The 72,089-nt window shown below is 40.6% G+C and overlaps 3 protein-coding genes across 4 annotated transcripts in view; all 3 read left to right on the plus strand.

Moving 5' to 3' along the window:
• The window catches only part of slc10a2 (solute carrier family 10 member 2), a 6,695-nt gene extending 1,775 nt beyond the window's left edge, over window positions 1-4,920 (plus strand). Inside the window, exons 5-6 of the mRNA XM_033613311.2 lie at window positions 1,571-1,728; window positions 2,784-4,920. Of these exons, the coding sequence (XP_033469202.1) occupies window positions 1,571-1,728; window positions 2,784-2,977 (352 nt within the window). The 3' untranslated portion in view covers window positions 2,978-4,920. The remainder of the gene's footprint in view (window positions 1-1,570; window positions 1,729-2,783) is intronic.
• Window positions 4,921-8,222: 3,302 nt separating this feature from the next.
• On the plus strand, window positions 8,223-32,292 carry klhdc3l (kelch domain containing 3-like). Of its 2 annotated transcripts, none has more exons than XM_033617097.2 (8): window positions 8,223-8,285; window positions 19,805-19,996; window positions 20,276-20,358; window positions 20,502-20,580; window positions 22,587-22,633; window positions 23,563-23,683; window positions 24,054-24,243; window positions 27,842-32,292. In XM_033617097.2, the coding sequence occupies exons 2-8, from the start codon at window positions 19,828-19,830 to the stop codon at window positions 28,479-28,481; spliced, it is 1,329 nt and encodes a 442-aa protein (XP_033472988.2). In that variant the 5' UTR covers window positions 8,223-8,285; window positions 19,805-19,827; the 3' UTR covers window positions 28,482-32,292. The 2 variants fall into 2 exon arrangements, with proteins under 2 accessions (XP_033472988.2, XP_078030403.1); XM_078174277.1 differs by having other exon boundaries at window positions 19,808-19,996.
• Window positions 32,293-34,643: 2,351 nt separating this feature from the next.
• On the plus strand, window positions 34,644-45,696 carry inhbb (inhibin subunit beta B). The gene is made up of 2 exons (XM_033618370.2): window positions 34,644-35,690; window positions 43,228-45,696. The coding sequence occupies exons 1-2, from the start codon at window positions 35,300-35,302 to the stop codon at window positions 44,052-44,054; spliced, it is 1,218 nt and encodes a 405-aa protein (XP_033474261.2). The 5' UTR covers window positions 34,644-35,299; the 3' UTR covers window positions 44,055-45,696.
• The last annotated feature ends 26,393 nt before the right edge of the window (window positions 45,697-72,089 follow it).

The raw sequence follows: 72,089 nt of genomic DNA on the forward strand, positions 1-72,089 counted from the left end.
ACTTGCTTGAGAAATTGTTTACTAGGGCCAGAGCATTTTCAAAAAGTGCCAAGGACCTTTTGTTTTTGCAGAGACTTTGTTTTTTTCTGCTGAGCAATGACATTTTCAAGGGAGATAGGAAGCTCAAAAACTCACAAAAATTGGCATGCATCAATACAAACAAAAATTGCAAACTTTTGTAGTAGTTGGGCTCTGTTGCGTCTCCAAACGCAGGTCTTGGATAAAGTTTCTTTGGTCCCAAAATTGAGCGGATTATTGCTCTCATCCTTAAGGGCATATAAAAATGTTTTGATCTTTTATTGCTCAATAGTAAATAAGCCATCTTGAATCTTGTGTGTTCATTTTCATTTCATGAACACATATTTGAGGACTCTGGGATGCACAAAAACTCAAACTAGTGATTATTTGGATTAAGTGGTATGTTGGTGTGCTTGGGTGTGGCACATCAGCTCTATGGTGCCCCCTAATTACTTTTAGCATTAGAAATCATTTTTGATGCCTTTGCTTGAATACTCTCAAAACTTGCTGCACACATTGAACCAGAATCAACACTGCAAGAAAATACAGCTATATGAGTTTGTTTAGCATAGCGTCCCCTAATGCAAGGAAGACCTTATTTGGGACAATTTTGCTGCAATATTAACGGAATTTGGCAGGCACATTGCTTTCATCATTTTGAATATGTCCAAAATGATGAAAGCATTGTGCCTGCCAAATTCCGTCAATGGGTTTCATTAGATCTGCCCACCTGTAAGTTGGAAATTTCGAATTTTGTCCATTTTTCCTGTATTTTATGCAATTACTGCTAGCGGGTTTTATTAGATCCATTTTAAATTTTTTTAATTTTTTGGGTGGTAAAACCCTCCGACTAATGTGACACTTAACTGATGATAGCTTGAATCATGATGTCATAGGTCATGAGAGAGCACACCATTTTAGGCACTTTACAGGTATGGAACTTTATGAAACTCTTCCTAGCAGATTCGACAGATCCATCTCGCAGCGTGGTGAATTTCGTTGTTTCTACATGACACAGAAAGCTATTGTAACTGCCCAAAATTTCACATGCTGGACAAAAGTCCATGCTTGCAGGCATCTACTTGCCTCATGGTCATAGCGCCACCAAATGATGACAAATCAGAAAGACTGATTTACATGAAATTTACGTGGTGTGGTCTACACATCATCTACAGCAACATGATGTGTAATTAGTTATCTTGCGCTAAATAGTAGATACACAGTTGTTATACAAATTGCAGAAAATAGCTTCTAGCACCACACACTCAAAGCCAGGAATTCCATCTAACTTCTGCACGCAGCATCCAATATTCATGAAAATGCACAACAATATCAAGTAGCATCCTGCCGGAACCCCTGACGTGTGCAAATGTGCAAGAGCCCTTTCATTGTTGCTTGCAGCTTTAAATCTTTTTCTTTTTTGATGCTGACAAAGGTATATTGCAGTTTAATTCAGTTTTATACATCATTAAACCACTACTGCACCACCAAACTCATATACTAATAAATGTACCTACTTATATGGTTGGTAATCATTTCCTGTTTTGCTCAGGTGTCGAACCATCGCATTGGAGACAGGTTTCCAGAATTCCCAGCTGTGCAGCACCATTGTCCAGCTGTCCTTCAGCCCTGCTGAGCTGGAGATCATGTTTGCATTCCCCCTCATCTACAGCATTTTCCAGCTGTTGATGGCAATGATGTCTGTGGGAGGTGAGTTTAGCAGGTAGATGCATACACAGTTAAGCATAGTAGTTAAGTAGCATTTTGGTGAAAGCTGTCTCACCCCTCCATAAAGCTACAGTTGAACAAAGTCTCTGGGTGTCAGTGGAGCGTTTAGGGCAGGGTTATACTAGAAAAGAAGTGGTTCATATGTGTTGTTCAGCCACATTAGATGTGCTACTTTAATCCCCTTGCCTTTTCACTTAGCCCTGCTACTTCATCCCTCAACTTTGACAAGTTCCGTAACTCAAGGATTTTTCAGATTCTGTTTCCTGTACATAAAGTAATGATCCAAGGGTCACAATGAATATGGTGATGTCGCCATTGTGTTACAGAACATACTTAAAGTGGACATATGTGGTCAGATTGAAATCTGTCCCCCCTTTATTTCCGTGAAAAAAGAGAGGGGGCATGTTTTTCTTTGGTTGGAAGTTGTTCCAACTTGTTTCATCTCTGAAAATGTTTGGTCTTTGATACATAAAAGTGCAATCTACCTCGATATAACTGCAAGGAAAAAGGGTACAAGCAGCCGAGAAGGAGGGATGCTACTTGGCTGCATTCAGGTCAAGGACAATGATCAAAGTTAATGACGATACAGCATGTGGTAAGAAGTAAGGTAGAGGTAATTGTGCCTTGGGGAATGTCGTTGTTAGTCCCTTGCCATAGCTGCTAGTGACCCAGCCCGGGCTATTTCCTGTACTTCCTGCTTTTTGTCACAGCACACACAAGTAAGCAAAGCTGGATCATTTCACAACCAAACAAATTCACACAGGCCTCTTTCTGAAGCAAATTTTGGTCCGTATACATCTTGATGGCTGTATAACCTCAACAAGCGTGGACCAGTGCCTTCCACTGTTGTATTATTCACCATCTTTTTAAAGATTTTCTAGTTTTCCCAAACAAATAACTTGTAGAACAAGAGCAGGACAAGTCCTAGATGATAGTTTAGAGAAAAGGCTTATTCACTGAAGCCTAGTGTTTTTCGAAAGATGCATGTCAAGATGACTGATCAGTGTTTGTGAATCCATGTTCTTCTTCCTCCATAGCCTATCAGGGATATAAAAGGTGTTTTCACCGTGGTTCATCTGATGAAGACAGTGAGGCTCCATCCCTGGAAACTGGTGATGGTGAATCAGAAAAAAAGATGGGACATGCTGTGGAAAATAGTGCCTTTGAGTTTGATCACAATGGCAGCAGCGAAGAGAAGGGTATAGATGTCAAAAGGAACACCCAGTTGTGAGGTTACAGGCCTGTAAATCACAGACTCTGGACTATCAGTGTGAACATCCAGGGCCACAGCATAACTGAAGCTCAACTCAACACTGTGAACACACATTGCACTCTGCAGGCCGGAGGTGTGCACTGCAGCTCCTGTTGTCATCAGCTTTGGAAAATCTTTTACAAGTACAGGGATGCTAAATGTCTTCCCTAGTAAAACCAACAGATAACTTCATGGGGGGGGGGGCAGTGACTAACACAGTGCAAGATATTACATTGAATTTTACTGTATAATATATTAGTCCCTCCTTTCCCGTAATTTATTCATATATTATCATTTGAAACAACTTTTTACAGCATTTACTTATGTTTTCTTTACATGTCTTTTCAATAATTCAGACTGAATATTTAACATTGATTATGAGGATTAACCATATGCAGATAAATGGTAAAATGTATTGCTGAATATAAATATATCATGTTTCTACTGTGTGACATTCATAATTTATCTGATGAGACAAAGTTGTGTCAAATGATGAGAATTATGTGCACTTTTGAGAGCCAGTATTTTACAGTTTTCAAACGCATAGATAGACAGCCGGATCTCATAAAATACACATGGATATTAAGTTTTAGTGCATCACTTGGTGGTTGCCATGAAATGTGTTAAAATTATGTGCTGGCATCATGAAAACAATGGTGATACAAAGTCAATGAGGATTTTTTATCAAGGTAAACACACAAATTAAGTATAAAGAGTGAGAAAGTCAGTGTAGGGTTGATAGGGCAAACAAACACAGAGTTTTAACCAGGAGACTGCTGTTTGTGTCCTGCATGATGCCAACGGGGGGTCGTAAATGTGCACAACAGTGTACCACTTAGTTTATGAGTAGTAACTATTTGAAATTTTCACACTTAAATTTCAATACCAGGGAAAGCCAACGATCAAATTTCGTACGGAGGTGAGCCAGGACAAACCAGACACACCCTGCAATGTTTAAGAACGCACCACTTACTTTCCAAAATACTGCAATTTTTTTTTTTTAAGACATTTTTTGGGCATTTTTAAGCCCTTAATTGATAGGACAGATGAGCGTGAAGGGGGAAGAGAGAGAGGGAGTGACACGCAGCAAAGGGCCACAGGCCGGAGCCGAACCCGGGCCGCCGCGGCAACAGCCCTGCACATGGGGCGCCCGCCCCACCACCAAGCCACTGACGCCCCAAAATACTGCAATTTTTGTCACTTTTAAAAGTGGTTCTCATCCCCTTAATCCCTAACCCTTAAACCAAGTGTTTTTCTTCTAACCAATCTAACCAACTGTTGTTTCACAGTTCAGCTGGTCATAATAGACTTTGCATTAGCATTGTTTCGTGCCCTCCACCATGTAATGCGTTGTTAAGAGGTTGTGCCCTTTTCATGTATTTCTGTGAAACTTGTGTTGCCACAGAGTAAAAGGTATTTAGTCCTTAGTCTCCATTCATATGTAGCAGATGAAATCAGTGGTTACTACCGACAAGCTTCAGCAAATAGGCCCTGATGCAAACTTCCATTCGGGTTCTCTGCTCTTTCAGTTTCTTTCAGTGCTTCTATGCCTTATTCATGATAGTCAATAAAGAGAAGTCAGGGTTGGATAGCGCACAGCTGATTTTTGACATTTTAAGAAACATGAGCTTGTGGTTTTACATATCTGTCCAAACTGATGAAACAGGGATATACAGTAATCCCAGTATATTTATGAGACATATTCACACATGAGTTATTTCTCAGTCTTCTGTACTGTGCAAATGTGCATAAACAAAATATTTTGCTCTCATATTTACCACTGTGTTTAAGAGATGTGCCTTCTGAAATTATGTTTCACCAAAAAGCTTACTTACATTTTTATTGTCTATTTGTAACAATTGTTGTTTTGATGTGATAATGAGTACTAGTATTAAACTCAATAAACATTAATATTTCTTAAATTTATGTTGTTTGTGTTCATTTAATGTAGAATAGATAATAAGGAAAATATAAGGATTTTTAGCATGAGAAAATTTTAATTACTCAAATGATGATGACCCTGATGACCATAACATTTTAACATTTACAGGCTTACAGGCCACACAGTCCCAATTTGAAACATGCTGCTTTCCGGTCATAAAATAATAACATTTAGTTCCTAAAGTTGTGCAAAGTCTAAGCTGTGACAGCAAAAGTATGTCCACAGTCACAAAACTATATAAAATTGCTGACATTGTGATAATAAACGTGTTCAGCTGAAAAAAAAAAAAAAAATTGGCGGTGTCAGTGACCTAACAGCTGAGCTAAAGATAGAGTGTGCTCCACCAACACCCTTCCCTCCAAATACTTGCCCCTCCTCCTTATCAGTACACTATAGCTGCCTTCACGTACTGATGGAAGTACTGGGAATTCTTACACGTCCATGTGACCACGACAACAAAAGACAAAAAATAAATATTTCTCCCCATTTTCATACTACAATGACTATGGTGCAAACTGTTTGTACTGAGAAAAAAAATAATAAACGCAACACTTTTGTTTTTGCTCCCATTTTTTATCCACCTGACCGTTGTGACATATCAAGCTGCTGATTTCAACCAGATTTCAACAGCATCATTACATAAAATGGCACCGTGCCAGTCAGCACACCAATGTTAATCTGTGGCTTTGTGTTGTGTGATCAAACTGCACATTGAAGAATGGCCTTTTACTGTGACAATCTCAAGACACACCTATATATATATGTATAGTAATGATGGTGTTTAATCAGCATCTTGATATGCAACACCTGTCAGGTGGATGGATTATCTTGGAAAAGGTTTACACAAATACAGATTTTAACAAATCTGTGACCAAAATTTGAGAGATATATGTTTTATTTAGTGCATAAAAATGTCTTAGATCTTTAAAGAGGCAACAGAGAGGATTCGTTTTTGTTTTTTGTTTTTTTTTAGCTTGGCGCCACCTAGCGTCAGTGGTGTTGCGTCGCACTGTCGCAACGACCAAATTGACCGTGGGGATCAGAGATAATCAATAAAATGTAGGCTGTAAAGCCACCAGTATACCTCTATGTATATGTAGAATAAGAAGGTGTGTGGACACTATTCTAAATAAATGAGTAAAGAGACCGAGCAACAACTATCAGATTTATCTGAAGAAAAAACAAATAGTAATGCAAATAATTATACCAGAATGCACAATACCAGTACAAACAACTCACAGTAAATTATACCAATATGTACAGTATCAGTACAAACAACAGTAGATACAGTGGAATTATACCAATATGCACATGTAAACAGTCTCCATTGTAGAATAAACAGTACCGTATGGAATGCGGCCGGTTGGAGCTCAAATTGAATGGGAAACAAAGTTCAGTGTTCACAGCTGGGCGTAACTTAGCTGGGCGATGTACGTCGATAGCTGTGTCCGTGAGAGGAGAACAGAAGGAAGGGAGGGGGGTATCACTGTCGGAGGGCTGCCGTAGAATGGCAATAAGGATGTCAGCTGACCAACACTCGCTACCCGGTCCCTGGTTGCGGCGATTTGCGATGCTGGCCAGCTAGGAGTTAACTAGCAGCCAGTACAGTACAGTCCTCTCTCGTCTAGCTAACATTTAGCCGTGTTACTTACTGATCCATTAGAAAGAAAGCTAGCTGGACATTGGTTTTGAAGCCTCTTGGGTCACGGAGCTCCCTCCATCTCTTGAACGCGTGACTGAGGTTTACTCTTGTTTTGCCTCTTCTTTTATCACTCTCCTTTTTGCTCTTCTTTGCCTCCTCAGAGGAGCTTGTATTCTTTTGCTAGGCCGTTTTTCACTTGTCTCCAAACTTTGTCCGTCTGCCATTGTGTTCGTGTCTCAACTATCTCATGCCCAGCTCCTCATGAGGACCAGCTCTAGTCCCTGATTGGCTGACTGACCAGTTTCGCAATACATGACACGTTTCCTGCCATAAAGCAAATTTTTTTCCGCGAAATTTCGCCCCCGGTGGCAGAAGCTTATTACAAAGATTGCAAAGCCACTAAGTAACCTATGTAAACGCTGATAGTCTGATTTTACTGTGGCCACTACCCTGTGCAACCCACATTATTTTCATAATGATATATTTAGGAAAAGATGCTATCTGTTGCCTCTTTAACTAATACATTTGAAAAATGGGAGGAAAAATAAAAGTGTAGCATTTTAAATTTTTGTTCAGTGTATATATTATAATGTCTTAAGAAAATAGCAAATTGAGTTTTCAAACTTGTTTCTAATATTGAGGGGCACATGCCCCCTGCATCCCTTGAAATCTACGCCTATGTTGACATCAGCATCTGCCACATTGAATCTGCATTGAAACTGCCAGCCAACACTTCTTTAGTTACTTGAATAAAATGAAATAACTACTGTTTTAGTCTCTAAAAATTGAATTAATCATTTTTATTTTATTTTTTTATTAGCTTACTGAATAACAGTTTAAACAGCTGACAATTCAGAATAGTGGGATATAGCTCCCATGCTTAATTGTGAGTTACAAAGTAGCAAGTCTTTACAAAAGTACCGTGTAGCCTATTTAATTATAATGCAATCAGGTTATAAGCTAAGCTATTACATTGTAGGTAAATATCACCTTAGGCAAAACTATAACTGTTTTAATTTTATTAACAGGTAGCTTAGCTTTGCAAATTACAGAGGAAACACATCGGCTAATTCTGACACATTGAAAAAATTAATGCGTTTGCAATGTCCCTAACAAACAAACAACTTGGTAAGATAAAGCTGCATTGTCATTTTTTAACGACAAAAGTGCCTTTGGTAATGCTAGCTATATCTCACAGTCTCACAGTAATGAGCTTTTAAACCTTTATGGGTGATGTGTTAGCAAACATTTACATGACGTTAATAACTGGCTCATTTGTCATTACTAAGGTGCCCGGAATTTATTTATTTTTAATAAATATATCATTTCTGTACAAAATTAGTAATGTGTAGCCCTTATCAACAAATATCACCATCTAAATTAGTTACAACTACTTAACTTCTGGTTTACTAATCAGAGCACTTTAGCATGTGAGAAATTGGACTCTGAAATCTTATCTGTAATATAAACTTAATTCTATTAAGTCTCTCTAAGTACTTCTATTCTGAAAACATTTTTAATATTGATATGTTTCTGTATGTCCCTCTTCTGCAATGACCTGTCCAACCAAGCTCTTTAACAAGCAACACGTATTTCTCAGATTTTCCACTTTATTTAGAAAACACAATTTCCGAGGAGACCATGAATGCATCAAAGCCCGTTCACAGAGAGACAATCGGACGAAGAGGAGCAGTTGGGATTTCGTAAGTAACAGATTTTTGTTTACAGCAAGTTTTTCCATACATAAAATGTCTGTCACACTATTTTAGAAGGATAAAAACAATTCGGCGCTGAAATATAGGCTGTTGTATGCTTATTGCATCGGATAACGTTACAGTCTGCAAAGAAGCTCTAAAAAAAGTTCCCCTCCTCATTTCCTCTTCTTCAGTGTTACCGTTATTAACGTTACTCTGTTTGCGCTTTGATTTGTCAGGATGAGACACTGATAGAAGGAACTATAAAATTATAATCGACATTACATTAATCAAGCCACTTTAGACTCCTAAATAAACATAGGTGTTCCCCCGGAAACAGAGACGTAAATTAACGGGTCGCATTCCTCCGTAAGTGGTTGTTACGCTATCGACTAACGCTGTAACGTTAACGTGCCCTAGCTAACGATAACTATGCGTTAGATGCCTTGTGCCGACTTTACCAACTTAAGAAAGATATTATGATATGTGTCTGAGTAATTCAGCTTGTAAATCAAAAATTAAACCCATGTTAAGGGCAGTTAAGTTGCTTAATTTAGAAGGGAGAAACATACAAACAACTTAACAGTCACTGTAACATTGTAAAATAACTAAAAAGAACTATTTTACGGAACGTTATGTAAATGCGTAGCAGTTAACATAGTAAGTTAACTCGTGTTCGACGAAGCACAGCTGTAATATTAATGAGAGGAAAGCTCTTCAGTGTCAAAGGGTCACTTTATCTTTAAAGGTGCTCTCTCATCACAGCCAACACGAAAACGCGTTGGACACTGCAAACATAAAAGCAATATAGCATTTGGAGTGAGCAGAACATGCATGTTTTTGTGCCATGATATTTCTTTGATATACTTTACCCACAGCAGCTAGCTACTTTCTCCTGGTGTGGTGAATTGAGATGAACTGGCACTAAAATTTCAGTGAGTACCACAGACAAGTGTAAAGTCCTAAAGGGCTGTGGTGGAGGCAGGGTACATCAGTCTTTTTTTTTTTTTTAATTTAATGCCACTAATAAAAAAAAAACAAACAAACAAAAAAAGCTTGCTTTTTGCCAGGCAACCACGCCATCAACTCCCCACCCAAGTCTTCCATCAGTCTACCATTTATCTGTTTATATCACAGTAATTGTAGTTGCTAGTTACTAAGTGCACAAGCAGTCTAACGTTAGCTCTGGTTGAGGGTGAGAGGATGTCAGCAAATAGTTTGTTGGGCACAGGGAAACAGAGATCTGTTTGGGTACATGAGACCCTAAAAAAAGAGGTGGATCATGGGGAGTAACACCAGTTGATCCAGGAGCTTCGCCTCCACGATGGCAGTTTCCAGGCGTATTTTAGGATGACTTGGGCAGTTAGATAACCTGCTGTCCACCGGCGGGCTGTATAGCTCTGGGTATCCAGCAGCCGCTACCACCAGTTTCTCCTCCATTGTTTACCATTTGTAAACTTCTTGTCATGACCACCATGGAAGGCCACCTCTCAAATCATCCAATAGATAAATGTGAAAAAAGTGGAGATGGCATGGGACGCTTTGTTTTTACAACATGAGGAGTTCAGAGCGCTCCAGCAAAAATGCCTGGCGCCTGGAGCACTGAACGTGAGGTGCGTAGCAACAATAAAACAGCGAGCAAGAAGCTGGATTCTCATTAAAATCAATTAAAAAAAACTGCCTCCAGCTGCTAAAACACTTTCTGTGTGATAAGGGCCTCAGCCATGGAAAACCTGGAAAAGTCACAGAATTCCACAGTCACATATTCCAGGCCTGGAAAAGTCATTGAATTAGTAAAACCCGTGAAAGTTCTGGAAAAGTCAAGGAATTTGTTGTGTGTCATCAAATGAATTGTTATTTTTTGTGGATAACCTTAAACTTCATGTAGGCCTGATGTTATGGTCAATTTATTTTCTGTAGCTGTTGAAGCAACATAGTTCTGCCCTGCGTAGCTATGCGCCGATGCATGTTTTTTTTTTTTCCACCATCATGTACGTTTGTTCATTTTCTCTCCACATTTTGTCTCTCCCTTTGTGTATACCAGCTACCTGGAAATTTATTTGAATAGAGTTTGGATGTTATATGTTTGGATAATGCTGGACAAGTGGGGCAAGAAAAATAATGCTGTGACAGTATGTTTTAGCATGTAAGGTCATGAATCCTAAAGTTTCCATACCTATGCTAAAAACTTTTAAACTGCATTTTTGAAATTGAGCAATTGGGCACACGGGCAGCCAAGGATTTTCAGTTGTCACTTGGAACACCAATACTCTGGGTTCTCACGGCCATGGAAAACCTGAAAAGTCAAAGAATTTCAGTCACATTTTCCAGGCCTGAAAAAGTGGGGCAATTAGTAAAAATCATTGAAAGTTTGGGAAAAAAGAAATGGAATTTTGTTGTGAGTAATTAAATTGTTACAGTGACCTTCTGTGGAAAACCTTCCATTTAATGTAACATAATGGCATTTATTTTCTTAAACTGTTGAAAGTAATGTAGCTCTAATGTTGATGTGTGACAAGGTTTTGTTCCATCCCGTATGTTTCTTTATTTTCTCCCCATGTTCCGTCTCTCCCTTCATATAAGCCAGGTTGCTAATATTATGTTAGAATAGAGTTTGAATCTGACATCCTGAAAAACACTAGGCAAGTAGAGCAAGAAAAAATATGTATTATGGGTCCTTGAAAAATCATAGAAAAGTTTTAAAGTTTTGTCCATGAAAAATGTGTGGTAACCCCATTAACTGCTCTGAAAGTAGAGCGTGGTAGTTCAAAGTTACGGAACATTCTTGTTTTTTCTTTTATTTCCAACAAAATGACCAATGACTTAACCGAACTGTTGGTTGTCAATCTCCCAGTCTGGGAGCTCTACTACTCCGTGTTCATAACCCTGTGTAACAATTTCATTAACATTTGTAGTATAATACTGTACGGTTCTGTTTGTGTTATATGTTTGGAATGGTCATGGAAATGTTATTATGGGTCCTTGAAAAGTCATGGAAAGTTTTTGAAATTTTGTCCATGAAAATGTGTGGGAACCCTGTGAATATCGTAATGCTGTAGCTAAACCGAAATGAAAATTCAGAAAGGGTAACATAACCTTATTTACAAAGTAATCTAGCCTCATTTCCCCAAGCATCTACCACTCAGTTATTGTGAGCAAAGTTATATCCAAGCAGCCCTGATATCTCAATGAACCAACTTGTGTCGACATGTGTCACGTATTCAGTGCTGATAAATTCCTTCATGAATACAAGTTGAAAATACAAACTCAGTTGAAGATATGGAAACTCCTCAGTAACGTGTCAGGGCAAAAAAAAAAAAAAAAAAGCTTCCTCTACATTTGTAATGTTGCACAATCTTGTTTATTTCGTTTAGTTGATTGACAGGTTTTACATAGAAATACAGCCAGTTACTGGACCATACTACAGATACACTTAAAAACCAAAAGTAATAATTATCCCAAGACTTTAATAAATTGTTCAATTTTTGTTGACACTTTAATCAGCTTATGTGGAAGAGCAAAACTACTTTAAATGGCTTAATGCATTCCAATGAAACAACACAAACTACATCCTCAAAAATTAATGTAATTCATTGAATTAGTACCACTGACTCCTTGTTGTAAACAGCAAAGTTGTAGTGTCTCAAAGTTTGTTTGTTTTTTGGTATGCAAGGTTTTCTTTTTCCAAATATATTTATTTATTTTACTGAATTGGTAAAATTAAACCTTAATTCACCCAGATACACTTAAGATAAGATATCAAATTAGACATGCAAATTTAATATTAATGTCATGTCACGTCATGATAGGGGGCGATCGCACAGAAATGAGACGCTAGAGACGCGGATGCTTCAAAGACACTTGAAATGCTGGAAGCGCTTATTCAATGCGCGCTAGACACAAAAACCCAGCAAGGAGCGCCTGTGGAGCAGGGGTGCGTGCACAACACACACACACACACACACACACACACACACACACCTCCTGTCATCTCCCTATGTCTCCCCTTGAATATAGTGTTTCCCTCAAAGACAGTAGAGACAGTAGCTTACATGAAACTATCATGAGCTATCAAATCAAATACAACTTTGTTTATATAGCACTTTTCGTACATAAAAATGCAGCACAAAAACTGTGAACTACAAAATATGGTCACCAGCCCTCTCACATATCCCACTGTCTGAAAGTTAACTAGCTGCTACGACGATCGTCATTGTCAATTACATTGTACTCACCAGACAAATTCATTGCGCTGCTCGCACAGCTCCATGCGTGTCTCCTCCTGTGTTTGTTCGAGTACTGAGGTGTGCGTGTGTTGTATAATTCTTCAAAATCAAATATTGTCAGGATAAATTTCTCGTCTTCGGATTGCATTGTGTTGTCTGTCGCTCATAACTGCTGTAAACTGCCATAAATGACCAAACTGCCGTAACTGCCACAACAAAACAGGAAGGAGGATTTGATTGGCTGCCTGGGCCAATGACGACAATGACGAATGGTGCTACTGGCATCTGATGCTCAAAAAGTTGAAAATATTTTAACTTTTCAGCATCTAAAAAGAAGTGTCTACAAAAACGCCTGAAAAACGCTCGTATAAAAAGACGCTTGAACGCTTGGTCAGACGCGCTGTATCTTAGGAAAACAATTGTTTTACTGGTGTCGAGCTTCTAGCGTTTCATCTCTTTGTGATCGCCCCCTTAGTCTCTCCTCCATGACTGATGTCAATGTATATTTGATATTCTCATAGTGTATTTAATCCTTTTTTACATTATCAGTATTCATTTTATTGGGGTAATAATAAAATCGACGTACGAATAAGTGGTGTTTTCTTTTCTTTTTTTTGCTTTTTGTTTGTTCTACTGGCCACATCGTTCTTCATACAAGGTGCATTCAGGTGTCTTAACAAGGCAGGGCTAGGTGTGTTAATGCCATGTCATGACCTCAGAGCTGTTTGCTCATGTGACAGTTTGATAAGATGTAGTGGAGAGGCCACAATGTTGTCAAGGTGAAGAGAAAGGAGAACTTTGCAGCAGCTTATGGCTCATGAGTCACTGTGTAAAAGTTTAATGTGCTGTTATTGTGTTGTGGAAAGTTACTGTGTTGATAACCAAACACACAGAGCAAAAATATTAAACCTTGTCTAACATGTACTGTATCTTTATAGCCTATATGTTGTCAAAGGTTGTTGAAGTGAGTCATCTGTTTTTCAGTGAATGTTTCCATTTGGGGTTTTTTCTGGCAGCTGAGTCAATCCTTGTATAAATATCACTGTGTTTCAGTTGATTGACAGAAAATTAAGCCGAATCAACCATTGTCTGGATAATCAATGAATCATTAACAGCCTGATTTATGGTTTTGCGCTTGACACATATGAGGAGCAGTGCGACGTTTTCAGTATATGCTTTGGTGAAAGGTTTTAGTCATCTCCATGGTAACCACAGAGCCCCTGTGTTTTTTTAAGGCTTGAGTCTAAATAAAATCAAAGAATGTAGAGAAGTAAAATCAGTGAATCAATACAAACTCTGTTAATTTCTTATGTGGCACTGGAATGAAAACTATTTTGGTTCAGTAAATGTCTGCTGTCAGTCAAGTCTGGTGAAGGCAGTTTGGCCACTTATATAGTGTAGATATATTGGATATAGTTGATATAGTGTACTTCAGCCAGATGACCTGACATGACTCTGACCAAATTTGGGTAGGTGAGGAGAAGCTTAAATCACAGGAAACACTGTTTAAGGGATGCACGATATACACAAGCTGATAAGTTATCGGCAGATAATGGGACATTTTATACATTATTCAGATAATTAAAAGTATAGCAGAATAAATAGGAACAAAATGAATAATATGAAGCCAGACTGCTATTATTAACTTATCAAGGGCAACATCTATACATCCTGACACAGTGGGTGTCAGTGCATGTACCTTTAAACTTGGTTTGTGAGCCACCAATAAATAAAGAGAAGAGGAAGAACAACTGTAGCATGCTATCTAGAGGGCAAAACATGTTGCGGTGTGGGCATCTTTCACAGTTCCAGAGGAAGACTACAGGATTGTGCTGAGGGTCTGATCTCCGACCGCTGAACAGGTTAGACATTGCACTGAAGCACCTTCTCCAGAGCGTTAGCACAAGCTAATTAGCAGCAGCGGCTTACATCCAAAACCAAGCTTTTGATAGACTCGGCTCTGTTGTTAAAGGTATTAATATCAGCTAGCCATGTGATGCTACAGTTAGTGATTATTGTTATTATCAAGACACAGCCACTTGTTTGTCTGAGTTGAGGGTTGATGTGAGAGGTGAATCAGTTGTGCATCGCTATTCTACTTGGCACTTAGGCTAGTCTACAATGGGATGGTGAGACAGTGCCCGGGTGCCTTTATAAGAATGCAGCATGATGAAATATTTCATACACCAGATGTAACACAGACCTGCCGATGCACAATCAACCTGTTCATATGAGTCAGCTGTCACTGTTTGTCTCTGTTAGCAGAGACTCCACTCTGCAGTGTAGTTTGTACACTTAGCTGATACACCAGAGAATTGCACAGTAACACTAAATCAACTAACATTAAATCAGCCATATTTTCTCACTACATTTTAGGCCTTCATACCCTCAGGTGTACATAAACTGCAGGTTATACACTTCAGTAAAATACAAAAATGTGAAATTATTGGTTATCGTATTGGTTATCAGCCATGAGAAGCAGGTAATTAAAGGTTATTGCTAACGGTTGAGAAAAATCCATACTGATGCATCCCTGCTTTTAATGTAAGTATAGAAAAGCTTGTAGGTTTGTCAACTGATACTGCTTGTGTGTCAGACACTATAAATAGTCATGATTTATCAATTCTTTCTCTTTCTGGTAAACCCTCAAATGTCAAATCCTGTGTTTTGTCTCTTTATTCCACAACAACAGACCGCTGCTTCTGTGGACAGTCACTGAATGCAGGACAAAGTTGGTGTGGATTTAGAACTACTATCTGGCAGCGATAGTTACACTAACAATCACATTGCGCGGCAAAATATGACATTGTCCATGACATAACAAAATTCTCCGTGTGCATGACTTGAATGAAAAGTGACGTGTGACACCCTTTTCTGTCTGACACACTTAAAAAGTTTTGTGTGCCCATGTATAAATTAGAGTTAATAATTTATAAGGAAAAACTGCAAACATTTGATGGTTGCAACTTCTCTGATAAGAGGATTGATGCTTGTTGTTCTCATGACAAAGTAGTAAACTGAATATCTTTGAATTTTAGACTGTTGGTTGGAGAGAACAAGATATTTGATGAAATCACCAGCATTTTTCACTATCTGGTTCTATAGTCACATTTTATAGATCAAAAAATACAGCTTGCAGATTAAAAAATTATGAAAGTCAATAATGAAAATCAAGCATATGGCCCTACGCGCCCCATCAGTGCAATGGAGCAAATAACACATCTTGAATTTTTAGGGGTTTTCCAAGAAGTAAACTATTCTCCACAAGATTGAATGAAATTAAAACCAAAAATGTGTGAATTTTTTGTGTAATCTAGTTTGTCATTAATTCCAACTACAAAAAAGTGACAGTGTAAGTCGTGCTGCACAACTAGTGATAAAATGTAACTTTTACATGTAACAGTTGTGTCCAAAGCGCTGAAGTTACATCATTGTTTTAATAATTCTAGAATGTCCACTGTGCGTGAGATTAGTGTCAATGTTGATCATAGTGATGGCAAAATGTGTTGTAATATAAGTTGTCAAATGACCAAGTTATCAAATAAAACCAAAAAAAGACTATGGCTGTAGTTAGAGGGAGCCAACTGCACAATAACATTGTCCCCAGAGCCATGCTTCACAGTGTGTTTCCCTCCAGACACCAGAGCCTATAGCAGCAGTCAGGTGCTCTGTGAGTCACAGTCCCAGCCCAGGAGCCAAGCTCACTACAACCATAACAACTAACAGTGTACTGCTAACACACAATGGCTTGTCATACCATATGCCAGACTTGTCGTTGTAGGAGGCTACATTAGCTGGAGAGAGGATATCTGGTGTCATCAGCTGAGGAAGAATAATAGATCATCCATTTTCTTCCAGTACTTACTCTCAGAGCCACAATGTCATAAGGTACATGACTGTCATTTTCTTATCACCATAAAGGTTTATAAGGTAGTGAAGCAGGGTTTGCCTGTACTGCTTGTGTGTTTCTGGTTGTACTGTTTGTATTTATTGTCACACATCCACACTGGAATATGACTGACAGAACTGCTGGACACTGCTCCTCCCAATTTTTACCATGTAGACTCTGACTTTTGTTTTTTGACATTGACTAATGTACAGTGTGATTGATCAGTCAGTCAAGTCAAGTTTATTTATATACCACATTTCATGCAACAAGCGCAGACTCAATGTACTTAAAAACAGAAACAAAGGTACATTGTACATGACAATGTACATTATGATAAGAGTGACTAACATTTATAAAAACACACAATATGTAATCAAAGGTGTTGGTTAAACAAGATAAGAGGATATCTTTCTTATCACGGTTAAAAACAGGAGATAATAACAATAATAATACTAATTCAGTAAACCTAACTAAAGGCTTGTGAGAACAGATATGATTTAAGTTTGCTTTTAAAAGAAGACACTGAAGTAGCAAACCGTAGTTCAATTGGCAACGAATTCCAGAGAGTGGGACCATAATGACTGAAGACACCAAAACCTGAATTGGAGTTGATTCTGGGTATTGTGAGGAGACCTTTGTTTGATGATCTAAGGGATCTCTCTGGTACGTACTCAGTGAGCATGTCAGAAATGTAGGAGGGAGCTAACCGATTAAAACATTTATAAACAATAAGAAGAACTTTAAAATCAATTCTTTGTTTTACTGGGAGCCAGTGTAGTGATGAGAAAATCGGGGTAATATGGTCAGACCTTTTGATTTTTGTTAGTACCCTAGCAGCTGCATTCTGAATAAGCTGGAGTTTGTTTAATGTTTGTTTTGGCAGTCCAGCAAAGAGGGCATTGCAGTAGTCCAGTCTACTAGAAATAAAAGCATGAACCAGCTTCTCAGAATCTGATTGGGATAAAAAAACATCTAACTTTAGCAATATTTCTCAGGTGATAAAATGCTGTCTTAGATATATTAAAGATGTGCTTGTGGAAGTTGAGGTGACCAGTCACCTCAAGTGAAGTGTTAAATGCTATGTATGTATTTATCCTTGTATTTTCCCTTTTTTCCACTTTTGGAATGTGCAGTGTCTCCTACAGTGTTGTTTTTGTTAATGTGACAGCATCTGCCATGTCTACTGTAATATGGCTTGGTATGGGTACTCAATATCTCTAAAGTATCAACCTAGTGTTGCACGGTATACTGGTACTAAAATAGTACCGCGGTACTAGAGTATTCCAAACGGTACTATACTGCATTTGGAAAATACCGGTACTTTTTAAATTGATTCAATTCATTAATTTATTTAATTCATTTATGCACACAAACGCCTTCCTTGTTCCTACTGGAGCACAGATTGCGCAAGTGGTGTGTATGACAACACCTGTATCAACATTCGCAGCTGGCACACGTGAAAAAAGGCAAGAGAATGTCTGCCTCGCAAAGGGAGACATCACGAGACAACACCAACTTGGTGAAACATTTGAGTTATCAAACCGTGACGTCCGTACCGAGGTTCTTACCGAACCATGATTTTTTTTTTGGTACCGTTACACCCTTACTATTTATTGTTCTAAAGGTTTGTATCCAAAAGGGCTTTTCCTTAGGAAAAAGTACCGAAAAGTATCGAAATTCATATTGGTATCGGTACCGAAACAAAGATTTTGGTATTGTGACAACACTATATCAACCAAAATGACCCAGTATCAAGTCGCACTGAAACCTCTCTGGTCAAAGGATACAACTGTCCTTCGATTTACAGTAATGTGACAACGTGTGATTGGCCCACTGTTGCAGCAGCTACAACCCATACAGTCTGTGGTGTGGTGAAGTCGAGCATGGTTTATTTGACAGAGTTGGCAGTTTAGCGTGCCAAGATGCCACTAAAATGTTCGAAATTATGGCATTACTACATTCTTATGGCCTCTGGGCCATTTTATGCAACTGAATGCTTCCATTCACATGATGGGTGTCATTTTTCTTAAAAAATTGGATGCCACGAGTTAAAAAAAAAAAAAAAGGCTTGCTACATCTTTTTATTGTTGATAGGAAACTATCCCATCACCTCCTTACCCTAACCTTCCCGTGTAATCAATCAACCATTTATTTTCTTTTTAGATGTACTGTATGTAGTAATTAGTAATTAGTGGCTAGTTACTAAAATGTTCAGGCAAAGGGTACTTGCTGTAGCTATGGTTGAGGGTGAGAGGTTGTCAGCAAATAGTTTGTTAGGCACAGGGAAACTGAGATCTGTGTAAGCACATGAGACCCTAAAAAAGAGCGTGGATTTGGGGGGGTGGCCATTTCAAGTACTGCACTTATGTGCTTCCACACCTGCTTTTTTCTATTGAGATCGTGGTAACCGCGGTTTGTAAAGTCGTATAGCTCTGGGTATGCAGCAGCTGCTACCACCAGTTTCTCCTCCATTGGCCCGTCTCTCAAATAATCCGACTGGACAGTGGGAAAAAAGTGGAGATGATGTGGGGGCTTTTCCACTCTTGTTGAGTTGAAGATTTTTCAGCTCAAGACATTCAGAGTGCTCTGGCAAACATCAGGGCCTCTGGAAATATTACATTGATATATTTCTTCTCGTCTCAGATCACTATATAATTGTAGCTGTTTTGTTGTTTGCCTTTACCCACTTAGTCATGACATCCATATTACTGATGATTATCTATCAAAAATCTCAAATCTTGTGTATATATTTTGTGAAAACACCAAAAGTCAACCCTATGGTATCATCACAATATTGATATTAAGGTATTTTGGTAGTGTCTAGTGTCAGATAACGTGTCTTTAAGCAGTCAGACGAGGTCAGTGTTACTCCACTCTTTTCTGCAGCCTCATTTGGGGGTAGACTAGCTGCTGAGTCCTCAGATTATTTTAGGTTTGTGAGGCAGCTGCTTTTTACAAAGTCAGCAAACATCCTTTTCTCTGTTGATCATTTAGCCATCTATGGTGTAGAACCCTAATATACTTCCACACTCTGCCTCTCAGACGCTTCAGTGTTGTAATTATCTGACCAGCACAGCTTTGCTCGCTAGCCTTCTTCTTCATTTTTATTGATCACCTGAGTTTACTGATAGGTCAATAGGGCACACAGTAGGTCAAGCTGATCATGAATTTTAAGAGCTTCCATTTGGACCACAAGGAATACTTCTTCAAGCACTCTGTTGCGCTTAGAGACTAAACATTTCGCTTCAGACAAAAATGTGACAACCCTAAAGCAAAATTTGAATATTTCCCCTAGTCCTGTAAGACTTAAACCACTGCATGATGAAAGTATTAAAAAAACCTTGGTTGTGAAAGGGCTATGGATACATTTCATAAGATATTTAATCTGAACACATACATGTTGCTTCTTTTAGAAGATGTCAAGTGAGAGCAGACAATGCCTGCCATGAGTCAAAGTAGTCCTTGCCTGTGGACTCAGCTCCCTCAGAGCAGTCAGTCCCCATGTGACCGCTACAAGCACGCCTGCTGCAGCTATGATGGAAATGTCTACATCCTGGGAGGAAGGGACAACGGCTGTCTGAGGGACTTCTGGAAGTACAGCGTGGGTAAGGGCTTGATACACAACTATTGTTGAGTTTACTTTAGTGCTAATAAGTAGGATTTTTACCACTGCATGAAAGAAATGATTTGTTGAAATCAATGTGACAACGTGAAGGTCGTATTCGCATTATTATTAAAGTATTTCATATGATGCATGATATACTACAGAGATAACTGCCCTGTATGATATGCTCTTCTAAAAGCCAGAAAAGACAACAAAAGAAAGGGGAGCTGTGTTGCATGATTCCGGCTAATCCAATGTATAATTGTGTGTAATACTTTAGTTTGTAATGAGTGGACAGAGTTGAACTGCACCAGTGAAGCTGCACCAGAAGAACTAGAAGAACATTCTATGGTGGCTCATGAGGTACACACTCATCAAGATGAGTTGATGAAAAATTTCTTTTGAAATGGTATAAAAAAAAAGTTTCATGTTGCTTCTGTCTCTGCTAATATCACACTGCTTGGTGTGTCAGTCTGTCAAGAATCTAACTGCTCTGATCTTTCCAGGGCTTCCTCTACGTGTTTGGAGGCATGCTGGATTCTGCATACACAAAGTGGAGACATCCCCTCTGGATATTTGACATTGGTGAGTTTTACTGTAAAGGTGCATGCATGATACAACTTGCATTGACTATTGCCTGCAAATGTTAAGGCTTGAGAGACAAACTTGTTGTTGCATGTCAGTTCCAGTTCCACGTCTCCAAGGCCCAGGGAAAACAGTCAGTACTATAGATAAACTAGTGTATCCCCAGTATGCATTTAATAATCAGAAGTGTTGCTGCTATATAAAAATCTCCCTGGACAAGCAGGCAGAGTTGGGGACAAGGAAGGATTAAATAAAGATTCGATCAATTGAACACCCACAGACAATGGTGCTCTGACAAATCGTCTACCAATTATAAATGGCAGATATTCATTTGAAATAGTTTTAGAGCTGATCCGAAGAGCTGATCAGATAATGCAAAACAATATATACTGCTAAAAAGCTTCACTCGTCTGACAGTTCTTACAAACTGTAGCTCATACTGAACGTTCACTGTTACATTCATAGTTTACCGATAACCTTACTTCCAGCTCACCTGCCTGTCCCGAGTGCAGACACACTGGATGTGTCAAAAATCATTCACTCACTCACTACTCCCCACTCACTATATAGGGAGTTCTATGTAGAGGACCTTTGTTGTGTTGAAGTTTGTTTTACCAGTCAGTCATGTAACTACTTGTGAATTTAATGTATAACGTTATGCATTACGCCTTTACGGCACAAATCAGAACTAGAAGCGACCTAGCTTGCGACCATAGCTAGCATTATTTGCTCTACTCTGTACAGTAACTTTTAAGCACTAAAGAAGATCAGTTGCCGATTTATTTTTATGTCCTGGGGAAGCAGACTACTCATTAAATTGACAGTTTATTACATGGCAAAGAAACTGGTAAAACAAACTTAAACATGTACAAACATGTTCAGCAGGTTGTAATCGAGTTGCTCTCTCTGTGTCTGTCCCATACAGTCCATCCGTCCCTTTGGCACAATGCATGATGGGATATATTGCTTGACCATTGGTTGTACAGTACTTTTCACGGTGCATTGTTGGATACTTTGAGTCCACTAAGGTTATAATAATTCCCACTATACGTTCAGACAGCATTACATAATGGCAAACTTACTATATGTTAGACTACATAGTGAGTAGTGAGTGATTTCAGACACAGCCACCATCTTTCTCTCTTCACTTGCCACACACACACCACACTGAATGCCACTGCACATGCTGGGGCACACTGTGTTTTTTTTTTACATTTAGCTTGATTTTGTCCTGTATTTTGCCCACACAACATGACTTCTTTATGTACACCAGCTCTTCCTCTTCTGCATTTTTTTCAGGATTTATGTCATAGTTAATTTTTTCTGTGACTGGAAACACAGGGTTGATTAGGGGAGGCCGAGGGCAGTTTAAACAATTTGGGGTTTTGATGGAAGAAAAAAAAACAAAAAACACGCGTGTGTGTGTGTGTGTGTGTGTGTGTGTGTGTGTGTGTGTGTGTGTGTGTCGTAGACTGTAGATAAAGGTTTGTTTTTAAAGCAATCTTGCTTACCGCCACATTTATACATTTTTAATCACCTGTAGTTACTGCCTGTCCAGCTCAGCATTTATAGCAAGATATTTTAATCATATTTCAATTTTGGTGCAGAACAGTGCCACCGGAGGGCAGTACCAATATATGGTAGATAATGATTCAATATTATGGTTACAAAATCATGGACCTTGTATATGTAGCAGTTGTGTACAGCAGTTTAAATGGGAATGCTCACATCTGGGAGTTTATAGTATAGTCATCTATTGTTCTGTATATTGAAGGGACAGAGGTACGTCAAAGATTTTTTTTTTTTTCACACCAAGTATGATTTTAAATAAAGTAATGCAAACCATTTGTTCCTTTAGTAACTTAGGACATTAAGGTTCCCTTCCTTCATCTCAATCAGCTGTCTGTATGACATTAACTTACCATCAATTTTTGGTATGTTATTTAGCTTCTTTTTTTACTTAAACTCTGCTTTATTTTCATTTTCCTTTGTTGTGTGTCTTTCAGCAAAGCAGAAATGGGTGCACTGCCAGGGAAAGATGAGCTCCCCTCAGGTACATAGCATCTTTCATAACATGATGATCTGAAGAAGTAACAGATAATATGAGACCACTCTGGTCTCCTCTTGCCAAGTGTCCTTGTCAGTGTTCTTACTGACAGCAACTGTAAAGAATTAGACTCTGTTTAAATTGATAATACACAACAGTTAATAATAATGACATGTTTGAGCTTGTAGTCATAAGACTCTACAGCACATACAGAAAACTGAATTTAGGGGTTAACAAAAGAAACGCTTGCTATCAGGTGCAGTAAGTCTTACTGATTGTTAGCTTGTATTACATTTTAGCAGCACTTTTTTTTATCAGTAGCAGAGCAACTGCCTTGTCATCAGAAGTGACAAGTAAAACTCAAACATCAGAAAAAAAGGCATCACAGCACTGTACAAAAATCAAGCAACACTCATTTCACCAAATAATGCTTTCATTTTTATCTTCACAAACTTAGGAGAGATGTTTGTTTGACAAAGACCTTAAATATTCTCAATACATGATGTAAAACATCAGTGATGTACATTTTTACAAAGACATAAACCTTTCAGGGCAAGTTTGTTCAGATTAAAATCGATTTTTCACAGTGATAGATGCTGCATTTATGAACATGCACTTAAGTCATATCATTTGACTCAAAGAGAAACTTGAGCTCTGAGGACGTCCAAAGTTTCTGAAAAGGAAAATTTTGGAGGCAATTCTAGTGGGTTGTCTTGAACACAGCATGATCCGATTAGGTGTATGCTGACAGCCTCCAAATTAAGACTCTCATCCCATCTGGAACCTTGAAAGCTCCTTGGAACCTACACAAGAGAAATAGAGATTTATTAAAAGAATACAATATGAAAATCAACAGCGATGGTGTTTTAAGTTGCTAGGGATTATAGACACCTTTGGTTTGCCAGTAAATATCCTGCCTGTGTTTATATGTTTAGACCCAAATGCCAACCAACAGAAAAGGACACAGTGCTGTGGTGGTTGGCTCTGCCATGTTGGTGTATGGGGGTTTCATAGACATGAAAGGATCCTCACAGGACTTTTGGAGTTTGGATTTTGGTGAGATAAAGTTGTTTTTATTCCCATATAAAAAAAAGCACACATTATATTGTTGTTATATGTATTTATTGTATTATTCATGTTATTAGCCATCTGAGCAGCGTAATGTTAACTTCAGAATAAAATTAGCCTTTGACAAAGCAGGATCAGTTGTACAAATCATGAGTGGGTATTATGTAACATCATTTCTGCGAAAACTGCCCAGCAGTTGTCAGCACACAGCAGGTGAGAGATACAGAAGGCTGGATGTTTATTATTATCATGATAGTTACGTGTTGCAACTAATGTTTTTATTGCCTGTGAACACACAGTGTGAGCTCCACTATGTGCATTAATTGTAGATACTTGTGTGTTTTAATGTGCATGACAGATACTATGGCTTGGTCCCTGCTAAATGGTTCTCAGCAGGGCTCATCGGGCCCAGGTCCGAGACACAGTCACTCAGCCATTGCCAACCACAGCTGCATGTACCTGTTTGGGGGCTTGAAAGGTTTGCGGGAGCAGAGAGACTTCTGGAAGTGGAATTCCATCAGCCACATGTGGAGCTCTCTCAGAAACAAGTGAGAAGTGCCTTCATCTGTCAGCTTGTCCTTTTAGGTGTTATCTTGTGTCCACAACTAAATACAGTATTAATATTGCAAAAGAAACCTAAAATGCCTGCTAGATCATGGTCCAAGATTATTCCTCGACCTTTACCGTGTTGAATATAATGGAAAAACCCCACCTTGCTCTATTACATGACAAAGTCAAAGTCCTTTGTTTACAGGAAGTTAGGAGCTATAACATTCCTCTTTCAGTCTGATAATGTGAATGCTTAAAGAGGACAGACAGACCACCATGCTCATCTATCACATATAAACTTTTGAGTCCTGTCAGTCTGAACAGTGAACACTCCTGACATGACTTTAAAGTTATATCTAATCTATGATACAGAGTACTAAGGTGCAGTGTGAAGGGTAGGGTGTGAACAGCTGCAGTGTCCTAACATATGTCACTGCGGGTCAGCACATTATAACTTGTCAGTGTTGATGCATCAGATCCAGGGTTGGAGATTAACTTTTTGTCCACCTGCCACTGTGGCTGGTGGAATCCAGCCTACTAACCAATTACCATGTTTTTTTTGGCTTTTGTCAAATTTTATTCCGGTGTATTTACAAGATTGGCTCCGCCTGCCAGAACGGCTTGGGGGCCTGCGACTGCCTGTGACGTCACACATCTGCCTCACTACAGCAACTCCAACCGGACAAAATACATTGCGCCCAATTTGCACGATAGATAGATAGATAGTAGCCCCTTTTACACTGCCAGATTTTCAGTGAATGTTGGGCCCTTTTGCCGGCAAGTTGCGAGCGTTTAGACACACACACAGTCGGATTGGCGAGTTGATCCGAGGTGCCTAATTTTCTGCCTCGTAGGGTAGTCATATTGGTGGAACCTTTTTGGTTTAAACAGAACGAGGCAGCCTAGGATAAACAGGAAACAGCTGATATCAGGAATGAGCAGCTAGTAGCAAGAGGGAAACACAAACCTGACAGACGCTGTAAAGATGAGCAACTGGAGAGACAAAGAATTGCGTGCCCTCCTTGCCCTCGCAAATAAAGAGGCCATTAACCTGCAGATGACGGGGATGGTGAAGGACGGGCAAACTTATGAGAGAATCGCTGAAGGACTGACCAGCTGCGGCTTCCCTCGGAGTCCGTCACTGTTTACGTCACACACTGAGCTACACGTTTTGTTAATTGCTCATGCCACCCATTGCCCTGAAAAAGGCACATTCTGTATGAACAAAAGTAGGCAGGCGGCATTTTGCTGCACTCCCTGATTTTGTTTTTATACTGCCAATGCTGAAGGAAGGCTGATTGGGCTTTCCTGCAAAATTGCACAATTCCTGTCTAAAAAGGGCTACAGTCTATGATACAGACAGATAAGCCCCTATGACACTGCCAGATTTTCGGCAAATGTTGGGCCGTTTTGCGTTTAAACAGAACGAGGCGGCCTTCCACAACAGGAGGGGCTGTTGACGACTTGTGGGAGGAGATGTTGATGATGCCGCACGTGCGACCCACTGGTGGTGGATAAACAGGAAACAGCTGATAGCAGGAATGAGCGGCTAGTAGCAAGAGGGATATGCAAGCCTGACAAACACTGTAAAGATGAGCAACTGGGGAGACAAGGAATTGCACGGCCTCCTTGTCCTTGCAAACGAAGAGGCCATTAACCGTCAAGTGATGAGGACGGGGAAGGACGGGCCAACTTAGGCGAGAATCGCCGAAGGACTGACCAGCCACGGCTTCCCTCCCATATCACTGTTGACGTCACACGCTGAGCTACACGTTTTGTTACTTGATCATGCCCTTGCTCATTGTGTGACGTCACAGGCAATCGCAGGCCCCCAAGCCGTTCTGGCAGGCCGAGCCGATCTTGTACCTACACCGGCATTGTCACAGCTTCTCCTTTCTATGTGATGCTGCTGATGTGCATTGCACCTTCACATAATAGTTTGTAATGCTTTCCTGTAACTACATTATTTTTATGCCAGTAATAGCCATGGCCCGAGGCTTTATGTTTTCGGGTTGTCCGTCCCTTTGCCTGTCTGTCTGCTTGTCCCATTCTTGTGAAAGTGATATCCCAAGAACACCATGAAGGGACTTCTTCAAATTTAGCACAGACGTTTAACTGAGTAGATTTTGGTGGTCATAGGTCAAAGGTCAAGGTCACTGTTACCTCTTGTCTCTCATTCTTGCGGATGTGATATCTCAAGAACATCTTGAGGGAATTTCTCAAATTTGGCACAAACGTCCACTTGCACTCAAAAACGAACTGATTAGATTTCTGTTGTGAGCTTGCACACTTCTCATTCTTGTGAATGCCTCAAGAAGGCCTAGAGGGAGTTTCCTCAAAGGTGGCGTCCACTTGGAATCAGGAATGAACTGATTATAATTTGGTGGTCAAAGGTCAACGTCACAGTGACCTTGCAAAACACATTTTTGGCCATAACTCAAAAATGTATACAGAAATTATGACAAAATATCACAAAAATGTCTAACAGGATAAAATGATGAAGTGATGACATTTTATATCCAAAAGGTCAAAGGTCAGCTTCATTGTGACATCATAATGTTCTGCAAAAACTCTTTTCTGGCCATCACTCAAGATCATACCTGAAGAACAGAAGGGGAGACATTTGGTCAAATACTGAATTGGTCACACTAATCTTGAAACTGTGCTGACTGTATAGATCCTTGGGTTGAAGACGTTTATGAAGCATCCATGTTGTCACACATATGGATGTAGACTGCAATTGCAACTTGACTGGTCCATAGAGGCATAAAACTGCATGGCATAAATTCTAGTTATCCCATAAACATTTACACTGGTATCATCATAAATAATATGGCAAGTCACTAAAGTTAATTTGATTTATGCTCAGAATCAGCTGTCCATGCCAGCTAATTTCACAAGCAGTTTGTTGAAGTGTTTGATCAGGCCACGCCAACATCTAACTGCTGGCAGAAGAACTTGATCCTGTTAGGATAATAATGAGAATGTCTCAACACCTGCTGAACAGCCAAGGATCAGTTTTCAACTGGCTGTGCCTTCATAGGTTGACATGAGGAGACTGCATAGTAGAGGAAATGCTTATTGTGATACGGTATGTATATAGTAAAAAATAAAGCAGAACCAAGGTATTTAGTAATGGGATTCACTTCCTTGTCTTTCCAATTAAGAAAGAATAATGGCAGTAGTTTATAATAAGGATGCAAATTATATACTTAAGTAATACTTAATTGATGTATTACAAATTCCTGTTGCTCCCTATTAGCAAGTGATCAAGTCACATTAATTAAGGAATGCCAATTCACTGTAACTTATACATTAATTAATATGTGACTAATATAACTGGATTCCAGTTACATAAAGGTTCATTTCAGACCCATGCATTTGCTCCATCTGCCTGAAAGCAGAACAGTAGCTGTTCTCATAAAAATGTGAAGCTGTTTTTCACAGCATTCGCTGTATGTGTTTAGTACAATGTGAGGATTTCCACCCCATAACTGTCACAGCTGGAGGTTGCATTCACAAAAAGACCTATGCACACAATAGACATTGTTTTGTGTGTTCCTTTCTGCTAAAACCACCTGTGGTTGTTTTCCTCAGGTCCGGCCCATCCAGACTGGTGGGCCACTCAGCTGTGGCCTACAAGGACAGTATGCTTCTTTTTGGGGGAGGTGAGAGCCAGAATTCTCCAAAGAACTGTCTGTGGAGGTACAACTTCACCACCCAGACCTGGGTGCAGGTCGCCACACTCCCAGGCTCAAACCCCCCAGACAAGATTTACCACTGCTGCGCCGGGCTGGGCCCCAGCTACAACTCCCACACCAGCAGCCCCTGCTCCAGTTCAGGACTCGAACCCAGGCTGCTGGATGGTAAACTAAGGCCCTTCAAGAACAAGTGCTTCCCTGCCCCGCTCATGTTTCTGGGATCAGAGGGAGCTATAGAGCTGGAGACGTTCAGCCCGGACAAATGCTACGGGAGCAAAACACTCAAACAGTCTTCAGAACTGGACAACAGCACAGAGGGCTTGATGGGGAAAGATGCAAGGCGGATCGGAAACTGTCTGACCTTTGAAAACAAGGCTTTCAAGAAACAGTGGAGCTGCACAGAAGAGGACCTTCTGGATGAGGAGGATGAAGATGTAGCCCAGCATCTGCCTGATCTGCTGCTGTTACTGGGGGGGAGACCTTTCACCACACACAGTCCTATCTCCATATGGCAGATGACTCTGACTGACTCCTAGCAGCCTGTGGAGAACACATTTTGTAAACGTTTTTTTCTGTATGAGAAATGTGAACAAAAACAGTGTTATATTATCATTTGACCTTTATTAAATCTTATATGTTTAAAGGGATAACTGAGGTTCTGTGAATAAGAAAATAACTTACATGTTTTTATTATGCTGTTGCTTTTTTAGTTTTAATGTTTAATAATATCTAATCAATACTGTAACTGTGAAAATGATGGAGCATGCACATGAACAAAATCAGGAATACCAATTCAAACCCCAGACCTCCCTACAACACAATATAGTCCCTTATATTAACTGTCCTGTTGTGACAGTTTGGTCTGAGTTTGTACTACAGTATCAGTCTGTGACATAATTGAGCCCCACAGGCTGTGCACGACACATTGCACAGTTGCCTTCACTTACTGCCGACATGGAGCCGATAGTAATACTTGTCATACAGTCTGAATTACACACGATGGCACCAGAGCTCAGCATTGTCTTAATGCCTGAGCTATAACTGAAGGAATAAGTCTCAGTTATCAGTGGTTCCCAACCTTTTCTCTGAAGAAACTCCTTTTCTATCACTGAATAAGCTGATGATCCCTGAATATTATTTTATGGATATTTCATATTATATTTAATGCATGGCAATAACAGTACAGAACTGGTAAACTGCAAAGTGAACGCAACAACTGCAGGAAGTTTGTGTAAAACAAGTGATTTGGATACATTTTGAGCAGATTATTCCCTGTGAATATTGCATCAGAGTTGAGTTTTCCTGATATTCTTAGGAGTTTTTTTGGTATGATTCTCTGTCTGTATCATGTTTTTTTTTTGTTTTTTTTTTAAATAATCATACACACAAATTCATACAAATTCAGTGTTTTTATGTCTCTGGCTTGTGATAGCCGTGGCCAGAGGCATTATGTTTTTGGGTTGTCCATCAGTCCATCCGTCCCATCCTTGTGAACACAATATCTCAAGAATGCCTCAGGGGAATTTCTTCTAATTTAGCACAAATATCCACTTGGACTAACAATGAACTCCTTATTGGTGGTCAAGGGTGGTCAAAGGTCAAGGTCGCTGTGACCTTGCATCCACTGCGTTCTTGTGAACGCAATATCTCAAGATCACCTTGAGGGAATTTCTTCAAATTTGGCACATTCACTTGGACTCTACAGTGAACTGATTGGATTTTGGTGGTCAAGGTCAATGTGACCTTGCAAAGTGTCTCCTTCTTGTAAATATGATATCTCAGGAAAACTCTAAGGGAATTTCATAAAATATGACACAAACATCCACCTGGACTGAAGAATAAACTGATAAGAATTTTGTGGTTGAAGGTCAAAGGTCAAGGTCACTGTGACCTCACAAAATGTGTTTTTGGCCATAACTTAAGAATTCATATGCTAATTATTAATATCTAATAGCATAAAATAATAAAGTAAGGACATTTTATATCCTAAAGGTCAAAGACATTTCACAGACATGGATGTGAACTGCAAGAGAAACTCTACTGGTGAGCAGTCATATAACCACGGGGCAGTAATTCTAGTCTTCTTCCTGATGTTTTGCCATTGCTCTCTTAGCTCTTTTGTTGTTAGGCTGTTAAGCAGCTCTGCCCTTATCTTGTGAGATTTTTTAAAACTTTATATCTTGAAAAATAATCTAAACTTTAAAATAATTTCATGTAATTTTCTCTACAGAGATGAATGAAATGCAGAGATATAGGCCCACTAAATAATTTAAAAGAAAACAAATTCTTGCACCCCTTAAAATCAAAAAGGCCCCGTAACCCTCTGTCAGATTTTGGTGACCCCCAGGTTGGAACCCAATGGTCTAATAATAACTAGTCAATTTACAGATAATCTCTGGTTTTTATATGTGCTTCTGAATAGAAATCGGATTTCTTTAAACTGGGAGTGTCTGTTGACACACTTGTGATTTCATTTCAAGTTTTTATTTTTTCATGAAAAATTATAAATTCTTTCATGTTGGGGAGAGCAGAGTGTCCTGATTTACTCTCATTTCCCACCTCTTCTTTTCTGCTGCTGCTCCAAGTTCTTTTTCCTCTTTTTTCCCCTCTTGTGTTCAGCCATTACTGCACATAGAATATAACCAGACAGGGTGTGCATCATAGTGCACTGAGCATGCTTGACATGTAGTAGTGTACACAACACAACATCAGCAGTGAAGAAGCAAATAGGATGCACTAGATGTGTTGACAACAGAATGTTGTTTACATAGACAGTTTTATTCTTGAAATAATATTTTGGTATTGATCCACCCACCTTTACACAGCAGGGCCCAGTCCCCACTCCATGCTGGGTCCATACAGACACTGCTGCTCCAAAGAGTAATAACTTGGGTAGGAACCAGTGTGCTAAGTGCTACAGGCAGGGTATTGAAGTGAGAAAGTATTGAAAGACAGACTAACAGGTTGACAATTGACAATATAAATAAATAACATTTGTGTCAGCTTTATCATTTAAGGTCATTACAGTAAAAATGTATTATTCCATACTTTCTGACATCATTTTATGTCTATTGTTTATTAAAGTAATACAGTGGCATACAAAAGCTTGGGCACCCCTGGTCAGTTTATAATGTAATGAAGAAATGGCAGTTAACAGGAACTGTGAATGTCAAGTTGAGGTCTGGAAGACCAAGAAAACTTTCCTAGAGAGCTGCTCGTACGATTGCTAGAAAGGCAACTCAAAACCCCCGTTTGACTGCAAAAGACCTGCAGGAACATTTATCAGACTCTGGAGGGGTGGTGCACTGTACTACTGTCTAGTCAGACCAATATGACCTTCATGGAAGAGTCATCAGGAGAAAACCTTTCCTGTGTCCTGATGGAATTAAAATAGAACTTTTTGGACACAATACATGAAGGTATGTTTGGAGAAAAAAGGGTGCAGAATACCTGTCCAACTGTTTATTATGGAGGTGGATTGATCATGCTTTGGGCTTGTGTTGCAGCCAGTGGCACAGGGAACATTTCACAGGTAGAGGGAAGAATGGATTCAGTGAAATTCCAGCAAATTCTGGAACCAAACATCCCACCATCTGTAAAAGAAAAAAACGCTGAAGATGAAGAGAGGATGGCTTCTACAACAGAACAGTGATCCTAATCACACCTCAAATTCAATGATGGACTAGTTCAAGAGGTGCAAGCTGAAGGTTTTGCCATGGCCCTCACAGTCCCCCGACCTAAACATCATTGAAAATCTGTGGATAGACCTCAAAAGAGCAGTGCATGCAAGACGGCCCAAGAATGTCACAGAGCTAGAAGCCTTTTGCAGGAAGAATGGGTGAAAATCCCTCAACCATGAACTGACAGATTCTTAGCTTGTTACAAAAAGCATTTAGAAGTTGTGATACTTGACAAAGGGGACGTTACGAAGTACTGACCATGCAGGGTGCCCAAACTTTTGCTTTACACCCTTTTTCTTTTTTGTTATTTTGAAACTTTAAAAGAATGAAATAAAAAAAGTAATCTTTCTTAAAATATTGAAGATATTTGTCATCTTTAACTTAATGCCTTTTGGAAATCAGTTCATCTTCTGCTTTTCTATTCACAGTGACTGAAATTTTGATCATGAGTGCCAAAACTTTTGCATGTCACTGTATCTACACTGAATGTAATATTCACACCCAGGATTTATTTATGGCTGAAATGTTTCACCAAATATTCTAGATATCTTTTGCATACCCAAATACAGACTTGTCTGTACCCAAATACAGAAGGGCATATTTGAAATATTTGGAAACGCTGTTATCTCTGCTAGAATTTAAAATAAACTGCTGTGGGTTTAAACAATGCTTTTGCTGCACAGCACAAAGTTTGCCAGACTTCTGCTTGTTAAGGGGAAAAGGTCCCCTCACATATTTGCAGTTTGTGACTATAATTCCACTGGGGGAAAATACTAAGTCATAAATAACCGAGTCATTTCTAAATAAACTCTAACCCCACGTGCTCATGGCTAAACATTGTTTTTATTTGACTTTTATTTTCCATCTGATGACATTAGGTCATGTAAATCTAATCTAAGAGTCCATGTACTCTGTGAGTGGACCTGTAGGAAAGTAAACTAATCAGCTCTTATGCAGCAGGCCAGGCTGCTCTAATCCATCGCTGCTGCTGCTGCTGCTGCACCTCATTTCGTTTGGCCTATTGACCTACATTACTGCTCCCACTCATGACACAAACCTGCTCCTGCAAACTACTCCTACCAGGACTTAGACAACACATGATGTGACTGTGGTACATGATGTTCACATTATGTATGTGTGACCTTATCATGTGGTAATCAGAGGTCAGTGATTCCCAACCTTTTTCCAGTCCTTAAAATATCTTCTTATGGCCTCTTGTCTTGTGAGGTTATGGATCGAGTGTTATATGATTTGCAACCAATTCAATTCACAAGTGATCTTCCTTCTCACATAATTTGATCTGAGGGCTTTAAATAGACTGGTACTGTAACTGTTCCTGCATTACATTTGTAAGTATTCTCAAGTGCTATTGCTATATTATCACAATGACCTCTGTATCTATTATGCTGGCTCGTAATGCTATATTATTACATAACATACATGTACCCCTGTACAGTACATATAGTCCATTTGAATAACAGCAGCGGTTGAATGTAACTAAGTACATTTACTAAAGTAAAACTTTGAGGTAGGCCTACTTGTACTTCAGTATTTCCATTTCATGCTACTTCATACTTCTACTCCATCTCAGAGGAGAATTTTACTTTTTATTGCAATACATGTTTTTATTTTCTTTATACATCTTTATACTTGTTTTTGCACCTAATGGTTCACTTACAGCATATATTAACATACTTTTTGGCTTTTCTTTGTAGTAATCTCATTTTGTGCTAGATATTACTTGTTTTAGAGCGTACATTTTTGGCAGTATTTTTGTTCTGTGTTGTCTGTAATCTCTTTTTCAAGAGTGTCTTGGCCTAGACACTCTTGAAAAAGAGATTTTTTTAATCTGCAGAGATTTTTCTGGTTCAATAAAGGTAAAACAACATAAATAAAATACACTGCTTGGTATTTTAATATATCTCAAAATGTATTACCCTGTACGCAGTTCTGTCAGATTTTCTTCCAGACTGTGGAACCATTGGCGAACATGTCTGTATGTTAGACATTGAACATTGTGGAAGGCTTTGTATTTTTCTTGTGTGTTATTTTTCTTTCTTATTTGTACTCTGCTGTCTTTTTACTGTGTTTTTTATTGTGATATGGATCCCCCTGGGTCTGAAATAAAGAATGAATTGAATTGAATTGTATTAGTTTAAGTGCAAGTTAAGTGCAAACACCTCTCGATTGTACTTAAGTACAGTTCTTGAGCAAATGTACTTAGTTCCTTTCCACCACTGCACTGTGGTACTAGTACTTTTACTCAAGTAAAAGATCAGAATACTTTGTCCACCATCCAAGGATAATCTATCTATCTATCTATCTATCTATCGATCTATCGAGCTATCCCATCCATGTAATGAGAGATTAATGTCGGTAGATGGCGCTTTATATTAGTAAATCAGCTTTATAACCGGTCATGAACTCGCTTGACTTCCAACTTTTTATTATTTGATCACCCACTTTTTTTTTGGAATGATCAATAGATATTTTTAAAATAAAATATTATATGTATACACTAAATTCAAATAGGCTAGTTATGTTAATAATTTAAAAAAAATTAATAGCTGGAATGCATGAATGGTGTTAAGGGACTGAGTGGCTCATGTACAGGCTTTAATGTTTGTCTAGCTCATGTTTTATATGGCGATATAAATTAGTTTTTTTTTGTTTTTTTTTTACATCAGTCTGTAAACTGTGACCCAACATGAATAAACGTGATGCAGCCCGCTCCTAACAGCCTGGACACCGCATCCGATCGAAACCTGTGTTTTCAACACAGTGATCTTGAGGTCTGATGATCACATCATGTTTCACTATAAGTCAAAAACGCAACCCTTGGGGAAAACAATTATGCAACCTCTCCGGTGCCGGCGTGTTACCATAATAAAACCTTGTTCCATCAGTAGAGTGAGTCGTGGCTCTGGAGTAGTCTAATAATCCCTTGCGTCCAGTTGGTGGAAATCCCCACGTGGTTTCGACTCCTGTATAAAAACTTTGGGTGTGTGGAGCCCCTGTTGTCGTGATTGCAAAGAGAGAAAAGGGTCTCAGCAAGCAGCATCTTGCAGGACGCACAGAGCTGGCCATCCACAGCCTCGCGCACCGGACACGGTACCCAGGCGCGTACACGAAAGACACGGGACTCGGTGATTATTGTGTTTGGGACTGCAGCTGTAGAAGTGGACTTTCTGCATATTGTTTGAATGGGAAAGAGCGGGCACCGCTTTTTGTTTAAATTTAGACTTATCGGCGAGGCAGTGTAGGCTACTTGTGCTCGTTTGTTTTGGTAGATTACACGTCTGAAGTGAACGTGGTATGACAGAAGCGCGTCAGCAATCACAACTCCTGAGTGCGCCTGGCAGTCAGAGAGATGAACTTTTATTGTTTGCAGAGAAAAAGACGCATTACTGGATAACAAGCTGAACGCATAATGACTGGAGTTAATTAGCCTCACAATTTCAGCAGCTCTCTTATATTTGGGAATACAAATATTTCATTGGCTTCTCTGGATACTTTGTGGCGTCTCACTTTTGGAGGATAAGTGGATGTTCTGGCGGAACTTGCAAGTTTGTAAATTAATTTTAGCTTTAACATCAGAGTGTGTGTTATATAGCCTATATCATATCCACCCTTCTCTTCCATAGCGTCTGGACTGTAATCTTACATTTAGAAAAATGAGCATCTACAGCCTGGCTTTGTCTTGTTTAGTGGCGTGCGTCCTCTCCGTGCGCTGCAGCTCGGTGGCTACCGGGACAGAGACTCAGAGCTCGCCACAGGAGTCGTGCGCGTCCTGCGGCCTCAGGGCGCCGGATCAGTCGGAGCGGGTGAACATTGACTTTTTGGAAGCGGTGAAGAGGCACATACTGAACCGGCTGCAGATGAGAGACAGACCCAACATCACCCATCCCATCCCGAAGGCTGCGATGGTGACGGCGCTGAGGAGGCTGCACGCCGGGAAAGTGAGAGAGGACGGCCGTGTGGAGATCCCCAGCTTTGACGGACAGGCTGCATACAACAACGAGGTTCAAGCGGAGAACTCTGAGATTATCAGCTTCGCCGAATCAGGTAATTATCAATTATTCATTGCGCACATCTAAATCGACCCCTCGATGAACCCATCCACCTTCTGACTTTATGTAACAGGTAGCCGAGGGAACCAGGTGAGTTAATAACTTAAAAACACTCCCAATCAGATGAAATTTCATTCTTTAAAACTTATCATGTCGATATGACTAAGATAGAACTGATGTGATAGACACATCGGTTGTTTAAAAAAAAAAAACACAATCTAATTGGATATGCAGTCATCATTTCCATCATCTTATTGCATTGCAATTCACTCCTGCCTGAAGCCAGTGGTTGGTGTTAAATCCTCCTGTTTTACCCCGATGAAATTTCAAAAAGAAATGAAACTAAAGAAGAGTCCTTAAATTACCTCCATGTGTTGTCTAGGGGATAAAAAGAACCTCTGAATCCAATTTCATCACTAAAGCTGTGCTCACACTCAATACTCCAATGTATAAAGCCCTCTTTTAAATACGGACAAAGTCCCTCAATTGGCCATTTATCCCTTGTGTATCTAACTAATTCTCAGAAGTCCAAAGAGAACACCCTTTCCTCTCTCTCTCTCTTTCTCTCTCTTTTTTACACACACACCCCCTTTTCTACACAGGCTTACACACACACAAACACCTAAAATCATCTGCACTCACAGAATCCAATAATTGTCAGTTAGCAGTGTGAGAACCAGGTCTTTGACACAAACTGTTAGTTTAACAAAAAGAAAACATACAATTAAAGACACCAAAATAGGATATCTTAAACACACATACACACGCACCATCCTGTCTTTTTCAATTGGCCCTGCTGGTACAATTAGCCTGAATGGGCTGCTATAGGTCCCGCCTTCCAACGGGAATGATCTGAGCACCCTCATGACAAGGGAACAAAAGCCAGGCAATTATTATAAGAGCACTATGTGTTCTTGCTGAACCCAACATGTCAACGTTGAGCAGAGAGAGAAAAAAAAAGCAGGGAAAACAAAGGAAATTGCTTAGAATAATGCATGAGACATTTGAGTTTGTGGGGTTGGATTGGGGGAGTGTGGGTGGAGGGGTATGGCATTGGTGATGGGGGGGGTGATATTGTGTGTGTGTGCCCATATTGCAGTGCTGTAAAGAATGCTTTTGTCGTTCTAAAGGTTCGCTGGGCTCCTTTGCTTCTTCTTATTCTACTTCTGTTTTTTTCTACTTCTATTCTTTCTCACACCTTTGAGCCTTTGTGTGGCATTGTACCATAGAGCTGGCTTGGGTCCCTGCTCCCTAGACCCCGTCTGCCTCCTGGCCAGCTGGCTCACGCCCCCTAGATCGGATGCTGCCAGCCGGGGCATGGCTCAGAGGCAAGGTCTCTAGCAAGCTCTGAAGCCAGGGGAGCTTGTCCCCCAAGCATGAGGGGGCCTGAATTGTTGTTGTCACAGTTCAGGACAAGGCAGGTTGGGGGTTGAGGTTGGCATATGTTTAGCCAACAGTAGCCAGCAAATAGATGGGGATAGCTTTGTTTATGTGTGGAACGGTGAGGTCAGCTTGCGTCCCGTGCCTCCCCTTCAGCACTGGGTTAGCTGGGTGCTTGTTAGCGAAGGAGCCAGCTTCTTATCTCCAGTTGCGGTAGCGCAGAGGTAAGAGGTCTGCCAAGCGGCCCCAGGCAGGTGAGGGAGACGATGCCAATCTCCTTTCTCTCCTGACATGGTCCCGTGGGTCCTTGCTGAGGGATTTGGTGTCCCGTATCCACGGGAGCGGAGCGGGGAACACAGGCAGGAGAGGAGGGAGGGCGAAAGAGAGAGGGGTCGATGGAGAAGTTTAGATCGGCGCTTCTTGATTGCTCGCTATAGCCGTTCGGACCCAGTGAACTCACAGCGAGTGGTCCAAGACACGGAATTAAGACTTCATTATGGGAGGTCATTAACTCCAGCCCGGTTCCTCCACAGGATTGGGTTGGCAGGTTTACTTCAGGACACAACTCTTTCATGAGGAGCTGTCAGTCATGGCCCTCCTGGACCTGGTCCAGACATTTTCCACATTCACCCACAAGTGTGTGTTTCAGTCCTCAATGGGCCTGGCTGTCTCTGTGTAGCTTGTGATATTATCAATGATTTATGCAACAATATTAAAAATTCCCCTGTAGTAAAGCTTTAACAACAACAGAGCCAGCGCCGTAGCGGCTTTGACCTCTTACCAAAGTCCAGCAACCCCATCTCTCCATCCTCCCCATCTCCCTGCTTCACCTCCTCACCCTGTGTGGAATTCCTGGAGTGCTGAGACTGGGGCCTGAGGGATGGCTGCTACATGTACACATGCCTCTGCTCATGTTAGAGCCACGAATGCTCTGCACCTCGCCCTTGTCTTTCCGCCGCGTGTGGTCTTGTCGACAGCAGCTTTGAGTAATGAGTTCTGGAGCTGCTTGCTTCCATGGCCTCTTCCCTGGCTTGGTGGCGCAGGTGGGGACACGCTGGAGCTGCTCTTTATCCACACAAGCCCACCCAGGTGTCCTGTATGCTGATACTCACTAGTAACTTCTCCACTGCGGGGTCAGGCGAGGCGTGTCAGGGCCAGCTCCAAAATGTTTTTTAACACTGACTGGAAAGAACACTTTGTTGCTCAAAAGGACCTCAGTGGAAATAAGTCATGTGGTATGTTGGTATATGCTTTAAATACTGAGGAAGCCAAAAGATCAAACTTGTATGTAATGCTGAAGGAGGCTAGAACATATTTAGGAGTGATCATGAGTGCCCTGCTCAGTGACTGCTTCATATGTGTTATAGTTTTATCATGTCTTTAGCTATTCAAATAAACTCTAGACTAAGTTGACAATTCAGTTTTGACCTTGGAAACAGTGGTTGACACCTCAACGTCCATTTAGCAGCTTTCGACCATATCACATGATCTTTATCAGCATATGGCCAGTTGTCATGGGATTAAAGATTTTTTAATTTAGCCACTTTCTACTGTTGTGTGCCAGCAAACTACATCTCCTGATTAGAATCATGTGATGTGACTGAAAGCACCAGGGCAGCTAGTAATGTGACATTGAGATGGTTTGTTATCAGGAGATTACAGAGTTGATATCGCTGTTTGTGTAGTCCAGGTATAGGCAACCTGCAGCTCTGGAGCCACACAGGGCTCTTTAGCCCCCCTGTAGTGGCTCACTGTGTCTTTGACACAAAAAAAAAAAAAATCAAATGGAAATGACTAACAAGTATTTTTATTATTATTATTATTATTATTATTATTGTTGTTGTCATTGTTATTATATTCATTTTAATTTTCATTTATCCTTGTTGAAGGCCTTAAGGAATTCTGCAGCCTGTATTCTGTAGCCTATACACCAAATAAAAACCAAAATGTTTTAACATTTTGCCAACTAATATGTGCGTCATGTGTCTACAGCCTGGTGCCTTTTCCTCTAGATTTTGGTGTTTTAGCTAGAGAGTTTTTAGTCTCCCTAGCTAGCTTCAAAATCCAAAAAAGTAACATTCTTGGAGGAAAATAGAAACTTTAATAGAACAGATTTGTTCTTTTTCACACCCAACAGAGCAAAGTTAAAGAAAAGAATAATCATAAATTACCCACTGCAGAGTTGTGGTTAACATACTGAAGAATGCCCATTCAGACGTATTTGTGATATTGATAGGCAAATTTAGACTTAATCGTCTTATCATCTTCTTTGACTTATCGTCCTAAATGTCAGCACTACACTACACATTTTGACGATGTAGCAGTAATGCTTTTACAAATGTTTTCAGTTTCATACATCTGTTACAAAGTAATAAGACTGCATCTTGTAATTCTTTTAATCACTGTGTGGTTCATCAAAAAAGCTGTCAAATGGAGCTGTGAGGTAAAGCTAGAAAACAACCAGTGGATTCATTATTTTAATAACTGTGTTATTTTTCCAGCTGGAGTGCTAATCATTTACTCATTCCAGCTTCCCAGATGTGAAGATTTTCTGATTTCCTTAGTCTTATGTGACATCTTAAGGTTTTAAGGTTTTGGAGTATTGGTTAGGCACAACAATCAGTTTGATGATCCTGGCCTTGAGGAAATAATGGCATTAATGACTTCATTGTGTCAATGAATCGGAAAAAATTAACAGCAGATTAAGTGACAGTGAAATTAAAATTTAGCTGATGTCCTACTACAAATGGAGAGCAGCTATGAGATCATCTTGGAGTTTGTTGCTACCTGGTATTAATATGTGTAGTGGCTGATCTGATCACAAGTGGACAGCTCTATGTCTGTCTGTTCACACCTGGCATTAGAATGCGTCTCCACTTGTCTCAAGTGACCACTTGTGATCTGATCTCACTTTCCCTAAACATGTAAGTAATTTTTGATGAAACGACCAAATGTGTTGTTTTTAACCAGTGCCGTGCTGTTAACTCAGTGGTGAGAGTCCAAGTGCACACACACAGTGACAGGCTTACTGTAGGCATCACATGATTTAAGTTAATTAATGGGTTTAACATTAGAGTCTAGTCGTTTCAGCATTGGTGCAAGTTTTTTGGGACCATTTAACAGCTGCTGCTGTGTTAGGGCTCATTTATGCCCAGTGTTAGATATGGTGACAGACAGAGCCTCCTGTCCGTATTCTGTGTTTATTTTATCTGTATTTGTGTACAGTTTCTGAAAGCATGTGAATACAGACAAAACGAAGCAGTACCACAAGGGATGGAGGCAGTGCAGTGTAGTTCAAGTGAGATATGAATGTAGGAGACTATGAAGAAATTAAATAATGGTGGAATGGAACTGATGGGTAATATTGTGAAAAGAATAATCAATCCACATGTCATGATGTATGACCACCATCTACAACATTGCCTCAGTTTAAAGGTACATTATTACAACCTCCTCCACCATCGCCTCGTTTATTGTCATGTTAAACTTTTGACGCTGCCTTCTAGCACCATCTATTGGCTGTATCTATGCCAACATAACGGACGCATGGAGGACTGCAGTCAGTGACATTTACAATGGTTGAAACATACAATTTTTGTATGTAAAGTCAGTATAAATTAGCCTTTAGCTGGTGCTATCTGACCATTCACCGGGAGGAGAGCGGCTCTAGGGATGGTCCTTTAGCACTGCGTCTACTGGCAGGGAGTCGATAACCAAGGATGTCAACTGAGTAGGCTGTCCTTCTTGCCTAGGACACATAAGCGTACACGCTGCTGAAAGAATGTGGTCATATGTGGCCCAAACCACCTCAGGTTCAGATTCAGATTACTTTATTAAATACCCGTAGGTAGATCTGTTTTGCACTCAGATTCACCTCTGAATGTGTTCTGAGTGATTGGATCTCAAGATGCAGTGAAGACACATTTGGTGCATTCACACCTGTACTTAGAGCTGTCCACTTGTGATCCAATCACCCATGTTAATACCAGGAGTATATAGGGCCTCTGGTGTCACTGAGACATTAACGAAATGCCAAAAGTGTCAACCCTGCGTCCGTTTTATCTATATCATATATATATATGTATATATATACATATATATATATGTATATATATATATATATATATACATATATATACATATATATAGCTTTTAACTGGACATGATTTGGGGATCCAAGGGTAATGCAGATATCTTTAGTGGGAAGTCTACCTTATCAACAAACAAATTCTTAACCAAGTTGTTTGAACAAACAATAGCTGAGCTGTCAGGTCCATGATCAGTTTTAGTGTTGGGCTTCATTCCCTGTCTGTTTATCACGCTGTCACTGTGTGCTCATTGCTGTGTGATCCCCCTTTTTCTGAGCTTGGAGCTGTCGGGGCAAGTAAGAACGCATGGTGCTGAATGAGGTGAGGTTAGTTACTTGTAGCCCTGAGGGGCCTTTATAGCAGTCGCAGGCAAAAAGCTGCTCTTCAGCTGATTCCTTTATGTCTTTCACTTCAGATGGATTTCAGTATGTTCTTCTCACTGCGCACTTGATACTTTACCCACAGGCTTTGGTATTGAAAAGGCTGATAGTTGATGTATTGCTTACCATGGGGTTGTGTGTGTGTGTGTGCATGGATGGGTACAAATGTGTTTGTGAAGTGCTTGAGCTCCCAGCTGACATGCTACAGAGTGGAGAGCTGGTCTGAACAGGTCCCTGTGTGAATGTAAAGCCATGGTTTACAGGAGGAAGAGGCGTGAGGCGCCTTAAAGAGGGGGTCCGTCTTTGGTGGCCACCTGTTGACACTGACACACACTAATCAGTCGGCAAACAAAGTAATTTAGCCGCTTTCAAAGGCGCTGCTCTGCTTAAGCACATTGTACCAAATCTCCTGAAATAGAAACCTTTCAAGTTACCTCAGGGTAATTTGGAAGACATCATTAGGCTTAGAAAAAAAAATAGTGCCAGGGAGAGCCCATCACCACCTTTAGACTCCCGGGATCTCTTCATTGTGCTGCTGTAGAAACTGGCCAGTGTCATGTAAATGGCTTTTATTTTTGCCTCATCATGCTTTTTGCTGGAAAGCCATGCGTTTCAATGCCGGGCTGCAGCACGGCTGTCTCCCAGTGCCTCACAGGGGGCTTTGTGCTGTCACTCTCAGGGTACTCACACTGGAAGGAGGGGGGGAAGGGGTGGGGTAGGGTGGGGGTGGGGTTCAGAAGGGGAAGGGGGGCACCAACAGCGAACCCAATGAACCCCCTGGGGGCCTTGGCCGTGTCCGCCACCCTCCCACCTTTTCCACTTGCATCCTTCCTCCTTTCCTTCATCTTCCTCTTCTCTTTTTTCCTCCCTGTCCCTCCCTCTCCCTCCCTCTTCTTGGCCCTGTCACCTACAAAGCTGGACCTGAGGCCAACTGGGCCTGATCCCAGAACTGGCCTGTCACAGCTGGCCTATCAGGAGCTACCACAGAGGTCACCTGACACAGTGATTGAGGGTGAACAGAGAAAACAAGGGGAAAACAGCCCTTAAAATACAGAGCTGTGCCCTTTTTGGGAAACTTTATGCTCTCTATGTGGGCACATGTATGTGTGTGTGTGTGTGTGTGTGTGTGTGTATGTATATATATATATATATATATATATATATATATACACGTGTGTGTGTTTATATGTTTAAAGAATGGTCTTTAGCCCTTTTCTTTGAAAAAACACATGTATTTGTGTATAGGTGTACTTTCTGGAGCTTTCAGCCATTAGCTGATAAAGTTTGCTCTGTTGTCATGGAGATGGTTTGGTTGTCATCACGTGACCTAAGTATGGAATTTCAGATCAGTAATATGATGCCAGAGATCATCCTCGACTGCCATGAGACCACCTGTTATCACATGACCATATTGAGGTCATGTTATAACTGAACCATTCTTTGAATAACAATTCTTTGTCAAACTGCTTTTTCCAAAGTCATTAATAAACCATGCAGATCAACGTAAACATGAAATGACTGTTTATACATTATTTTTATCTCTATTATAAAAAATACATTTGAAACATGCTATATATTTAAGTGATCACTGTGTGTCAGGTTTTCTGCATCTACATTGAATGGTTATTGTTGTATGGATGGCAGATTGAGAATAAACCCTTCCTGTTTTTACTGTCTCCAACAGATGACCACACATCCTCCAAGTCTGGCCTGTACTTCCTCATCTCCAACGAGGGCAACCAGAACCTGTATGTGTCCCAGGCAAACCTGTGGCTCTACTTCCGTGTGCTGCCAGCCGGTCCTGAGAAGGGCCTCCGGAGGAAGGTGACGGTCAAGATCCATTACCAGGAGCCTGGGGCTGCCAGCGGTGCAGAGGGAGGCCCAGGAGGTGGTGGTGGCGGAGGGGGAACAGGCCGATGGACCCTGGTGGAGAAGCGGGTGGATCTGAAACGCAGTGGCTGGCATACTTTCCCCCTCTCAGAGGCGGTGCGGGCTGTGTTCGGGAAAGCCAGCCGGCGGCAGGACCTGGAGGTCCACTGCGAGGGCTGTGAGACAGCTGGCGTGGCTCCGGTGCTAGTGGACCCAGGCGACCCGTCCCATCGGCCCTTCCTGGTGGTGCGTGCGCGGCAGGTGGATGGAAAGCACCGCATTCGCAAGCGAGGGCTCGAGTGTGACGGCACCAGCGGGGGCCTTTGCTGCCGGCAGCAGTTTTACATAGACTTCCGCCTTATTGGCTGGAACGACTGGATCATTGCACCAGCTGGTTATTACGGCAACTACTGTGAGGGCAGCTGCCCGGCCTACATGGCGGGTGTGCCGGGCTCGGCTTCATCCTTCCACACTGCAGTAGTTAACCAGTATCGCATGAGAGGGATGAGCCCGGGCTCAGTCAACTCTTGCTGTATCCCCACCAAGCTCAGTACTATGTCCATGCTCTACTTTGACGATGAATACAACATCGTAAAGAGGGATGTGCCCAACATGATCGTGGAGGAGTGTGGCTGCGCTTGAATCCACACGGACCCTTCATTATCTTTGAACTTGGAACAGTCAGAAAGGCCTTTTGTACAAACAGGACGTTATTGTACGGTACACATATACAATATATCTATACCTACTGTACGTGCAAGCAACACACACACACTGGTACATCTGGTACATCTAGCAAATGCAAGTATCAGTACTGTGTCGGTGTGTGTTTGCACGTGTTCGCGTGAGTGTGTGTATTTATGAGACTGAGTGACGTGCTCACCGTCCGAGTTTAGTCCGTTCAGCGACCACTGGTCAGCGATGGGACTAGAAGGGAATGATTATCACCAAATGATACTTTGCTCTAGTTTGCCATTTCTAGTCAAAAAATAATGGCTCATCATCTCCTCTTGAATGAAGATAACAAGCGCTTAAGGAAAGTGACAGGATCAGCTGATAACATTATTGGCTTCACCCCAACACTCCCACCCCTGCTCCTCCAACCCTCTTAAGTACTTTAAGCACATGGCAGACTTTGTTTTTATAAAGCACTGACAATTCATCAGCTTATACAATTCAGAACACCAGCACTTCCCTACTCTGCCGACAGACGCAGTCTGACTGTCCTCTCTGGTGGAATTAGACCGGCAGCGCTTAATGCCTTGCAGGATTATACCCTCCACAGAAAGGCAAAAGAAAGTCCTCCACAGAGCCACCACTGCTGCTGTTGTCATTCTTGCTGTTGACTACGGGCCTCACCCTCAACTTCCTGCCTGACAAGAGAGCTGCAGGCCCTGCTACCATGACAACCAAGTGAAGATAGATCTCATAAGTGCACTTCACTTGTGCACTGGGAGCGACAGAGAGAGAGAACTGCTTCCTCCCGCCAGTAAGGCTCAGTAGAAGTGGGCCTGCGGACGTGGAGACTCTAGTTTCGGCCCAGTGGGTCGCCACAGTGCAGTGCAGCACTTGCAGAAACTGAAATGCACACCCTGAATAGCACTTGTATAAAGAAATGCCTTCCAAGGGGTACTGAGTGTCCTGTCCTATCGCTAAATAAGTGCCACATGAGCTATGCAATGTATAGTAACCTATACCCATACTCAACATGCTCTATTAGACTGAATTCTCTTTCCATCTTTCTCTTTCTCTCTCCCTCCCTCTCTCTCTCTCTCCTCTTTTCTCGCTTCAGTCCTCAACTCTTTATCAATACTTGAAATGTAATCTTTCGCTTCCTTTCCAAAGCGAATGATTGTTGTGACATTTGCACTGAAAAGTTGCGGGATTAGTGAAACAAAAACTGCCATTGAAAAGTTATTTTTATAGAAGTAAATTGAATTTTGTTTCAAATGTATTTTACCTAATTAATGGAACCAAAGAGGCCAAGATTTTAGCTATTGTACTAAGATGGCAAGGCCATTGATTTACTGTGTACAATACTGTTTTTTTGGATCATTTGCAATAGGCCTACCACTGTATCAGGGTACGATATATGATTTCATTTCTTAGCTCATTTTCATTCTCTGTTTTGTACAATAAGCAACACTTCATTTTTCATCTTTAATTCTATTTTTGTTTCAGTTTTCTATTTAATAAGAAAGTTATTTTTAGTTCCTGTCTAAGAATCATTTAGTCAAATAAATGTCATCTGTACAGTTTATGTAAAATAAAATGTTTTCTTAAATATTTTGTAACTTTAAATTCTTTTCTGTGTCATGTTGTTGTTGAGTCTTTGTGTGTCCTTTTCTCCTAAAGTAAAATGGGTTGGGCCTATATTGTTGTTTTTCTGAGTGTTGGGCTGGCACCTCCCTAAACAAAAAGGTGAGGCTGAAATAGCTGGGTACGCACACTTCAGTCTTCGTCCATACTGGTTGAAACATAAAACATCTCTCGCTTGCTGTCAGTCAGGACTGAGTGTCTCTCATAGGCTGAAGTTGCAGAACAGTAATTACAACTATGATTAACTGCTGCAATGGAATCCATAGACGCTGCCAGCATACATACCTGCTTGATTTCATTTTTGGCTGCAACATCTTGGTGTGTGTTTGTGTGTGCATGCAAAAGACTGTGTATTAGTCCAACGCGTAACCCCACGTCACATGACTTGACTCAAGTCAGACTCCAGTCAAAGATTTGATGGCTTTAGCTCAACTTGACAAAATTTAAAAAGACTTGCAACTCGACATGTACTTAACACCAATGATTTGTGACCTCACTTGAACTTGAGCCTTGTGACTTTAAAATGCATGCCTTCCCCCTGCCCAAATAAAAAGTGCTGTCTAAAAATTGTGCCACAAATCAATAAATGTCCTTTTATTTCCTGAATCTACTCAAATTAATGTTATTCATTCCCAGCAAGTCAACGCATAATACCACAGATCCACTTTGTTTGAATCAATCCAACAGCACTGATCCACGAAGAACTAACAAAACATTGCTGAGTGCCAGTTGATACCAAACATAATTTTGTTCAAATCTACAGAGGCACAACAACTTCTGACAAACTTGTCCTTACAAATAAATACAGATTTTTAAAAAGCATTCATGATCACTGTAAATGAATATATTATTACTCTGTTGTTAAAATGGCATTTCATTAGGTAAGGAGCGCATTATGATCTGTTGAGAACTCACAACTCAAGGTTTAGGAACTTGACTTGGGGCTTGTCAGTCTTGACTTAAAACTTGTTAGTTTTGACTTGGGACTTGACTTAAGATTTGTCGGTCATGATTTGGAACTTGACTTGGGACTTGTCAGTCTTGACTTGGGACTTGACTTGAGACTTGTTAGTCTTGATTTGGAACTTGACGGGAGCGTATCTATGTTTCCTGGGTTCTATGTTCCCCACTTAACCCTGCAAAAAAGGTTCTATGTTCCCCGCTTACACAAAAAAGGTTCTATGTTTCCCCGGTTCTATGTTCCCCGCTCAACCAAGCGGGAAACATAGAACCCTTTTTGTGTAAGCGGGGAACATAGAACCTTTTTTGCAGGGTTAAGTGGGGAACATAGAACCTGGGAAACATAGAACCCGGGAAACATAGGGATGACCCCAACTTGACTTGGGGCTTGTCAGTCTTAACTTAGGACTTGACTTAAAACTTGTTAGTTTTGACTTGGGACTTGACTGTAGATTTGTCGGTCATGATTTGGAACTTGACTTGGGACTTGTTAGTCTTGGCTTGGGACTTGACTTGAGACTTGTCAGTCTTGACTTGAGACTTGCCTTTAGATTTGTCAAATGTGACTTGGAACTTGACTTGGGGCTTGTTAGACTTGACTTAAAACTTGTTAGTTTTGGCTTGGGACTTGACTTTAGATTTGTTGGTCCTGACTTGGGACTTAACTTGAGACTTGTCAGTCTTGACTGGGAAATTGACTTTAGATTTGTTGGTCCTGATTTGGAACTTGACTTGGGACTTGTAGTCTTGGCTTGGGACTTGACTTGAGACTCATCAGTTTTGATTTCAGACTTGACTTGAGACTTGTCTGTTTCGATTTCAGACTTGATTTCTACACTTGTCAGTCTTGACTTGGGACTTGACTTGAGACTTGTCAGTCTTGACTTGGGACTTGACTTCTACATCTGTCAGTCTTGACTCTGGACTTGTTTTGGGCATCATCAGTCCTTACTTTAGAATTGACTTGGGACTTGTCAGTCATGACTTTTGACTTGAGTGCAAAGTTTTGAGACTTATTTGTGACTTGTAAAACAATGACTTAATCCCACCTTTGTATCTGTATTTGTGAAACAGGTAGCGTTCCTGTGGCCCAGGAGTGTAGCCGCGCTGTCTGTTACATCAGAGCCCCCACCCCCGCAACACCTCTCACAATGTTTCTGTTTCTCAAGCTAGCTTTACAGTTGCTATAATGTCAGGAGCAGTGTGTCAACACTTTGTGCAACAGCACAAGGCTTGCCCGCCTGAATGTCTGCCTGTGCCAACACCTACCAACGGCTAGAATTAGTGTAATGTTTCTGCAAGGCTCCATCAAAACACATCACATGTCTCTGTAAAATATCAGCCAGATAATTGCTCTAAATGATGTATCTATTAGGCTCTGCCAAGAAGTGCAATAAGATTTGTTTGCCTACGGGGTAAATAGCACGATGGGGAGGGATTCGTGTAAATAACTCTTTACCTGTAGCTAGATGGGTGAGTCAGCAGAAGCAGGAGCAGCAGCAGAGCATCCCTCTAAGAAAAAAAAAACAACAACGGAGAAAACAAATCAATATTATGGTACATGTGAGTGACAAGCAGGCAGACAAGGAGAGAAATGATCTATCAGAGATGATCTGCAGGTTGTTTTTAATCTCCTCAGTGGAGCCTGCACCTCTCGAGACAAATCACAGTCTGTGCTGAGAGAAGGGAGAGAGATGTGTAGCTGTCTTGTCATGCTTCCCAATGCATGCCAAAATCCCCACAGCTGGAATGTTAATGACACTGAGCGAGAGCTGTAGGCCATTAAGCATGCTGCTGTTCATGGCTGCACTCAGGGCCACACACTTGCATCTACACTCTTTGTAACAATGATCATTCGCGCATAGGTACGAATCCATCGCTTTGCATGCTCTCCTGCAGTCTCGTATCCACAATCATGCACTCGCACATGTGCTCTTTCCCAAAGTCACACTCATACATGTGCACCATAAACAAGACACTAAAAACAAATATGCATGCACACACACACAAACACACACACAACCTCCGCAACCTCTAGTTATCAGCTTAAGCAAATATTGTCCTTCTGCCCTCACTCATCTAATACCTCCACAGGTTGAGGTCATGACAGCTGCCAAGTTGATGGGGTCAACTGGTTTATCACCGCAATAGCATTCATTCTTCCTGATCAGCCCGGTCTGCATTCACTAATGAATTTATGACTATTCATCGCCTGGGGCCAGGCATTCCTCTGCTTCACCTCGCTTGTGTTTGGCTCTGTGACCTGGAGAAACACACTGCATGAGCAGATGATGATTTTTCTGATCACTCATGTATCCTACACAAATAGAATTCTAGACATTTGTTTTTTATTTTCTCCAGTTTTTTTCCTGTAACTTATGATCGCAGCCCGTTGCTAATAACTAACACAACAGGATCTCTATTACGGGCGATTAAAGCTCAATCCTTTGTTTCAGTTTCTACAGACCATGTAGAGGCACTCTTATTCTAAGGATTTATGGTGTGGGCCCCCTAAGACAGGAGGCTTATTCCACTCCTGTTTACTTCTCCCCACAACCCAAAGTGACATTTTGACCTTTGGAGCAACGTGGACTGAGGTCCCTGCAAGCTCTCTCTCACGGGTGGATTACTGGAGGAGTAAAAAGGCTTTGCAACATGAAAGCATATTTGTGAGCACTAATGAGCAAAATACTTCATTAATCCAATCATTCTTAATGGCTGCATTCAGTATGGCTGCATTTTTCTCACTCTTTTTCATTTTGTTTAAAAAGATGGCAAGAACAGAAAAAAGTTGGATTTACCTGCAACACAAGATAATATTGTACAAGTGGCTTTCTTACTGACTTCTACACGAGAGTAATCAGTGTCAGTATGCAAATTTCCACACAAAACACGAGGGACATGTTTTACAAATCATTGCTGGCAGTTGACTGACACCAGACTTTTGGTTTTACAAATATGAGAAAATGTCATTAACAGTGTCTTTAAATGCTGTTACCAGATCAGTAATTCTATTTTCTCTCTCCTTAATGGTTTAGCTGAGGAGGTGACGGGGTCAAAATGCCACACTACATGGTGTGTGCATGTGTATTTTGGGGAGTCCACAATGTCATAATGTCAGGGTTGTTCCTCCCCGTTTTAGCAAAACAACTGAAGCCTTGTCACCACACTCAGCCCCCTCCCAAACTATGTCTCCCCATCAGCCCCTACAGCTTCCCACCTCCTCGCCCCACCCTCCACCATTCTGACCTCCTGGCTCCTAAAGTACTGAAGGCACACTGAGGGTCCACAAAGCCCTCGTTTGTGTTGTCTACAGTGGCTGGATCAGGCTTACGGATCACCTCCGCTCACCTCCAGTCAGTGAGTGGAGCAGTGTAATCCTGGGAATGGACTGAGGCAGTGAAGGTGGTGGCATGGTTGGAGAGTGTCTCAAGTCTTTGCACTCAAGTCCTGCATCCCGAATTGTTGTAACAATGCTGTGGTTAACATGTAGTATGGTTTAGGCACAAACACTTGGTTATGGTTCTGAAAGGCTTAAAATAGCCTACATGGTATTGGGAGCAGGATCACTGCAGGAAACACAGCGATGTCTTGGTGAAAAACAAACACTTCTCATACTACAATCCCAGCTGGAAAAAAAAAAGTGACAGGTACCCAAAAAAAACAACCACTTTTGGGGGTTAAAATGCCAATGGAAAAGCAGCAATGACTCACTTAAAGAACAAACGGTTTTGTTTGTTGGTCTGCAGATTGGCAGGCATCTTGCCTAGAAGAAACACCATCCACCATGCCCTCCATATATGACATCACTTTAGAAACACTGATATGATATATTTGCAATGTACACATGCAACGTATTTGTGCTTTGCAGAAGTGTACAATGCCAACATTTGCTTTTGGCAACTGTGATGAAATGTACTAAACATCTTTACTTTCACCACTGAACCAATATCTCTTATAACTCTTATTATTTGTCTGACAGATAATTCATTGATTAATCATAAGGTCATACAATACTGAAAAATGTCCATAACAACTTCACAGAGCACAGAGATATGAAAATCAAAATGATGTAAACAGAGAAAAGCACCACCTTCTTCCATTTGAGAAGCTTGAATCAGAGAATGTTTGGTATTTTTGCTTGATAAACAACTGTTTATAGTTATTGACTGATCCACCAATGAAATGACTCTAACTATAATAAAACAGTTTAATCACATTGGTTCATTGTGATTATTCAGCCAGGAATGAAAATGTTTTCATCTGCCCAAATGAACTTTAGCAAAGGGTTCAAGAAACTGCTCCACACTTGCTTGGTGTGAACACACCATGTGGCTCTATAATCAGTCACCCCTCACGCACCCCAACACTACTCCACATTTTTCATGCCATGAACATCTTGCTGTTGTTAATGCCCCCCCCCCGGACCTGTTGACCAGCTAAATTTAGCTCACTGATGGTATTTTGGACTGATGAGGGAATTTTTTTACAACCTTTAAAAGGGAAAGGAATCCTGATGACTAATGTCCTGTGTGCTGTTGAGAGTTAAATGTAGAAACAGTATGTAAACAGTCTGGCTTTTGTTTCCGAGGAGCATAGTTTCTGTCCACATTCAAGTGACGTAGTGTATGCGATAGTCAGTTAACTGATAGGCTTGCAGTGATGGTGGCAGCGTGTGTGAATGAACCTACTCACACACTCAGGAGGAAAGACAAACACTGATACTTCTTTATGGCAATCACAGAACAAGGAAGAAAATATTTATCTCTCATGAGTGTGTTCACCTTGTGTTTGTGTGTGTGTGTGTGTGCTTGTATGTGAGCATGACTTGCTTTGTGTATGTGTGTGTCAGAGGGGAAATTCCAGCCAGGGGGATATAAGGTGTGGCTAAGGATCATCTCTGACCACTTTAAAGTGGGGCCATCATCAGTGCTCCTGTATGACTCTCGGCCCCAGCTGCATTTCTCTCTGAGGGCTCATTATTCTGGCAGGTGCCCTATTGTCCCGTCTTTGCGGGCCTTTTCATGAGCATACCAAAAACACAACACCAAAATATGCAGGGAGGAGCAGGGGAGGGAGGAGGTGGGAGGGTGGCCTGAGTCAAAGTGAGGAAGACTCAGAAAAACTGTGGCATCAAAAGAAGAGAGGAAGCTTTGTTCAGATAGACAGCATGTGTGAGGAAGAATAGGAGCCGCTTAGATGTGTGGTGGTTACAGCGGTGGGATGTGGTGATAGTGACCACTATAAAGGAGACATATTCAGAGAAACTGATGTGTGGATGACTGTTTTTGTGAGTGAAAACATGATGGGACAAACTACAGTGGTTCATGGAGCAGAAGCCTCCCCCCAGCTGGCCTTCACTTGACTTTTTTGTTCTCTTTCTGGCTCATTTCGGATGAATCTCACCTTGTATTGTGGTTGCAGAAATGACTATGTTGTCAGGGCACTAACATCCCCTGCTGTGTGAGAGAATGTGCGTGTCTTTGTATGACCTCATGGGAAAGTCCTTTTTGGTCTGGAATAAATACAACAAAGGAGCTGTTGACAGATGTTTCAATTATAAAGGAACAACTGATGCTGTTGTGTTTTAATCTGGCAATGCATGTCACTGTATGCAAAGCTATGATCTTAAAGATATACACACAGCATGTGTGGCACACATTGGAGCTCATTTTATGTGCCAGTGGAGGTGATCCCATTGGTTGGTTTCCTCTAAAAACCATTGTTAAAATCTGAGATTTCAAGACAAAAGTTGTAATGTTGAAGTAATGCTGTATACTGTATGAGATAAAAGACATAATGCTATGATAATAGAGTTGGATTTAAAAAGAAAAAAGTGGTACTATGTTTATAAAAAAGTCCTAATGTTGAAAGCAATGCCATAATCCTCGAGTACTCTAACTCTCTCTCTCTGATGCTGAGCAACACTTTTGTGTGATAGGAATCAAAGGCCTGTCCCATATAGATGCCTGTCCCAAATATAGGCCTGCTGAGTTCAGTGATTTAAGTAAATAATAGCCCGAGCCACTGATTGAACTTGCAAATGTGTTCAGTAAGACCTCTGAAACTATAACAAGTTGAAAAAATATGCCTACCTTTGAAAATCCCACCACTCAGAGCTCTCATATCTGGTCTGAGTTTTTTGTCACTAACTTCCTGTTGAGGCAAACAGAAAAGGCAAACTATTTAAAGACACAGTTACATCTAATGGACTTTTTAGCATAACGTACCCAAACCGAATGGTAGAGATAGCTCAGTCAAGTTAAGTTCAGCACATTTTCATTAAGACATAGTGACTCAAAATGTGCTCTCCCTAATGGCTGAGCAGAGCCTTGTTTTTGAAAAATAAGTTGCACTGTATGAGAATAAGGTTGTAACTTTGAGAAAAAAGCTGCACAAGAAAAAGTCATAATATTTTATATTATCATATTTTATATCTATATTATTAGGAGAAAAAATTGGAAATTTTTACGAATTATGCTTTAAGATTTTTAAAGTACTTTTTCTTTTTTGTAAAATAGCAGCATTGATCTCAAAATATAACACTCCTATTTCCAAAAAAGTTTTTTCCTAATACTTTTTTTTTCTTAAATTATGTTTTTCCTAACATTATGATTTTCTTAGCATATTTCAATTTTATTCTCAAAATCTCACAAGGTAGGTCTATAAGGATATCACTGAGTCTCCAAAGTTCTCTAAATCTGTGTGTGTGTGTGTGTGTGTGTGTGTGTGTGTGTGTATGTGTGTGTGCGCACACGACTTCAGGTTTAAACAGTCTCCCTGACAGTGTGACAGAAAACAATGCTCCACTCTTCTAAACACATGCCTGGCGCCAGCTGCCAGGAGAGATAAAAACGAGAGAGGTGAGGAAGAAACAAAAACGAAAACAACAGATCCCTCGTATCTCTGGCTGATGAACAGTGACTGAGAAACGTTTACTTTTGCTCGCTATCAGATGGGATAAGCTCACATAGCTTCACAGGGACAGCGCATTAGAGGGAGAAGTTGATATATTGGCATTCCTGTAGATTTAACCATCTTATGTGTGAGCCACTGCAGAGGGCACAAAGTCAAAAACATCAAGGGACTCGGATGGCTCAGGGTGTGGGGTCCTCCTTGGGCGTGGACGAATGGCTTGAGCTTGTAGATATCGCTCAGATCAAAATTAATTTTGCAGTGCCTTGGCTCAGGATCAGGGTGAGTGAGTGTGCCACACACAGTCTTTGATTGTGTCTGATGGCTCAGATGATGCAGAAGAGGAGATACCATCTGAAGTTACCCACCCTCTAAAGTCTTTTTCCCCTGCACTTTTTTTTCTTTCCTTTAGCTCAGATTACAGCAGTGGAATAGGATCCCTGCCCGTGCTGTACCTCTGTGGTGAGCTGAGAGTACACACAACAAAGGCATCTGTTGTACCAGGCAGTCATTGTGTCCAATTTAATGTCTCCTAAATACTTTTATTGTTGACTTTTTCAGGTGCATTCTGAACATTCCTTGCAGCCGTGCCAGGAAGCAGCATAAGTTACTGTTACAGACAAAAAAGATTTTTGCTTTTGAGGACACTTCAAGATGAGACAACTGCTTAACCTGTGTGCTACACATCTCCCAGAACAAATCTGCTACTTATTTCAGCTTCTAGGAAAACTACGTGTGAAGTCACTTAACAAATTGACACACTCTATGCTTGAACAAGAGCAGGCATGGCCTTTAATTACACGCAAACCCAGCCAGCCTCACAATGTGAGATAATGAGTCATGGTGTTTTCTCCTACCACAGCAGACGATCATAATGACGAAGAACCAGGGCCCGGGCCCCAAAATAGGTACCACCTCCAGGGTGTGTTTTTTTCATTTCTTTTTTTTTTTTTTCTAGACACCACAACAGTAGTTTGTAGGCCTGCAGACTGAGGTAATGCCCTGTGAGAGATTCCTGATGCCTTACCTCATGCCTGTCTGACTGAGAAACGCCTCAGTTATCTCAGCCACTTCCTACTCTTGACCACATGCATATCAGCTGAGGTAAGGATGGAGTGGCCTGGTCCTGGAGCAGCGAGCTGGCTGTAGTGACCTGATTAGATTGGGCCTCTAGAGTCAGGTGGCACAGGGGGGTAAAGTTGCTCACATGTACAGTCAACATTCTATTTTAATAGGAATATGCTCATTTGCTCCTTATCTCAGAGTCCTTATATAAGATGGGAAAGGTTAGCGGTGCAATCGTGTCATATCTCTCGCTGTGTTTTGTGTGTGAAGAACAGGTTGGTTGCTTTTGGCTGGTATTGCAAGTCTGTGTCTAATCTTTCAGTCTGACAACATGTATCTCCTCCTTACCTCTTCATAATTTGTTCATCACACAGTTAAAATAATGCAGAGGAAACTTTCCTCGAGTGTTGACTCAGAAATCACAGAACCAAAACAAAGAGAGGGCCAAGCACTTCTGGCCTTCCCTTTCCATTGCCCTCCTTATGTCCTTCCCTGTCCCCTCTTTTCCTCTTGTTTCCTCCCTTCCATTTTCTGGGTGTGTTGCATCTGAACGTTCCTTATAGGATCAGCGGGATTATCGACCATGAGTAATAGGGTTTTTGCCGGGACAGACCCAGATGCTTTGCATGCTTTCCCAACACCAGCAGGATCAGTGGTAACCGTAGCTCTATCTGGATCGGCTTCATTGAGAATCCCTTGCAATAACAGGGAAGGGTTGTGTTTAAGTCTAACCAAGCAGTAGTAAAGCCATGGGGATTTAACAGAAAATCCACACAAGGGGTATCATCAACATATTAAGGAGCAGCAGTAAGTTAACACCCTCTCCCTTTGCAAATCACATAGTGGATCTGTTTAGAATGTTCTGTCTTGGTATTGAGAGTTTCCTGTCAGTCCCAGCAGGGTGACAGTATCCTGTCCACTGTTCAAGGCTACATTCATACTAATAAAATGTTGTTGTTTTTTAATAAAAAAATGATCTCTGTACACCCAAGCATTTTAGCACCATTTGAGAAATAATCTAAAGCCACACTAACAGGCCTGAAACCCCTATATCACATGACCATTGACGTAAACTGGGCATTCACATGAGTATAAGGTGGTCAAGGTGGGGGAAAACAAGGATTGGGAGTCGTTCCAAAGCAAATACAAAGATTGTGGCATCATCCATTTTCGGAGAAAGCCAAGGCAATAGGAAAGAAATGCCCACGCAAGAAGGATGAAATCACGTAAGATATGTTTTGGCTTGACATGTCATGACTGATAAGACCCAGCTGCGAAGCATTCTTGGGTGTCTGCTTTGTCATTCTCAAAAGTTTCCATTTCCGCCTGTTCAGGCTAAAAAATGTAACCCCTGAGTTGTCAAACTAAAACAGGGTTCTCATGTTTTTTTAAGTCTCAGTTTCAGGGGTTCTAAAACACTGGAGTAGTGTGGAGGCTAGACATAACCTAGCAATAGTTAAGTGTTTAAAAACAAAAATGGGGATCAAATGGAAATATAACCATCAAAGTTTGGGTGTGTCTCATTCTAACTGATGGGAAGTAAGGCTTTAGAGAATTCATTAAAACGTTTTTGTGCTATTTATTGGGTATGATGCTTTAGTGCAGTGGTTCCCAATTGGTCCAGCCACAGGGTCCAGATTTCTCCTTAGTCACAGGTTCAAAGTCCATGCAATTTAATATACTCAGTGTCATAATTGTGATTAGCCACGTTATTGAGCTAGTTTGCTGTCTTTGTTAAGTAGCTGTCTGTTCTGTCGCTCTCTCTACAGCAGGAAAAATAAAAGCTCTGAGCCAAAAATTCACCGTACTTCAAAATAAAGTGTTTTTTTTTTGTTTTTGTTTTTTTTCAAACTTGACACTTTCATGAGTCACCTGCGGTCCATTCAGAATGGATCGTGACCACTTGTGGACCATGACCCACCAGTTGGGAACCACAGCTTTAGTGAACTGTCCCAACATTTTCTCATCCCAACTCATCAGATACTGCCGCTTTGTCAGTGGACATGCACGTCAAAATGTAAAGCCTTGCTAGCCTCGTGCATCTGTTTTGGATGTTCACGGATGGTGGGTTAATCAATGATTGTTACATGCACTATGTCTTTTCAAACTGCACTTCCTTTTCACAGGAAATACAATTTCTGCTTGCTACATACATAGTCTTTTTCAAAATAAACTCACAACGATGGTAAAACACTATATTTAGGTTGATTTCCCTAGGTTTGGGCAACAAAATGACACATGGTTAGTATTAGAAAAATACATCATGGTTTGGCTTAAAATACACAAGGGAACCAAACAGTGGGCTCCGGGTGATGCCAGCGGCATTACAAATGGCATACAAATGGCCACAAAAAGTGCCCCTGTGCATCGGTCTCTGACCCCTAGATCACTGACAAAGTGACAGTATTTGACGAGTTGGGAGTGAGAATGGGCCGATTATCCCTATTCTATTGGTGTTGACCCTCGACCCCATGATTTCAAAGCTTAATGACAGGGTTTGATTTGATCGGTCTGAGTAAAAGTTACTTTGCAGAAAACTCTGTTTTACCTAATTTTGCCTTTTTTATTTACTAGTCCATACCCATTGAGTGCACAGTTGCCCACGTACAGTTTCACATGGTGTGTGTTTGGGATACAGGTCATATTTTTCAAATTGCAGATTAAATAGTCAACTGAACCCATTAAGAAGAGCAATGTATTCAGACAGAGTTTTTGAAAAATGTGGGACAGACAGAATGACTGACTGACAGAATGACACACTGACAGTTTCCATGATTATGCACAGCATACCATACCATGACTTAGTCATACCAAAAATTAGAAAAAAACCCAACCCCAAAACATTGGGCCACAGGGGGAGCCACAGCGATCGGTTACATTTTAGCCATTTTTAAGCATTTTTCTGTTGTTATAGCGCCACCCAGTTGCCAATTAGAGTTAAATTTCTCCAGTTACCTTGAGGCATCCTGTTCTACATATCTACCAAGTTTAGTAAAAATCGATATGGCGGTTAGGCCTAGATAAGAAATTAGCTCTCTAGCGCCCCCATTTTGTTTGATGGGGTCAATAATTGAGGGTTCCCCTCAGATTATGTGTGGTCATATGCCTACAAAGTTGCGTGGTGATCGGTGAAACTCTTGAGATGTTATACACCTTTATGTGATGAGCCATGCCCTCCGCAATATTCATTGCCTTATAGAAGCTCAGTTTTAGTAAGTTTTCCAACTTTTGCCAAGAGGAAACTTTAGATATTGGTCCCTAGATTATGTTCACCGAGTTTCATGCAGATCGGTCAAACTTCCTAGGAAGAGATTGTTTTTAAGTGTTTTTCAAAAAATTCAAAATGGCGGAAAATCTGTATAACTGGAAGTTATGGGTTCAATTCAGTTCAATTCAATTTTATTTATAAAGCCCAATATCACAAATCACAATTTGCCTCACAGGGCTTTACAGCATACGACATCCCTCTGTCCTTAAGACCCTCACAGCGGATAAGGAAAAACTCCCCAAAAAAAACCCCTTTAACGGGGAAAAAAAACCGGTAGAAACCTCAGGAAGAGCAACTGAGGAGGGATCCCTCTTCCAGGATGGACAGACGTGCAATAGATGTCGTACAGAACAGATCAGCATAATAAATTAACAGTAATCCATATGACACAATGAGACAGAGAGAGAGAGAGAGAGAGAGAGAGAGAGAGAGAGAGAGATGCAGGTAATGACAGTAGCTTACAACAACATTAATGAAAGTAATAATATTATAGTTATAGTTCTGGCTACTGTGGTACAATATGTTGAAAGTATGTATTAATATCTGGCAGTATACTTGTGTGACAATAGTCATATGTGTATAATAACAGTAGAAGTATGACTAATGACTAATGATGGCAGCAGCAGCAGGAGGCATCTGGCAGGACCACGGCAGCAGCACAACCACACATGTCACGCTGTCCAGGCACCGCTGCGGTATGAGTTAATCTGAGAGACAGTGGAGCACAAAGGCTCCGGACAAGACGCCGAGTTAGTGACATCCAGAATGGCCGAGTTAGCAAGATGCAGTAATAGGATGAGAGAGAGAGAGAGAGAGAGAGAGAGAGAGGGAGAGAGAGGGAGCCCGGTGTAGGTTCTTGAGACAAATTTGTTCCTCACGAGGAGAGGCATCTCTGTGCAAAGTTTCATGTCTCTACGACATACGGGGCATGAGATATGCCCATTCAAAGTTTGCAATTTCAATCAGTATAGCGACCCCCTTTGGCCAATTGATGTAATATTGCTTCATGACCCCTGATTGACCAAGTCAGTCAGGAGAAAAACGTGGAACAGAGACACAGACAGACACACCCACAGACAGAGTTTTTGTCATTATATAGTGAGATTGTTCACAAGTATGCTGTAAGCCCATAGTTTCTGTAAATTTCACCAAAAACCTCATAGCTTACACTCACTGGTAGTGCTACTGTCTGTCATGTTCAACAGAATTCTGATAAAGTGTATTGTGTATGTCAGGTCTGCCAGCACAAATCTCGAGTCATTTGAACTTCAAGCCATCCAAGTTCATTCAAGTACTTGGTCTTTGAGGGCATGTCCAAATTAAGTCCCATTTCATCATAAACAAATTGCAAATCAAGAAGCAACTCTTCCAGGTCTCTGAGTGCTGACCATTAATATGTCATGAGACATTTTCCTTTCGAAGCTGGCCTAATAGTGTTTTTTACACAGCTGAGGCAAAGTCATTTTGAAGGAAAGGCCAGATATATTCAAGGCCAGCCTATCACTGTCTTGTTGATTTTCTATTGTTCCTCAATTTTACCAGGTTGAATTCACAAGGGACAGCGGGGTTAATAATGCAGCCTGACAGAGAGTGGATATACAGTATGAGGTTGTCTCCAACAGAATGTAAAAGTGATTTCATTATTTTGACGATCGTCTCGAACACACAGTGTGACTCAGATGATCTGAAGAAGACAGCCAGCTGTAATCCAAAGGCTAGACGATCTGAAATGTGTTTATATATATGTGCATAATTCCTTGTGTGTGTAAATGAGTAAGTCAGTGTGCACTGCAGGTGCTCCACCTCATCACTGGGAGCAGCCTCAGACATTTGTCTGGCTACGCACTCACACTCACACTCACCCACACAGTGCGTATGAGGTTGCAATGTGGAAATGACTTACTTGAGCAAAAAGTAAGCAGAGGCGAACAGGGAGGGGTATGAAACAATTAAACCCAAGCTGACAACTCACAGACAGTCATTTTATAACTCATGCATGCAGGAGGTCGGCTGGAACGTGTGTCTCATAAAGGCAAGGGAAGCAGCCCATATAAGGTTATACTATGAAACACACATAGGACTGACACACGCCTGGCACAAGACACAGAAGACACAGGTGTGCCCCATTTGATATTAGCTGGATGTTCTGAACCTAGACAGCTGTGGCTTAATCATACTGGTAATAGCTTCATCACTGTCTTTTTATTGCAGTGACTGTATACTGTCTCTGCATGTGAGCTGATTTCACTCACTATATTCCACTGATGTAATTTTCCAACCTCAGTATTTGTTCTGAGGTGTATTTAAAAAAAAAGTTGTGAAATAACTGCCTAAAAATAACTTTACTTTTGTGCAGTAAAGATATTGTACACAGATCACCGACTTACTCATGTGATTGACACACACAGTTTGAGACACATCTCTACAATTCAAATCCAGAATGATGCCAACTCAAACACAAAAATGAAATAGAGCAGGTGTAAATAACTTCAAAGATTCTTTTGAAATACTTTGGCAGGAGAGACAAGTGACAGTAAAAGGGACAGGCAGTGAATACAGAGGGTGAAAGAGGTCATGATTGTCACGATGATCATGATTAGATTTCAGTAGTGTCTATAGTGTTCTCAAAACTTTAAATATTCATCAGTTACTTTTCCAAATATTCATCAGTTACTTTCCACATGCACCACTTTTCACTTTAGCATGATCAGATCCACTGCAATCCACTGATTTAAAAAGAAAATACATCAACTTTAAAGGTCCCATATTTAAAAAAGTCAGATTTTCATGTCTTTTTAAATATAAAGTTGGTAAAGGTGCTGTATAAATACTGTGAAATCCACAGAAAAATGCACACAGTCAGGACATCCATAAATTTGTGATGTCACAACCCAAGCTGTTGCCTAGCAATTCAATTCCAGTGAAATGGACAACAGTGCCATTACGGTCATTCCACGGCTGCAATTACAGTGCTGAGACACCAAGAGCACAGATGTGGAAGACCTGGAAACACTGACCAATCAGAGCAGACTGAGCTTTTAAGGAGGGGGGCTTATAGAGACAGGCCCTAAAACGGAGCATTTCAGACAGAGGGTGAATACAGATATATTCGGCCAGACAGTATGAGAAAAATAATGTGTTTCTTTGAACATTATAGTATGTAAACATGTTCTTGTAGAAAACTAAATGACAAGTATGACCCTGAAAATGACCATAATATGGAACCTTTAAAGCTGGTTCACTTGTTACTCCTGTTATTTCCTTTGTTGAAAACAGTGGCAAAGAACACCAGGAGCGAATGCCTGGAGTTGAGCTTTCATTCAAACAAAACTATGATTGGTGTGTTACCTGCATGCCAAATTAATCAGAGCACACAAGGCTGAATTAACTCCCAAGGCAAAACAGCATCACTGATCTGTTTTAACAGAATATTCTCTGGTCTAGCTCAGCTTAAAACACAGAAACATCCAATCCATCAGCATGTTAGCGTGTCATTCATCACTGAGCCTGTTTGTAACCCGTAACTTACCAACAACGTTATCTTTACATATTTTCCTGACTTTACCCATTTAGATGACACTCAACTGTCCTGCTGTTATTACAGACATGAGAACTAACTACAGACTCTTGCCTCATTCATGGACTAGGAGAAACACTGGAATGGATATTCTGAGTTATTTTTGGTATTTAAAAAAAAGATCTTTAAGGCCTGGTGGGTGCTCCTGTTGGGTGCAGGCTGGGTACAGGTCCCATTGTAAAATTATAGGGGAAAAACGAAACATACTTAAACTCTTATTCCGATAAAATAATATCCTTACCCTAGAAATAAAAGATGAACAGTTGATAAGCAGGGAGTGTCTTGCAGCTATAGTGGAACAAACCTTAACTGGAGGACTAGGATTCAAGCCACCATGTCAGCCACACACGGGCCCTCCTACGGTGTCCTTGACCAAGGCAGCGAGGTCCACTGTTTCCTGGGAGCTGCTGGAGAGTTGTAAGGATGCTTCAATCTGTGGGAGGACAGGATAGAGAAAAATGTTCACTTTGGATCACAGAAGACTTTTTATTAAGAGCTGCATGAGGCCACTTCTCATTTACACAGGACACTCAGCAACCCTTCTGTTGATATAATTGCATACCAAGAGGTGAGAGGCTAAAGGCTAACTTTAAAGGGGAGCTTTTCTATACTTTGTGTCTTATAGTTAGTGTCACAATAAAGGATTTTCATTTTAAACGTGGCCAAAGTTTCAAATAATGTGGTGAAGGTATGTAGAAATAATCCGTCAGCAAAAATTTCAGGATTCCTACCGTTCTGAGCGCTCAACAGTCAACAGTTTTGTTTTTACTCTGGTTACGGTATGATGTCATAGTGTGACAGATTTCTTTATATTGTTTTCTGCTCAAGGCACGATACCTCAAGTGTTTTCATTACATAGCCTACACTGCAAAATAATGCTACATGCTAACACAGGGGTGAAAGTAAGCTGGTACAGTCGGGTACTGTGTACCACTAAAAGATTCAGTGCTGTACCAGGAAGAGGAGAGAGCGGCTGCCTGCTAAAGCCACATTCAGAACCAGTCACGGCCGCACTTTAGGCCAGAAAATAGATCTGCTAGTAATATGCAGTTTTAAACGCCACTTTGTCTGTTTATTAATTGCTTTTAATTCATTCCGAATTGCTTCTGAACCGTCCGTGCTGTGTTTTGGTCCATGCTGGACGGAGACTTGTGGACATCTCCCTCTCTCCCCAGCCCCTCCCCTGGGAGAGAGAGCCCAACCTTCGAGATGTGCAACACTCCGTTAAATGTCATTCAGTTCATCCAAAAATATCCCAATTAAAATCAGTAGCATAATAAGCAGATATGTTCCATGTTATTTTGTTTAATTTCAACAACACAGAGAACAGCTTGAACAAGCTGCATGTGAGCTAACAATCAGGGATTTCACTCTCAGTAGTACGTGACTGCGCATGCACATCTACCTCCGAAAAACAATGGTTGGGGTGCGTTTAATTTATTGTACTGGGACGTTTGATTTTTCCACAACTGGACCACGGATTTCAAAAAACGCTGTTTGCACCGGGACTAAGGACAAACAATAAACAATAACAATTTCAGACAAAAAATATAGACCTGGTGTGCAATGGCCTTTACAGTCAATCTACAGCTTCAGTTTGTTGTAGTGATAATGAAACCTCTATGATTCCACAACTCTTTGAAATTAAGACAATACAGGAAGATTTTACATAAATTTTTAATAAACCATAAAACTTCAATTAAAAGCCTAGTACCAAATAAACTCTCAGTCCCTTTCTATAGCTCCGTGGGGCTACACATTTTGACAAATAAACAGCTATTTCAGTTGGATGCCTGGTCTGGTTGCCAAGCAATTAATTTTTTCAATAGAAGATGTATAAAACCTGGTTACTGGCTACCTTAAATTATGTGTCCATTCCTTAATTACCTTGTTAGTTATTGAGGGCTCTCAGATCAAAAGAATCAAAAGGGTTTTTCAGAAAAAAATAATCCTAGTTGTGAGTATTGTTTTAACAGGATAAAGTAGTGTTGTGTGTGACTCACTCGAGTGCTGTCACTCTCTCTCTCTTTCTGATGTGCTGTCTGGCTGAGCTAGATCAAATCTATGATTCATAATTGATATATTATCTGAAGCCTGTTTTTTGAAAAAGTAATATTCTACTTGGTTTAAATGACCAATTTGGTTGAATTTCCAAATCTTTACTGGGCAGCGGTTTTGTGTGAAAAGAAATAAAAGGCCTGTCCCAAATACAGGTCTGTTGATTTCAGTGATTTAAGCAAATATTGAACTATTAATTAAAGTTTTACAGTATGTAAATAGTTTTTAAAATGTAATTTAATATAATTTATTTTAATTTTAAAAAAACATCATGGGGAATCTATTTGTTGCTGTCGCACATGGAAATTATAAGTGTGTGACACATCAAAAGCCCTGATTGGCAGCCAGCATGAGAGATGATAATATTTAAAAGGAGAGAGCCTTGACTGGGACAAAGGATCGCTTTATTGTACAGAGCAAATGACAACAAAGCTTCAATGAAGATGACAAAAGAAAAGAGAAAAAAAAATGCTACCAAGCTACGTGTCTCATTTTTCCCATTGCTCTTTATGGAGGCTTTTAAATGAGAACTTAGTAACACCTCAAGAAAAAAAAGAGAGAGAGCAGAGCAGTAGTCCAACATTAAGGTGAAAATGATCTGCTGTGAAACAATACATCATGACAAAATCTAGCCCTCCACTCTCTCAGCATCTGTCTTTACACAAACTGTCTTCTAATGATATAGTATGCAAGCAATTCACCAGTGGCGTTCCATTTCACAGGGATAATTACACCCGTACCCCTCTTAGCTTTTGTTCAGGGGACCGCTTAAACCAAGGCTGGCTCCGAAACAGGGAGAGGGGTTAACTGCGCAAAGCCTAACTTCTGTGTTTATATGTACTTGGAATGCATGTAAGCAGCATTATGTTTTCTCAGGAGTTGTGTTTTCCTAGCCTCGCGTGTATTAGCCAGAGAGGTCAGCAATCAGCCCTGGGAATAAGCCGGTGTGTGTACCAGCCACCTGAAGATTATCTTGACATTCTTGTTGCTACAGGGGGGGAGGCTAGCCCTCTCACTGGATTCATACTGCTCAACACAGATGTAGCAACCAGGTAGAGGGAGGAGAGAGAAGGGGAAGAATGGAAGGAGGGAGGGATGGTAGGAGGTATGAAAGGGACAGAGAGGTGGAGGGTGGCGGAGCGCCGGAGCTAGCTGCTACATGTCGCAGCATGTCCATCATGGGTACATTACAGACAACCTCTGCCATTTAGAAGTGGAGGGCCCCTGTGCAGCCTGCTAATCCACTGGTATGAGTGACTTTGTCAGTCAAGGAGGCAAGCATGGGCAGACTGTACGGCGCATTATCAGTAAGGGGCTTAAACAAACCCGTGGTGGTGGGAATAGGAATGCCGTCATCAGGCTTACAATGACCCCCTTCCATTCTCTGATCCCCCTCCAGCTTGATTTAATGTGTGTTTTTAAAACTTCCTGTAAGTCACTCTCTAAAGCCAGGCTCTTAAGAGACCTTTTAGATAAGGTTGTCAAGATCCACTCCTCAGAAAAGCACACTGCCACATTTTGTAAAAAGTTAGCCGAGAGAGTAACATGTCCTGACACCCGTGGCTTTAAAGGAGCTGGTGGAGTATGTGGTGAATGCCAAGTTTGCGTCTTGTTCTTAAAGAGAGTGGGCTTTAAGTTTCCTGGCCAGAAGTTTCCTCGAAGTTCTGGGCTTACGATTGCCAAGCACGAAGTCTGGGCCGGGAGCCCGCTGTCCCACTGACAAGTCAGACTGGATGCAATATATAATGTTATACTATAGAGCATAACAATGAATATAACTCCAAGTTTTTTATTATATTTATAGTCATATTTATATTTTTTTGTATAGAGTTCTTTTTCTTCTTTTTTTTCATTTTTATCCTTATTGTACAGATGACGTGTGTAGTGGCAGCCTGAAATGGAGTGAAAGGGGTATGACATGCAACAGAGGTCCAGTGGTTGGATTTGACCCATGAATGTTACATGACATGGTGAACACAGTGAACATTCAGGCACGAAGGTGCTTTTTTCAACAGAGCTCATAAATACATTCCAAAATTAAGCTGTGCTGTGGTGCTTGCACTACTATAATGCAGCATTTGTTTTGCACTTTGAAAAGTTCCAATCTAGAAAAAGTGTCAAGTGTGAGACCATCAACGCAACCATAGAAACCCACTACAACTGATCTCTATGAGCGGTGACCCCACCACGCTACCTGATATTAGACTGATCTGTTCATTCATTACAAAAAGGAGTCCACGTTATTAGGAACAGAATTTCATCTCTAAAATAGAGCCATCTGTAGCAAAAGGAAACAATAGAGGCAGAAACTTAAGTTTCAATGTCGGTTTTCGATGGAGCTATTACAATGTTGAACTGCTGAGGAGAGAGCAACAAATCATGGTGAAAATCCAGCTCAATTAGTTAAGTCATGTTAAGCTTAGCCAAACTGATGTAGGCCTGCTGCTTTTGCCGTGCTTCTAAGCATCGAGCGAAGTACAGATAAACCATGATGTCAGGCAGGACATCATCAAGTCAAGTAAGAAAGAAGAGGTAAAGCGTGGCACTGTCAAGACAATGATGCATCATGATCTTTTTTAAAAAAAAAAAAAGAAAAGAAAAGAAAAAGCAGTGATGATTGATTGATTGATTGATTGATTGATTGATTGATGACTGATTCTGAGCAGTTTAATTTTATTGACTTAATTAAAAAAAAAACTTTGGTCAAAATATAAAGACTTTTTCAGCACTTTGCCTACAAAAGGGGGCTATTTTCAAAGTGTTCCAGTGCCTATTTTTCTTTAGAATTCAAGCACTTTAAGCAATTCAAGGGCCTTGCGGGAACCCTGTTTCAAAGCTAATGAAGGTAACACAGAATTGGCTGGTTTCAGACCTTTGAATCACTGTTTACGTTGTTGATGTTTTACCCATTCAAATAATGAAACGAAACAAAATAACAGTTGAGTCCCTGGACAAAAGAACCTTTGATTTTAAGTTCACTCAATCTAAACACTTCAGTTTTGATGCTGAACTGTGATCCATCAAGCTAATGTAAAATGATTTGTTGAACTGGAGAGTTTGGACACTTACTATCAGCAAAATTGATTCTTGGGGACATGGTGCTATTGAGAAAGACCTGAAAGTCAAAGAGTGAATCTCCTGAAATAAGCTAAGACGGACAAATCCATATAGCCTGAGAAAGATTGTCTGCCACGGAGGAAGTGTAACAATTAAAGGTGTCTCCTGTAATCTGCAGTGGGTTGGTCTTATTGGAAGAAGCCAACTGGCAAAAGTCAGTGGACCAGGAAAAAGACATGTTGTGGTTAGGCTGGGCTCCTGCTGTTTTTGTTTGTTTTTAATCTGTAAGAAAAAAAATACATACAATAGGTTCCTATAGGTACAAGTTCATGCTATCCCCCTCTTCCATTACCATTTAGCTCATTGTTTTGGTTATGGCTGGCAAATCCGGTCTCTGCTGTTCAATAGAAAAAAAGTGTGATAAGTACATGCTCTGCACCATCACAAGTTAATGATTAGCCAATGGCTTTAGAGACAAGAGCTGGTGGAGACCAAAACAAAGGCAAAACAAATAAATAAAAAATAAGTTTACGCAGCTTAAAGGATAGGAAATGGTCCTTGTCAGGTTTTAAAGAAGGCAAAAGAATGATTGTGATTTTTGGTGTCGATAGGAAACAGAAACCTCCCATGACAGTTTTAAGGTGTGTTCCAACCAAAGATGAAACAAATTTTTCGCACAGTGCCATTACCTACAAAGTCAATGCAAAGACACAAATAGATGTGAAGTCATGCCTGGCGATGCAAAAATGCATCCATGCGAATTAATGTTTCAATTCTAGCACAAAAAATTGCACGGAGCTGTATTGAAAAAGTCTATCAGTGTTGAAAACACAGAGGACAAACTTCTTGTTACCATCTGTGGGCACCTATAGCTCTACAGCTCAACATCAGTACTGTAAAGAGACAGAACAGAAAAGGAGAGGGCTCTTAGAAAATTGAACAAATCTGTAGGACTACATGATGAGTTCTGAAATATCTATATATGTTACATGATTCCAGCTAATGGTTACTATACTGCAAAAAGACTTAGCACTAAGATTTGAGTTAGCTGCCTCCCTCAGTTACATAGTTTGTTTTCTGGCACAGCTGCATTATTGCAAGTAACGTGAGATGAAAATTTGCTTTGTGTTTGGTCTAAACACACCTTCACACTTTGTTGAACCAACCATTCAGCCTAACCTCCTCCCCAAGAAGTTTTGCAGCATCGCAACATCACAACTCTTCCACCACAGGTACACATAGGCCATCTGACACAACAAATGACCAAATCTGGCCATTTTCATGCATGAACAGTCTGCATAGATAGCACCCATTCTGCTTTGTAGTGGGTCCTGACTCAAACTCAACTACCTGAAATTATCTTCTACGTAAAAATGTTGTCTTGACTACAACAGTGGTTAATACAGTCAAAAACAGCAATCATGGCTTCGTTATGTAATATACCCATTCCTTGAAATGTGAGGTCTGCGTACTTACTGCTGCAGGACACTAGAAAGTTTCCTGGCAGTGTGAGTATGTGTGTGTGTTTGTGTGTGGTCATCTGGACATAAAGAACAGCTCTATTGTCTCCATTCAAAGGTGAGGGGTACGAGGACCTAAAAAGCACCTCTCATCCAAACCCTTCCTTCTAATGGCTACACTTGACATGCAGGGGACAATTCCCTAGGCAAAGAGTGAAAAGGTGCTGGCCAGCTGAGCGGGACACTCAGCAAAAAGGAAGAGAGAGAGAGGCCTGAGAGAGGAAGGATGAAAGAAAGAGGGGAAGAGAGGGATATATGGAGAAGGTGGAGGTGGGGGTGTAATTAAAACATATACGAGATTAATTTGGGAGGAACTTTGTAATTTTTGTCGCTGCATTATTTCTGTGAATAAACTCACCTTGTGTTTGGAGGTGAAAGATAAAGAAAGTTCAAGGGGTGTGTTTGTTAAAAAGTGTGAGTTGGGGAGGTGAGTGGGGCCATTAGGAGGGCCTGGGATCTTTAAAAGCATATCCTCTAGAGCTCGGGGCATGCTATGAGAGGAATACCAAGCTCTGGGAACAATGAGGAGAGGGCCGAGTCACCCCTGCCCACCAGCCTTTCACCGCACTGGCCACTCAAAGGGCAACTACCAACACTGCACTACAAACTACTGTAAGCTGTCTCTCTGTCTCTCCAAAAATTCATATCCTCAGTTAAAGCTGCAATATGCAACTTCCATCACACTGAGAGTGTTGCTTCTAGGACCAAAATCACAGTAAAATAACAATCAGCTCAACAGCGCCAGGTGTTTTAGGCCCTTTTAGCTCTTTGTTGATCTCATAACACACAAAATTACAGTACAGTCGAGTCTGAACTTTTTGCAGCAATAGGCAATGATTTGCTAACACGATAAGTATGACCACTTTATGATATATGTGCTTAGTGCAGGGACTACCCATTGTTCCAACAGCTTGTTATTCCAAAACCTAAATAGTCCAAAAATGTCCAATTGGACCAAAAATCAAAACAAAGACAACAAGTACTAGGCAATCAAGGGCAGAGTAGGGCAGGTCACACCTTAATTGGCCATGCAGTTCTGTTTGGGAAAGTGTGTAGCTTATTTTTGGAGAAACAGGCCTTCAGAGCAATGTGTGTTTGTTTTTGAGATATGCCAGGCATTCTCATTTCCAGGTTGCCACATACCAAGGCTTTATCAACCTCCTTGGTGTGTGATACAGAGTCCGTGTAGGGTGAGCAGGAGGGGTGGTGGATTGGTCAAACAAACACAGGACATTCACCCAACAGACTGCCGTCCTTGACTTGTGTGAAACCAACAGTTAGTGCTGTTTTTAAGTAATGTTACGTAATATACGTCCAGCCATCATATACTGACTTCACTCATGTGACTGCGAAGTTACAGTTATTTTAACCCAAAACATGATGTGTGCTCAAAATCTAACAAAGTAATTTTGTTGCCTAAACCTACCCATGACTGTTTGATATAGTATAACAACTTTAAAAGACAAAGACATTTATGCATCACACACCAGCGTAACCTCATACAATGGTCCATATCCTGCCAAAATGCACACACAACAGTTCCAATGATATCCTACAAATTAGTGCTCCATGAATGGTAAAATGACCTTAACATGAAGTCCTGCAATTAACATAAAGTTAGGTTTATTATGTGTTATGTGTATTAAGGGTCAAGTAAAGTTATTGTGGTTAGGGTCAGGGAAAAGAAACATGGTGAGGATGTACCTTAAAATGACCTAAAGTTTACTCAAAGTTCTCCTGAGGAAAGTACTGTGTTTTGTGACCCATCCACTGCCCCAACCTGCCGCCTTATAGACTGCTTAAGACCGCCTTCTTCACCTGTTTGCAGCCCTCCAAAATACATTGGTTGTGTGAATTACTGGCTCATGATTATGTGGGATATGGAGGAAGTCATTACTTGTCATAGGAAAACATACAAAAAGTGCATGAGAACAGCTTGCACATAGAGGGTCTTCGGGCTGTCAGAAAAATGGAATTCCAGTCCGGGGCACATTTTTTGGGCTTGTTGGGGTTTCAGAATTATGAGTCATAGGAACAATGCCATGGGCCCTTGAGTGCTGCCAACATTTTTCAGTAAAAAGCAGTCAGTACTAGAAGTAGCTACATGGCATCGTACACAAAGTTTCATTTGAATGACATCATTATGCAGTAATTTGCAAACAGGCCAACATTACACAGTTTGACATATTAGCTGATGAGTATCAAGTAAAGGAGCTAATATGTCACATTGTTTGAATGTTGTTGTTGTTCATCCATCATAGTTGATGATGACCATGGCACATCTCATTTTATTGGACTCATTTTGTTGGATAGATGGTGTGCTGTCACAAAGACTGTAACTCATGCAAACAATTATGTTTCTACAAAATGTCAACCAGCCTGTTATCATTCCGAACTCGCTGGGTGGCATCAGTGTGACACGCTGATGGATCGCATCAGTTTGAAATGCCGCAGGAAACAACTTAATATGAGGAGCTGAAAAGTCCTTACACAGCTGGCGGGAGGGGAGGTGGATTGGTCTGAAAAACCTCAGATTTTGACCCGGGAGCCCGCTATTCACTTCCCCTGTCAATGTTGAGCCAAATCATGTCTTTTTTCTATATCTAACCACGTGCTTTTGTAGCACAAGGAAATAAACGGAAAACACAGGTGTTTTACCACTTTAAGTTTATTTTAAAAGACTGTATGCATCTAAAGAACAGAAATTGTACATTTCCTGTGAAAATAGAAGTGTATTTTGAAAATGCACTATGTATGTAACAAGCATAAATTGACATGGTGTCCTGGAATGTCAACAACAGATGCAGGAAGATACCTGGAGCATCATAATTATATGTGAAAGTCTTAGCTAGGATGAGAACACATTGGTTCAACAGATTGGAAACATTTTAACAAAATAGAATCAAACTTAAAATTAAGTTGAGTGGTTACAATGACGACTATTGTTTGCTGACCAAACAATAGCATTACACAATTTGTCTTCTGTTATGTGTGTGGCCAAAAATCAGCGACTTAATTTGACAACCAAGCCCAGAGTGAGTCTCTATTCAACCTTGTGTTCAGATTCAGATTCAGATTCAGAATACTTTATTAATCCCCGGGGGGAAATTGTTTTTGTTCCAATGCTCCGTGCAACGTAGAAATAGAAATACAGCATGAATGGAAACAAGAGATAAAGATGAAGATATAAATAAGATACTAAAATAGACAATGAAATAAATAAAATGTTAAAGTAGACATTAAAATAAAATAAAATAAAATAAAATATTAAAGTAGACATTAAAATAAAATAAAATAAAATATTAAAGTAGACAATAAAATAAAATGAATAATAAAATAGTAAAGTAGACAATCGGAAATATATACAATATACAATGAAATGGTTGTAGCGTTATAAATGAAATAAGAATGTGTAATTATATTGTGTGTTTTGTTTTATAAAAAGCCAAATGAGTCCTATCATCAGAGGGAGGAGTTGTACAGTTTAATGGCCACAGGTAAGAATGACTTCCTGTGGCGCTCAGTGGTGCATTTAGGAGCAAGGAGTTATTGTCATCTCAGTCTGAGCTACCTTACCTACCAATAAGATGCTATCTGAAAGACAATGAATCATTAAGATGAATGACAGGGAGACAAGTGAGACAAGCAAAGACATTGTGAAAAGTTGCTTATTGACATGATCTCCGTTCTGAGAGTATTTTCTCCAATTTAGCTGAGAAGGATTACTTTTAATTCTCCCACTGTCAGTTTATTAAATTCTCTCCTGCTTATTTGTTTATTATCATTATTATTATGTTTCTTTCTAACCTCCTTTCTCTTCATTCTAAAGCAAAGTCACCATCTCTATAAATTCCAATCAGTCCCATGCTGCTTGGAAGATAGGAGATAAGAGACAGCGCAGACGAGCTTTCTGCACTGCTTACCAGTACAAAGGGCCC

The sequence above is a fragment of the Epinephelus lanceolatus genome, chromosome 14 (assembly GCF_041903045.1).
Source record: "Epinephelus lanceolatus isolate andai-2023 chromosome 14, ASM4190304v1, whole genome shotgun sequence".
NCBI classification, from domain to species: domain Eukaryota; kingdom Metazoa; phylum Chordata; class Actinopteri; order Perciformes; family Serranidae; genus Epinephelus; species Epinephelus lanceolatus.

Coding starts and splice junctions, on each gene's coding strand:
- klhdc3l (XM_033617097.2), top strand. CDS start 19,828: ATGCCTGCCATGAGTCAAAGTAGTCCTTGCCTGTGGACTCAGCTCCCT. Junction 20,359..20,501: donor ATTCTATGGTGGCTCATGAG/GTACACACTCAT, acceptor TGATCTTTCCAG/GGCTTCCTCTACGTGTTTGG. Junction 23,684..24,053: donor CTTTTGGAGTTTGGATTTTG/GTGAGATAAAGT, acceptor TGTGCATGACAG/ATACTATGGCTTGGTCCCTG.
- inhbb (XM_033618370.2), top strand. CDS start 35,300: ATGAGCATCTACAGCCTGGCTTTGTCTTGTTTAGTGGCGTGCGTCCTC. Junction 35,691..43,227: donor TATCAGCTTCGCCGAATCAG/GTAATTATCAAT, acceptor TGTCTCCAACAG/ATGACCACACATCCTCCAAG.